Source organism: Cervus canadensis, chromosome 7, assembly GCF_019320065.1.
Source record: "Cervus canadensis isolate Bull #8, Minnesota chromosome 7, ASM1932006v1, whole genome shotgun sequence".
NCBI lineage: Eukaryota > Metazoa > Chordata > Mammalia > Artiodactyla > Cervidae > Cervus > Cervus canadensis.
This window is the reverse complement of record NC_057392.1, coordinates 44,845,856-44,917,944: the sequence shown is the minus strand read 5'-3', so window position 1 is coordinate 44,917,944 and position 72,089 is coordinate 44,845,856. Positions and strand designations below refer to the sequence as shown.

The window sequence follows — 72,089 nt, the reverse complement described above, 5'->3', positions numbered from 1 at the left end:
TGTATTTGTATATACTAGCAATGAGGGTTGTGAATAGAAGTTTAAAAGCATCATTATTTATATTAGCTTAGAAAAATATGAAATATGAAGGCTAAATCTGATAAAAAGACATGTAAGACCCATGCAGTGTAAACTACAATATATTCTGAAAGAAACCAAAGAAGACTTAAGTAATAGGAGAGATATACTCTGTCATGATCAGAAGACTCAAAACGCTTAAGACATCAATTTTCTCCAGATTGATCAGTAGACTCGATGCAACCCCAATCAAGTTTCCAGAAGGTTTTTTTGTAGATATTGACAAACCAATTCAATGTGAAGAAACTAAAAAATCCAAAACAACTAAGAAAAAGAGGGAAAAAGTTGGAGGACTTAACACTACCCAATTTCAAGACATTGTAAAGTTACAGTAATTAAGACAATGCAGCACTGGTGTAAAGACAGACAAACAGATCAATGGAATAGAGTACAGAAACAGACCCACACATGTACTGTCGATTGCTTTGCAACAAAGATCGAAGGGAATTCAGTGTAAAAAGGATAGTCTTTACAAATGGTGCTTGAAAAACTGAAAATGTTAGTTTCCTATGACTGCTATAACCAATTGCCACAAACTTAGTGGCTTAAAACAACACAAATTCTATTATCTTACAGTTTTGGAAGTCAAAATTCTAATCTGGGTCTCACTGTGCTAAAATCAAGGTGTTAGTGGGATTGTGTTCTTCCTGGAGGCTCTGGGAGAGAATCTGCCTCTTTGCTTTTTTCAGCTTCCAGAAGCCAGCTGTATTTTTGGCTTTTGTCCTCCTTCTTCATCTTCAAATCCACCTGTGAGCCTTTCACATTGCCATCTCTCTGGTTCTCTCTTCAGCCTTCCCCTCGCACTTTTAAGGGCCCTTGTGATTATACTGGGCCCACTCAGAATAATCTAAGATAGTCTCACTACTTTAAGGTCATCTGATTAGCAACCATAATTCCCTGTGAAAGCTTAATTCCCATGCAATTCAGGTTCTGAGCCTGGGAGGTAGACATCACTGGGGAAGGGCCTTATTCTATCACAATATCCATATACCAAAAAAAAACCACAAAAGATAATTTGGATCAATATTTCAAACTATATACAAAAATTAACTCAAGATGGATCATAGACATTAAAGTGTACCTAAAACTATAAAATTTCTAGTAGACATTGAAGAAAATCTTTGTGATTTTGGTAGTCAAAGATTTCTTAGCTATGATGCCAAAAGCATAATCATTAAGAGGAAAAATATGATAAACTTGACATCATCAAAATTAAGAGGTTCTACTCTTCAAAAGACATTGTTAAGAAAATGAAAAGACAAGCCATCAGGAGAAAATATTTGAGAGTCACATATCTGATGAAGGGCTGTACCCAGATTATGTAAAGAATTCTCAAACTCTCAAAACAAGAAAATAAGCAACCCAATTTTGAAAAAAATGGGCAGATTTGAATAAGCACTCACCTTAGCAGATATATGGATGGCAAATAAGCACTTGAGAAGATATTCAACATCGTTAGTTATTAGAGAAATTAAAATCACAATGAGACACTACAATCTATGAGAATATCTAAAATAAAAAGATGTTCATATCAGTGTTGCTAAAGATATGAACTAACTGGAACTCCCCTTCACTTCTGGTGGGACTGTTAAACGGTACAACTACTCTAGAAAACAGTTTGGCAGTTCCTTAAATAAACATGCCCCTGTGATATGGCCCAGTTATTTGTGGTATCTACACAAAAGAAATAAAAGCATACATCTATGCAAAGACTTGTACACAGATGTTCATAGTTCTTTATATCTATAATAACCAAAAGCAGAATGCAATCCTAAAATTCATTGTGATGAGATAAATGAATTGCAGTATGTTTATAATACACAATGCTACTCAGTGATAAAAAAAAAAAAGAATGGATTTATCCAATAATAAGTGGATAAAATAATTATGCTGAATAAAGAATGGATTTATCCAATAATGCATGGATGAAATAAAAAATAAATATAAAACATGGCTAAAATAATTATGCCAAATAGTGTCAAACTGAAAAGAGCCCATACTAAATAGTTTATCTACATAAAATTACAGGAAATGCAAAGAAATCTATACTTGTAGAAAAGTGGATCTGCGATTGTCTGGAATTTACCAGAGTGCAAGGATAAGAGAGCAGGAGCAAGAGAGTAGGATTATGAAGAGGAACAAGGAAGCTTTCGGAGTTGATAGATATGTTCTTGATTGTGCTGCTAGTTTCATGGGTCTATGCTTCTGTCAAAACTGGTCACAATTTGTGCTTTAAGTATATACAGTTATCAAATGTCAATTATACCTTAATAAAGCATTTTTTTAAAAAAGAAAAGGGTAATGCTATAATAACTATATACAAGGATATAGTAGCTGTCTTGAGGGGTTTATGTGGGATTTTTAGGTGATGGAATCCCAGTTGAGTTATTTCAAATCCTAAAAGATGATGCTGTGAAAGTGCTGCACTCAATATGCCAGCAAATTTGGAAAACTCAGCAGTGGCCACAGGACTGGAAAAGGTCAGTTTTCATTCCAATCCCAAAGAAAAGCAATTCCAAAGAATGTTCAAACTACTGCACAACTGCACTAACCTTACACACTAGCGAAGTAATGCTCAAAATTCTCCAAGTCAGGCTTCAACAGTACGTAAACCATGAACTTCCAGATGTTCAAGCTAGATTTAGAAAGGCAGAGGAACCAGAGATCAAATTGCCAATATTTGTTGGATCATTGAAAAAGCAAGAGAGTTCCAGAAAAACATCTACTTCTGTTTTATTGATTATGCCAAAACCTTTGACTGTGTGGATCACAACAAACTATGGAAAATTCTTAAAGAAATGGAATACCAGACCACCTGACCTGCCTCCTGAGAACTCAAGAAGCAACAGCTAGAACTGGACATGGAACAACAGACTGGTTCCAAATTGGGAAAGGAGTATGTCAAGGCTGTATATTGTCACCCTGCTTATTTAACTTATATGCAGAGTACATCATGCGAAATGCTGGGCTGGATGAAGCACAAGCTGGAATCAAGATTGCCGGGAGAAATATCAATAACCTCAGATATGCAGATGACACCACCCTTACAGTAGAAAGTGAAGAACTAAAGAGCCTCTTGATGTAGGTGAAAGAGGAGAGTGAAAAAGTGGCTTAAAACTCAACATTCAGAAAACTAAGATCATGGCATCCAATCCCTTCACTTCATGTCGCAAATAGATGGAGAAATAATGGAAACAGTGAAAGACTTTATTTTGGGGGCCTCCAAAATCACTGCAGATGGGGACAACAGCCATGAAATTAAAAGCCACTTACTCCTTGGAAGAAAAGCTATGACCAACCTAGACAGCATATTAAAAAGCAGAGACATTACTTTGCTGATAAAGGTCCATTTAGTCAAACCTATGGTTTTTCCAGTAGTCATGTATGGATGTGAGAGTTGCACCATAAAGAAAGCTGGGCACTGAAGAATTGATGCTTTTGAACTGTGGTGTTGGAGAAGACTCTTGAGAGACCTTGGACTGCAAGGAGATCTAACAAGTCCATCCTAAGGGAAATCAGTCCTGAATATTCATTAGAAAGACTGATGCTGAAGCTGAAACTCCAATACTCTGGCCACCTGATGAGAAGAACTGACTCATTTGAAAAGACGCTGATGCTGGGAAAGGTTGAAGGTGGGAGGGAAGGGGATGATAGAGGATAAGATGGTTGGATGGCATCACCGACTCAATGCACACAAGTTTGAGTAAGTTCTGGGAGCTGGTGCTGGACAGGGAAGCCTGGCATGCTGCAGTCCATGGGGTCACAAAGAGTTGGACACGACTGAGTGACTGAACTGAACTGATAAAATAAACATATTTAAAAATTTCATCATGTTGATTCTTTACAGTGAGGAAAGAGAGAGAATCATAACCTGGGGGAAATTTTTTCACACAGTGCCTAAGAATTCAGGGTGGAGGAAGGAGGAGAGATGTTCAGATCCAAGTATTTAGAAAAAACTCTCAAATAACTTAACAGACAGCTCCTTCTCTTCACCCCACTTTGAAGATTTAAGAAGGAAGGGGATAGAATGATACAGAAGAACAGATGGAAGAATGGTGAGGAAGTGTAATGTGCCCAGAAGACTCCAGAGTATTACTGACCTGGGTTCTTGGAGTCTTTAATCAATAGAAATTGATAACAGGCCAGTTGAGGAATTCAGGCAAGGCTTTTATTGGGACTCTCCTACAGCATGAGGGAGCAAAAACAAGCAACGGTGCCCTCACTTGTTCTCTGAGGGAAAGGCAAGCTGGTTATGGAGTGAAGGTAAGGGTAGTTCCAGTGGGTTTAACGGGAGGGGTGGCTTAGGTGGTCTGTCCACCCCTTGGTGATACTGTATGCAGGCGTCATGTGCAGTTCCCTGTTCTGGACACCTCAGAAGTGGAAGTTGGGTTTTGGCCTTTCTGTATATTATTGTTCATAATTTGCCCCAACTGCTCATGTATGTGGTTAATTTTAGTCCCTTATAGTGTCTGTGTATTTTATCGCTCAAGGAGACATTTGTTCAGGTGCAGGCACTGCAGTAAAGGATCCAAGGCCCCAGGAACCAGCCTGTCTCAAGAGAGGTACAGAGTTCATAGAAATAATTGGGGAGGGAGGCAGTAAGCACCTCCAGGAGGGTGTGGCTGTGGGAAGGAAACAGAAAGCTGTGAAAGCCAATGAGGAGGAAATGCAGCAGCATGCGTTGATGGTTTATATGTAAAGTGGAGCAGGTGTGGGCAGGAAAGAGAGACGGGTGGTGAACTGAAGTTCAAGACTAGCTGGTCACTAGATGACAGAGAATGGTGGCATCACTCACTGAAGAAAAAATCTAGAGGAGAAACCAATCCAGGGAAAGATGGAAAAGTGAATTAGTAAGATATTACTTCATCTAACCCTTCATTTTGTCATTGAGAAAATTAGAAAGTAAAATGACTTGTCCAAAGTCACACAGCAGACCCTATAAATCATGCCTTCTAGGCCAGTTTTCTATGCTGCTTCCCTGTAACACATTTCTTCCCACCTGGGGATCTGAAGTGATGATGGGCGTCTGGGTGGTCATGTCCAACCAGCAATTAGAACTGTTAGCACAGAGCCTGGGAGGGCTGGGAGCTGGAAATATTGATTTAGGAGCTAGGAGCAGGAGCAGATGAGATAAAAGGTTTTCTATCCATTTCCATTAACTTTCCTCTCTAGATATATCATCAACTTGTATGTCCTGCTTTCCACTCAAATCAAATTTGCCTTAGGACCTGCACCTCTTCCTGACTTTCCTGACATAGATATTCCATTCTCAGAGACTAGAAGCTGGGACACTTTCTTGTCTTCTCCACCTCTCCTACTGCCAGCATCCATGCTGTCATTTAGCCATTTCCTTTAAAATGTCATCAGTTGCCCCCTTTTCCCTCCAATGCCATCCTAGCCCAGTCTGCAGCTCTATAACCTTGATTTTCCACAACTGGAAAGTTGTGGAAAGGTGGGGGGAAGTAAAGCCAATGCCTGAAAGAAAAGATAAGCCAGAGAGGCAGAGAAGTCACAGGAACAGGCTGGCTGTGGAGCCAGGAGACGAGAGGGTGTCAGGGAGTAGACAGGAGGTCAAAAATGGCAGATGCCTCAGATGAGTGAGGGACCACCAAGAGTGGAACACAGAGACAGGATTTGGGCAAGTGGTAGATTTCAATTCACTTTTGAGAGAGAAAGAGGAGGCTAGAACTCGATTGCAGGAGAAAGTATGTGATGAGGTAGCAAATTGAAGGGTGGAACCCAACTGTAGATAAGAAGGGAGCCAGTGTGTGGAAAGAAAATGGGAGAATTAGAGCCAAATCATCTGTTCATGCAATTTGGACAGTGAAAAAAGAAAATAAGACCACAGTTAGACAGCTTGGTCAAGTGTCCAAACATTCACTTCATTTTGCTTTTCAAAACGGAGCTAGCTGTGCAGAGTTGAAGGACACAGCTGAGAAAAGAAAGTGAAAGTGTTGGTCACTCAGTCTTGTCCGACGCTTGCAACTCCATGGACTCCTCTGTCCATGGGATTCTCCAGGCAAGAATACTGGAGTGGGTTGCCATTTCCTTCTCCAAGGGATCTTCCCAACCCAGGGATCGAACCTGGGTCTCCTGCACTGTGACCAAATTCTTTACCATCTGAGCCACCTGGGAAGCCCACAGAGAAAGAAGAGGGGGATCAAAAATTCTGAGACTGGAAAACTATGAGCAGCATCACAGAAACTGGAAGGGCGGACACCCTTCTCTATTATAGGGATCAGCCACCATCCTGAGAGTTGGTCTGCATAGAGAAAGCTGATGAGAGATATTTGGGCCTCAAATCTTGATTGCCAGCCCTCTGTCCATACTGCACAGGAAATTTCTAACACAAAGCTGTTTCCTTTGTCGCACCATTTTCTGTTTAGAGTGAACATAGGAAGTAATCTGTCCTGTTCTTTTAACAATTCCAAGGGAACGCCAGGACATCCCCCAGTCCTCGACTTGCTTGATATACAGTTGTAACAGAACCAAAGTTCATCCTGACCTTTACTCTTCATCTTTCCTGCTGCAACTGAAACTCATTCCCTCTCATCCTGTCTTTGGGGAAAGCACATGGTGGCCAAAAAGCCTGCTTGCATGAGCAAAGCTGCAACAGGTCAGGTGATGCAGATTTCCTCCAGGCCCTAAGGAAGTTGACTTCGCAGACACCACACACATATTCCTGCCCACCTTGCCTTTCTTGCGTAAAGCGGAGAACTCAAAAATACAAAAGCACATTCAAATATCCCTCAGGTTCCACTGACACTTTAAGAGAAAGACCCCTTTAGACAGTTCAGAGATTCAAGTCCAAAGGAAGCCAGAAGAAATTCCAGAGCTAATAAAACAAAGTATATCTGAAGCCACCCAGGAAGAGTTACGTGGTGCTTAAGAAGTGACCAGACACATAACCCAGTCAGCCCAGGAGCCTCTCTGTGTCACTAAGTGGACTCAGGGGAGAGTAAAGTCTCCTCTCTGATGCCATCTCAGAGGCTAGGAGGACCTGCTAAGCCTCTCTGGGGATATGTCTCGCAGCAAGTGACAAAAAAGGAATCAAGATGAAAAAAAGTGAGAAACAGAAAGATCAGGATGGAAATGGGATAAAGACAAAGGTGGAAGAAAGATGATGGTAAGAAGACAATAAGATAGGAGAGAGAGTGCAAGAGAGGTGAGAAGAGATATAGAGAAAGGGAGAGAACGTTTTCCTGCTGTTCACTTAGAGCAAGGTTTTGTAAATAAAGTTTTATTGGAACACAGCCTTGCCATTCTTTTATTTAGTGTCTATGTCTACTTTTGTGGAATAAGAGCAGAACTAAGTCGTTGTGACAGAGACCTATGGCCCACAAAGTCAAAAATATTTACTATCTGACTTTTACAAGAAAAAGATTTGCTGACTCCTGACTTATAGTAATAATCTCATAACTTCCTCTAACACTAGTAAAGTTTTCCTGATTCTTCAATTATTCTTGATGCTTGAAGTTATCTTCAGAAACTATCATCCTGAAAGAAACCAAGGCTAGAGCCAAGAAATGAGAAAATTATTCAGAACTGTAACTTAGAGAGTGACTAAAGCAAGACTGTACCAAGATACAAAAGAAATCTCAAAGCTGAAGAACAAATCTTTCAAAAAGATGGTTATATATGGAAAAATATGTGTATGTATATATGTGTGTGTGTGAAATACAAATTTAGCATTTTTAAATGCTAATCAGAAATTATTGCAGGAATACATATTTCTGATAATCATTATGTTTCTGTATATGAATTTTTCCTGATTAATATTTTAGCAATGCTAAAATCACATTTTGTATATTACTAAAATCACAATTGTTTCATGGTGAAAAGGTTGATACAGTTTGGTGCTCAAGGGAATTAAAGGAATCGATCAATATAATACATGAATAGCAATATAAAATTGAAGTATGGATAACAGGGGAATTTAGGAAAAGAAAATGGTTTAAATATTTTCATTATCTTCTTCTGATATTAACATGAGGGTACAAGTTTGAACGTGGTATTTTTCAATATCTCTATCCAAGGCACTTGATGAGTCTGGAGAGGAAAAAGGCCGGGAGTAAAGGGTGAATTCTATTCCCATGAAACCTGAAACATTTACACTCTTCTGGAGAATCTGCAAACAAATGAAAGAGTCAGGCAAAAGTAACACGTCTCCTGCATTTTGGCTCATATTTTTCCAATCTTATCTTCTTCAGATTATTCCTCCCCAAACTCCATGAAACCAACCCACTCCATTTTGTTCCTTGCAGATGCAGGTGTACACACACACTTAAACACACACAGACACACACACACACACACGATTCCAGGCACAAGGTTCTATTCTTCATCCTCTCAATTATCCAGCAATCCCTGCCCTGTCCCCATTTCCAGGTTCCTGTTCAAAGGCACAAACACTGCTGATTACCTACCCAAAATCCATTCTCCCTACTAAGACAGTTGCAATATTATCCAGGAGGGCAGTGTGTCCAGCTAAAATATGCAGCGTCCCCAACTGCTTTGCAGCTAGGGGTGGCCATGAAACCCATTTCTTGTCTTGAGACGCAACTCAGAGAAAATCTGCCAGGGAGTTGAGGAAAGTGTTTGCCCTTGTCACACAGGCCCTCCTTTCTCTCCCATGTGCCTTTCTCCTTTGTCCATTTTCCTTTCCTTTCTCTTTTTCCTGCCTGGCCCATGAATAGAAGGCTTGAGATAGAACAGCCATCTTGGGAGCATGTGACAGCAAAGCCCTAGGCTAAGGATAGGAAGGTTAAAGATGGGAAGGTTATGGAGAAAAGGAGCTTGAGACCCTGATGACACCTTGAAGCTGCTGCATCTGCCTTGGACTTCTTGTTAATTGAGAATAACACTCTGTCATTTATTAATAGGTGAGGTCCTATAGGCAGGCTTCCCAGGTGGTGCTAGTGGTAGAAAATCCGCCTGCCAGTGCAGTAGACACAAGAGAGGCTGGTTTGATCCCTGAAGTAGGAAATGGCACCCCCACTCCAGTATTCTTCAACAGAGGAGCCTGGCGGGCTACAGGCATGAGGGTGCAAAGAGTCAGACACGGCTGAGCAACCAAGCAACAACAATGGGCATGTTTAGGTAATGAGTCTTCATGCGTGGTAAGTAGCTTCAGTTGTGTCTGACTCTTTGTGACCCTATGGACCATAGCCCACCAGGCTCCTCTGTCCATGGGATTCTCCAGGCAAGAAAACTGGAGTGGGTTGCCATGCCTTCTTCCAGGGGATCTTCCCATACCAGGGATCAAACCCTCATCTCTTATGCCTCCTGTGTTAGCAGGCATGTTCTTTACTACTAGCACTACCTGGGAAGCCCAGGTAATGAGTAGCCCAATGCAAGTAATACCCTCCTTTCTACCTGGAGAGTAGCCAATTTTTGAAGACCTATACTTCCTTCAAAACCCACCTTAAAATCCCACCTCCTTGAGAAGGCATTTCATAACATCTCAAGATTAATCTCCTTCTCTCCCTAATACGGTGACATGGGACACAATTAAAATAATTGAAGTTGCATGCATATATCAAGCGTGCTTCACATGATAAATAATTACAAGTGTTTATTCACACATACCATCCCACTCCCACATTGAGAGTTGCTAAGGGCAAGGATCTTTACTCATTTTGAATGCCCTGCGGCACCCATCACCTTGCCCAGAGCAGTCACTCAATGAAGGATTGTTGACTTACTCTGATTGGAGAACTGCTCCTCCCTTCCCACATGTATATTATGGATCATGTTAAAACATCTGGCCTCTGTGTATATAGGGTGGAAAAGTTACCAAATGGAAAATTGAATTTAGAAATCCTAGCCATGTTTTGACCATATTTGACAGTTTTGAAACTGCACGGCCTGTTGCTGACTAATGGCCCAGAAGTATAGACTAAAGTCAAAGAAGGAACAAAAATGAGATGGTATTTAAAACTGAAGACTGGGCCTATATGTCATCAAAATTCTGTGCTGATTTTAACAAACTCAAACTCAGAGAAGTGTCTGTTGAAGGTAGACCCCTATCTATAGCAGTTAATCCAGCTTTTACATTTCTACCACTTATTTCCTTTGTCAAAAAATTTTAAGTACCTGCTGTATGTATAGGCTTCCCTGGTAGTTCAACTGGTAAAGAATCCGCCTGCAATGAGGGAGACCTGGGTTCAGTCTCTGGATTGGGAATTTTCCCTGGAGGGGGGAATGGCCACCCACTCCAGTATTCTGGCCTGGAGAATTCCATGGACTGTATAGTTCACAGGGTCGCAAAGAGTTGGACACAACTGAGTGACTTTCACTCACTATATGCATAGCCTAGCATGACCAATCATTCCAGTTTGCCTGTGACTGAGGGGCTTTTGAGATGCAGAATGTTTAGTGCTAAAACCAGAGAGCCCCAGGCAAACCAAGATGATTGGTTATCTAAGAAACTCTGTGTTAAATACTGAATATAAAGCAGTAAAAAAGACAAATGTGGCTGCTACTCATATGGAGCCCTACAATATAGTAGGCTTTTAGGTGGGCTCCCAGTAATTACAAGTAGATTTGCATCCTTTAACTGTATTTTCAAGTCTTTCAAGTTAGATTTTATTACACAGGAATCAAGTCCTTCCAACACTTCCAGGTGCTAACACCACAAATCTCTCCTCACAGCTGGCTGTCCATGTGGAGGGAAGATGAAGGACTTTGGAATAGGAGAGTAAGCAGAAGTTCAGTTCATGAATGTGGTCATTGTTCTGCCGGCTGTGAGTTCCAACCGGCTTTAATCACAGCCTGAGCCAGTTGTCTGTTGTTCTTGGATCAGCAGGCAGACTCTATCTTCAGGTTCTCAGCCATCTTCCTGACACAAATTTTGACTATTGGGTGGAACAGTGCCATTTTTGGAAAGGGCCAGGAGACGTCAACCTTCCCTGGGAGAGTATGGAGGTAATCTGATTGTGGCATTGCTGATGTAGCCATCACAGCTAGTGGGGATGTGACTTTTTCTCAATCAATGTTCCATATGCATTCCTCCTATGGCTGGATACCAGATTAAAGAGAAAAACTCTCTCACTCTTGGGTCAAAGGCATATGATGGCTTATTTTCTGTCTCAGAATGTCAACTCTTCTCCCAGGCAGATACAGCTGGCCCTCTATATCCACAGGAAATTCAAGGACAACGTCTATTTTTTAATTTTTAAGGAAATTTTTTTAAAAAAGAGCTTACATGACACAAAAGGAGGCGTAGTGGAGTATCTCACGAACACCCCTATAACAAGGTGTGTCAATATTCTAAGAAATGGTTTTTTCAAAAGCTTCAGTCACATTGCAAGGAAATATTTCTTTATACAGCAGCTCCTCTTTATTGGCAGTTTCTGCATCCATGAATTCAACCAATGGTGGACCAAAATATGCAGAAAAGATTTTAGAAAAAATTCCAAAAAGCAACTTGAGTTTGCCACATGCTGGGAACTACTTACATCACATTTACATTGTATTTACAGATATTTACACTGTATTTACTGCTATTTACATTGTATTTACATTGTGTTAGGTATCAGAAATACTCTGCATGCATGTGCATTCAAAGTGATTTCTGTGGTGTCCAACTCTTTGTGACCCCATGGACTGTAGCCTGCCAGGCTCCTCTGTCCATAGGATTCTCCAGGCAAGAATACTGGAGTGGGTTGCCATGCCCTCCTTCAGGGGATCTTCCCAACCTAGGGATCCAACCCCCTTCTTCTATGGCTCCTGCAATGCAGGTGGCTTCTTTACCACTGAGCCATCAAGGAAGCCCCAGAAATACTCTAGAGATGGCTTAAAGTATACAGGAGGATGTGCATAGGTTACATGCAGATCCTATACCATTTTATATAAAGGACTTGAGCATTACCACATTTTGGGGTTTGTGAAGGTCCTGGAAACAATAGCCCATAAATACCAATGACAACTGTAATATGTTCTACTGAGCTTAGTGGTCTGAAGGTCCTTTGGTTGTTATCAATGCAACCAAGGCTGAAGGTCCTGGTTCCTCCATTTTGAGAATTGGTGGAATACTTCTTAGTCTATGGTGGACTTTTTCTATCTCCAGACTTCATTTCTGGAGATAGAAACTCCAGAAGTTTCTATCTGGAAATAGAAACCACTCAAGTGGTTAGAGTTGAGGAACCATCAACTGTTTTTTTACGATTGGCTAGACACTGTGCTAGGTATTTTTTATATCCATTATCTTATTTAAACTGCACAACTCAAAGTAGATATTGTTATTCCCACTTCCAGATGAGGAATCCAAGGCACAGAAAGATTAGGGAACTTTCCCTGTGTCATATACTGTCACAGAGCAGAATTTGAATCCCTGTCTCAGACCTTTCTGAGAGTTGGTTCGAGGCACTGAACGAGAACAGGTCTTGGGCACTGAATGGCAAGTGTGAGAAGGACTTCGACAAGAGAAGAAATTTTCTGTCCATTTCCTCCTAAATTTTGCTTGGGGAGAGGGTGGGTGGGACTGGGAACACTGCAAATCAGGGAGAAAGACTGGACAAAAGCCTTGGTCTATTTCCCTGCACTAGATCAAATGTTAACTTCATTTGTAACTATATGTGAGTTTGTGCTTTGAAGTAATAAGGAATTAATTTAAAAACTATCTTAGAGGGTTTTAAGAGCATTTTTTTTGACAAACAAAACTAAAACGCTTAATTTTATTTCCATGGAACTTTTCATGGCAAAGATGCTTTAAGTGGCGTAGAATTACCTTCTGCAAAGATACAGACCAGAGAAGCTAGGGACCCCTCCCTTTGTTGTTCCTTCTGGGCAGCTTTATCACTGAGGCACAGCATCATGGTTTTCAGAGTTTGACCACATCACTGCCTGTGCCATCTGTCAGTACAGTGGTAGGACACTGCAGGGACCTCAGAACAGCATTTACAAATGAGGCAAGCAAAGCCTAGAGCCATGTATCCCCAGGGTCTTGCCAACAGCCTGATTTGTAGTAGGTACTCAAAAATTTTATTGAATAAATAAGTGAGCAAATAAAGTGATTTTTTAAAGAAGGTCACACAGCAGGGACAAAAATCCAGTGTCCTAAATCTTAATCCCATTCTCGATCTAGTTACATCATCCTTTGGGTTAGCCTGGCCAACTTTAAAATGGATATTTGGATGTCAGAATGAATAGGGCACTGTGCCTGACCTAAGCAATATCAAAAATTTAATTAGAGATGTGGAAAAGATGGAGTTGGTGAAGACCTCCTGTTATCTAGATGCCAAGACCATTCGGTGTGGTTGGTTTGATTTCTAATGAGCATCTGCTTCAATTCACCAAACCCTTTACACTTTCATACAATGCACAGCTCATGTTACAAAGTCAAAAATTCTTTATCATCTGCGTGGTCATTCACTCTTTTGTTGTCCTCTCCCTGGTAATTGTTTAATCTGGCTTCCCCTACCACATTTCTTGGCTGCTTGCTCCCTGCTGCCTCTGTCAGTCAGGTTGTATTCAGGGAAGGTAAAGGCACAGAGAACATTCCAGAGTCAATTATAACTGATTAGGTGTTTATCTACTGCTCTGGATTAGCCCCACGCCCCGTATGAATACACAGCTTTGGCTGGTTGAACATCCTTCCATGGATGGGGGAGCATTCTAAGATTTATTCTCAGCTTTCCATTGTCTGTGCTAACAGAGGAAGCAAGGACTGTGAATGCACAGCAGATACATTTTTTAAAATCCAGGTATAATTTACACCCTAAAAAGCCCACATTTTAATGAATTTTTACAATGTTATATACCTGGGCAACCATCACCGTAATTGAAACAAAGCACATTTCCAACATCACAATACTTCTCTCGTGCCCCATCTCCATCAGTCTTCCCTTACTTTGGCCTCGGGCAACCATCAACCTTCTTCCTGTCACTATAGATTAGATTTGTCCTTTCTAGGGTTTCATGTAAGTGGAATCAGAGAGTAGGTACTCAACAAAAGTTATTTTTACTCGACTTTGGAATAGCTTCTCTGATTTCCTTCCCCACGATGTCTGGTTCAGGCTGTTAAAATGAGTTCATCTTTCCAGCACCCACGCTGATTTGACAGGGTGGGCATAGCTAGGACTTGGAGGAAACCTGAGAGGTAACAAGCAGAGGCTGATGAAAATAATTACTGGCAATGAGAAGAATGTTGGCTCTTCCCAGAACTGGTAGACTATGACCAAGAGTGCATGCCCACTTTGTGCCCTGAACCTATTTTCAGTGTCGCTCAATACGGCTTCTCCAAAACCTAACTGTCTGGGAATTTTGCCTGCTTTGCCTTGAATGGGCATTTTATTTGGAAACTTCAGGCTCCAGCCAGCCCCTCTCAGCCACGGAGTCATTGCACCCTCTGGTGTAAACACAGGGATCTGTCACCCCTGTGGCATGAGGCATTCCCACCCCCACAGCCATCTATTACCCACCACAGCCCTGCCCTGGAGGGTCAGCTCACTCCAGCTGCTGTTAGGTTCATGGGTCAGAGCTGAGCTTGTGAATACATGAACACAAAAGGATCCCAAGAGTTCAGGCGCTTAAGAGAAGACAGGACCAGAGAGAAGGGGAACCCCAGAGAAGACAGAGCAAGCTGGATGTGAAAGATGAAGAAGAGAAGGGCAGAGACACAGTCCCCCAAAACAAAGCTGGAAGCCATAGAGGGATGGACTTTTTTCCATCTGAGAGAAATCCTAAAAATTCACTCCTCTGTCCAAATAAATAGATTCAGACCCAGGCTATGACAGTCCTTGAAAAGTGTTTTTAACATAGAAATGCTGATAAATCTTTTCGACCACCTCTATATCTCCCGGTGCCGCTGGATCTGCTTAATCCCTTTAAACCTCCAATAACTTCAACTACAGTGTTTAAAGTCTCATAAATCGGTACTAGCTTAAAATAGGGAAATATAAATCATGTTCAGGAGCTTAAGGGTAGGGACAGAAGATGGGCATCCCCATGCCATTGAAAACCACAGCACAGGCTTTTCATCAAATTATTCCAAGAAAAGGTGAAATGGGAAGTGCTCAGATTTCTGAGCTGCGGTTCCATTCATTCTCAATTTGTTCTTTTTCAGGGGGTGAGACAGAGTGTTAGGGAGTATCAACGGGATATTCAGTTAGAGAGGAAAAAAATCACAAAGACCTATCACAGTTAGTCCTATTTTCACACAAAATAAAACCAAAATGAAACAATAATAATTTTTAAAAACCTACTGCCAGAAGTCATTAGAAACAGCTCTGTTTCCAGTAAGCTAACAACATAAATAATGTTTTCTTTTTGTTAAAACATTAATTCATGCAAAAATGTAAGTTATGGCTACTATGCTACTAATAATAGTTAACTTTTTTTTTTTATCATTTCTGCCACATGCTAGATACTTCCCCTGTGAAGAACTTTAGGTACATTAGCTAATTTCATCCTCACAGGAGCCCCATGAGAATTATTATTCTGTTTTACAGATAAGAAAATTAGGTTCAGATTGTTAAATAACTCACCCAAAGTCACACAGCTGGTAAGTGATAGAGCCAAAATCCAAACCCAGTGTTTGTTTTGAAAACCCTGATCTTATCCAGGATCCCATCTACTTCTGGGCTGTGATGGAACCAGCCCACAGACCACCTGGAGGAAACCCATATATCATGCTCTGAGAATTGATGTGTTTTCCTCCTTGTCTTTCTTGGCCTGATCCAATGAGCTCTTCCCTAACCCCAAAGTCTTAGAAACGGCTACTATATTAGTTGAATCTTTACTCAAACTTCAGACAATGTAGAGAAAGTAAGAGTCCTTCGCTTGTGCTGCTTGCTTCAAAGTGCAGTTTTCCTGCAAAGATGTACCACTAAGTGGTCCTGGGGAAACCGCTGAACTTTAGTTTCCTCACCTATTAAATAAGGATGCATATGACCCACCTTTGGGGTTGTTATGAGGATTAATGTGTGGGAAAGCAGTCTGGAGACTGCAAAGACCATTCTTGTAATGATTTATGGCACCTTAAATATAATACGGAGGAACATCCCCTCTTCAACCCCTAGCTTCACAGACAAGAGAAAACAGACATTTCAGTCACTCAGATGGGGGCCAGAATTCAATTCAAAGCACTCATGATTGAAAGGTGCGAGAAAGGGAAAATACATATCTCTCTATCATCACTTCCCCAACTATCTTCAATGGGGTATTGACATTGAAGACAGTTTGGGAAAATAGTTTGGTTCCTCAAAAAGTCTATGGCCAGAGAGATTTGGAAAACACCATATACATAATACTTCCCTCAGGAAATCACAATGTACTTTGTCTTAAAGGTCCTGAGAAGTCCTACCATAACATAGCCTCTGCTTGATCCAACAGTTCCCAAGTATTTGACCAGAGGAACTTTATTTTGGGGTTTCTGTTTATTAAACATCTCCCAGAACACCAGGGAACACAGTGTAGGGGGTACCACTCTTGAAAACCATAACTTCTCTCACTCACCATCAGCTCAGCATCTGACCATTCTCTCTCCACCGTGACCCATGTTCCTTCATCAAACACTCACACACAGTGAGGAGACCTCCAACATCTGTGAACATGTTGTTACAATACCAGGCTTCTTATAGGGGAGGCTCCATTCAGCACACCCCACAAATCTCTGGGTTCAAGCCCCAATGCCTCAGATAAAAACAGAGGAATAAAAGGAGGGGGTGTCTCTCTCATTTAGTGGCTTTTCAGTAATGTATGTTTAATGATGCTAACTTACACTGGAAAATCCTCTTTGTTTGGGGTCCCTCAGAAACCAATCATGAAATAAGTTTTTGAGAGCAAGTAGTTTATTTGGGAATTGATCCAAGGAAATACCAGCAAGAGAGTGAGGAAGTGAGTCAGGAAGGGGAAGACAGCCAATAAAAAGTGAATTATTAAGCCAACTACACAGTGGACAGCTATAGCTTAAACCTACAGGGAAACAGTGTAAAACACACACTTCAGAATTATCCCACCCAAGGCATGAGGCTACTGGGATATTTACACATAATCTCCCATCATTCATTGGTTGAAGGAAGCTCGGGCCTGGGGGACAGGGTGGTTAAATTTCTAGAACTGCTGAGCTGCCATGTTATCTTGGACCTAGTGAGCTTCCAGAGCTTCAGATAAAGTCTTCAAGCACCAGCTTGTAGATACTGGCAGTTGGAAGATTTGTGGAGCCCACTGAAAATGATAAAACCTGAGAGATATGAGTATGCCTCACTGTGTCTCATACTTGCTTTGTGTTTTCAGATGGGAAAACCAAGTTGGAAGAAAGTTAAATGTAGCCCTACTTCCTGAACAGCTGTTTCAGGTAATTTTGAGGTGCGAGGTGGGCTGAACATGACCTTAAGTATATAGCCAGAGGCCAAGAAGATAACTGAGACAAAGAAGCAGGTGACCAGCTCTCCTCTTCTCCCTGAGACAGTGGCTATTGGACTTCTTTCTGGCTCCACATCAGTAATAGTTCTTATCACGAGCAGTGATTCTCAACAGCTGAAGGTAAGGAAAAGCCATATTCCCCTAGATTCATGTGTGGGAATCCAGGGGGACAGAGTCTGTTAGAGTATCTGTTTGCAACTGCCTCACTCTCACACCCAGTGCTAGGTCTCTGTGATAGTGGTGATAGGAACATGGGATGAGCTAATGCCTGATCCATTGAAGCCAGCCAATGTGCCTCTGAAACCAGCAACTATTTCAGCTAAAGCTTTCATGTTTTTCTAACATTTAAGAGAAGTTTCAGTGAGGCAACAGAGGAAGAAGTTTGCACTGTGAGCCAAGGATGTTTGAGTGTTTCAGGAAGCGGGCAAAAGACCAGAGTTTAGGAGAACCTTCAAGCAAAGTTGTCTGTGACTCAGCTTATGATGGTTCAACTCGGGACCATCATTCAACATCCAGTTAAGTTGAAATCAGAGGTTCCCTGTTCTGTTTCAAGGGACTATTACTCTCTGTTCTCTTTTCCCCAAATCTTAACCTGCCAACCTTATTCCTTTCCCAAGTTCATCCCTATTAAAAACATTTACATATGTGGCTAAATTGGGAGCAATGTCAGTAATTTGTACCAAAGAGAACTCAGTTACTTTGTCTTCACAGTATTCCAAATTATAAAACCTGACTATACCTATGGTTTGGACCTCTATTTTGTCAGGTTATGGAACATAAGTTAAAGAGAACTAAAGGTAGCATTTTAGGAAGGGCAAGGTAGAGATTCCTCCACAAAAGTTGTACTTCCTTTATTAACACTACATCATATGATTCTTTGACCCTTAATAAAAGTAATCATTGGTGCCTATAATTCTCACTCAAGTTCTAAGCATTTTAACTCTATGTGCCTCCTCTCCTGGCTGAAGTCTTTGTTGCTGGATACAGCTTTCGGGGGAAGCAATGAAAATACCTCCTTGCCTTATTCTGACCTCTCCAAGCTGGAACGTCTTTTCACAACTTCTCTGAAAACAGTGGCCTATACACCATTCATGATGCTAGAGATACAGGATGGAAGAGTGGCTTTCAGACCAAGAACCTCCATCCATCTATCCTTTACCCCTGAGAAGAGAAGGATCTCAAGCTATTTTTACCTCTCCCATGCCCCTCACCTTGATACCTCAAGAAGAGATTGTGCCAATGTGGCGGAGAAATCTTAGCACACTGAGTGGGCGTGGCTTAGTAGAAGATGGCGGCCCGCTCTCTGCTACTCTCGCTAAAAAGTTCATCTGGCTTGCAGTTGTCTTCTCCCGCACCTGCTGCAGTATATTCATCTATTTGGGGTTTTTTCCCCACGAAGAGGGTCCCCAGACTAGGGTTTGTGCTTAGGAGAAGGAGCGGCATAGGTCAGCCTCTGGCCTGTGTCTTGTGCTCTGGGCTTCCCAACAGAGAGAGGAGAATGTAGCTTTCAAACACAAGCTCCTTTGTCATTGCTACCAGTGAACATATTGTCCTTAAGAACTTTATGGAGAAGAGAAAGAAGACTACATGCTTTGTTTGGGGAACAGGATTTGGTCATTTCCTGAGGTTTCCTGGCCACCTTCTCCCTCCCACCTCCATGTATACCTGGAATGTTTTCAAACGTACAGGAAAAATTATCAGAATAAAACAATGAGTACTGGGCCTAAATATACTCCTCCTAACTCACCAACTGTTAAAAGTTTTGCCACATTTGCTTTATCTATACGTATGGTATATGCATGTATATATATTTGGGTTTTTTTTTTTCTCTTGTTTTGAACCATTTGAAAATAAGTCATAGGTATCATGAAACTTTATCCTCCACATATGTCAGAATTCATCACCTAAGAATATGGACATTGTCCTATATAACCATCAGTACACCTAAGAAAATTAATAATAATTCCATAATATCAAATAGCCCCAACTGTTGCAAGAATGTCATCTGTTGTATTTTTATTGTGGTAAAACATCCATCACAGTTACCATTTTAACACTGTTAATTGTACCTTTCAGTGGCATTAAGTACATTCACATTTTTGTGCAACTATCACCACCATCCATCTTTCCAAAGCAGAACTGTTCCCTTTGGGCAACAACCCCTCATTCCTCCTCTCCCCAGCTCCTGGCAACCACCATTCTGCTCTGTCTCTACACACTTTGACTACTCTAGGTACCATATGTAGGTGGAATCATACAATATTTGTCCTTTTGTGTCTGGCTTATTTCACTTACCATAATGTCTTCAAGGTCCATCCACAATGTAGCACATGTAAGAATTTCCTTCCTTTTTAAAGCTGAATAATATTCCATTTAACATATGTATTACATTTTGTTTATTCATTCATCCATTGATGTCCACTTGGGTTTCTTTTACCTTTTGACAGCAGTATATTAACTACTGCTGCTATGAATATTGAATATACAAATACGTGTTCAAGTCTCTGCTTTCATTTCTTTTGGGGATATATCCAGATGTGAGATTGCTGGATCCTATGGTAATTCTGTTTATTTTTTGTGGATTTACCATATTGTTTTCTACAGAGGTTTCACTATTTACATTCTCATCAGCAATAGTTTCAATTTCTACACATCCTTACCAACACTTTTTATTCCCATTTTTTAAAATAATAGTCATTGTAATCAGTATGATCTCATTGAATTTTTTTTTAACACCAAAAACATTATGTACTGGGGTCATTGAAGTTTTGATATGCATTTCCCTAATGATTAGTGATGTATTCATCAGTGATTATCAATCAGTTGTGTATCTTCCTTGAAAAATATATTTAAAAAAAAAAAATTTTAAAAAACCCACAAAAATATATTTTCAAGTTCTTTGTCCACTTTTAATCTAGTTGTATTTTTTTGTTGTTATTGAGTTGTAGTTCTTTATGTATTCTGTATATCAATCCCTTATCAGATATATGATTTGCAAGTATTTTCTCCAATCCTGTGGTTGCCTTTTCATTCTGTTGGTTGTATCCTTTGATACATAGAAGTTTTTAATTAGGCTATAGTCCAATTTATATTTTTTTATTTTATTGCCTGTTGGTGGCTACTAGAAAAGTTAAAACTACATGTGACTTATATTATACTTCTGTTGAATAGTGCTGTCCTGAAAGTTTGATTAGATTCACTTTGGGCAAGAATACATTATATATTCTTGATTATATCATCAGCTATATGGGCTCATGGCCACACAAGCATACAGAAGAAAATTTAGAAATTTCACTGAGTGGTTCTCTCCTACTTAGCTACTGTAATGTATAATATGACTAGCTGTCCCATCTGGAGCCTAAATGAATTTCACATTCTTCTGAAGAAAAGTGGGCAGGAGTGCCAGGAGCTGATTTGGCTAAAGGAAGAGGGAAGGTGTTTTTTCTCAGGCACCTGGAGAAACAGGGAGATCAGAAGAAAGCAAGGTGTCTATCCTGGATATTTATGACGATCTTAGTTCTAGAGACTGAAGCAGAAACTGAAGGATATGAATTCACAATCAATGCTATGAGGCAGAGGAATGCAAACAGAGGTGCTACCTTGGCATCCAGGGAAAAGTGCCCTACCCACGTGGTCTTCTCCACCTCACATAGCAGTCCTCACCAGCAGGACTTTAACCTGGAAAGACTCGAAGCATGGGGCATCTTTGGCACCATGGAAATTTGTAGGTCTGGGAGCCCTGAGACATTGGCATAGACCAGTGTGGTCACAGAAAAAAAGAAGTGGGGACAGAGATGAAAAACAAGAGAGAGGTTCTCGAGTGCATGAGAGACTCCCCTGGGAAGTCTCCAAAACACTGGAGTAAAGGGTTACTGTCAGTAACAATACGGGAATGGAGAGCTGGGTAAGCTTCAGGGACAGTTACAGTGGAAACGACTGGCTCATTTGAGTGCTACAGGTTACTTAAACAACTGTGAGGAAGGAGGACAGGGAAGGTAAAGCATGGAGTGCTTTCTTCCTGTTGCAGACTTGAAGAGGTCAAGGGCTAAAATGGCCAAGAGTTAGCTGAACTCCCCTCCCTAGGAGAGTTATGGATTCAAGATTTGACTCTTTGATGATTATCCTTACTGTTTATCTGTAGATGTTGGTTTCTCTAAGAGAGCTAAGAAGGTTTAATGATAATTTTAAAGGTATTCTGGTGACTTCCTGGTGGCCCAGTGGTTAAGACTCCACACTCCCACTGCAGAGCCATGGGTTGGATCCCTGGATGGGGAGCTAAGATCCCACATGCTGCATGAAGCAACCAAAACAAAAAAAGGGAAAAGAAATGAAAAATTATACTGGTAAATAATATCATCTCACAAATTATTTACAGCTGCAAAGGAAAAACATATATCTTAAAGTTACCATTTTAACCACATGATCAAATTTAGCATCACCACTAGTCAAATAATCTGATATTATATATCTCCTGCTGAGATACATTATGAAGTACACATCATCACATATAATGGACTCCAGCTAGGTCCTTTTCATTATATGTTAGATTCACTTTGGGCAAGAATACATTATATATAAGGGATGCCAGCTAGGTCTTCAGGTTTATTCCCCTTATAGATACAGAGAGATGCTACTGACCCAGGAAAGACCCATGGACCCAAGGATCTGAGAGATCAGAGGAGGAATATTATGCACAAAGATACAAAATCCTAAACCGTACAGTTTCTAAAAGAAAACACAGGAGAAAAACTTTGCAATCTCAGGGTATGAAAATATTTCTTAGTATACACAAAAGATAAAACAAAAAGTTAATAGATTGGGGTTAATTAAAAATTTTATATGCTCCTCTTTAAGCTGTCTTTAAACTGATACTGTTTTTAAAAATGAAAAGTTATGCCACAGTACAGGAAAAATATTTGTAGCACACATATATAGCAAAGGACTTATACTCAGATAATATAAAGAACATGTACAAATCAATAATAAAAATATGAAGAATGCAATTTTAAAATGGTCAAAAACTGTAGCAGCATTTCATGAAAGAAGGTTATGAATGGCCAATAACCACATAAAAATGCTCCACAGCATTAATTGTTGGTAATTAAAATCATAATGGTATACCATTACACACCCATTAGAATAGGAAAAAATTTAAAAAGACTGACCGTATCGACCATTGACAAGGATGTGGATTAACTGGAACTCTTCTATAATACTACTGGGGATGTAAAATGGTACAGTCACTTTGAAAAAGAATGTAGCAATTTTTTAAAATGTTAAACATACACCTGTCATTTGGTCAAATCATTGAACTCCTGTTTATCCAAGAGAATTAAAGCAAACATGGAAGTTTGTACATGAATATTCACAGCAGCTTTAATCATAATAGCCCCAAAGAAAAAGCAACTTAAATGTCTCTCAACAAGGAAACAGATAAAATGTCAGGTACTCATACAATGGAATACTACTCAGCAATTTAAAAAGTAAAAACTTTGATATGCCAATAAGATGGATGAATCTCAAAATAGATTATCTTAATGAAAAAAGGCAGACACAAAAGAGAATATATCATAAAACTCTATTTATACAGAATTTTGGAAAACGTAAACTTCCCTACAGTGACAGAAAAGAGATCAGTGTTTCCGTGGGGCTAGGGACAGAGGGAAGGATGTTCTGCAAATATGTCTAAGGAAACTTTTAGGGGAGCCTGGACATGTCCTGGGCTTCCCAGGTGGTGCTAGTGGTAAAGAACCCGCCTGCCAGCGCAGGAGACATAAGAGACACAGGTTTGACCCCCGGATCAGGAAGATCTGCTGGAGGAAGGCGTGGCAACCCACTCCAATATTCTTGCTTGGGAAATCCCATGGAAAGAGGAGCCTGGTGGGCTACAGTACATGGGGTCCCAAAAAGAGTCAGACAGGACTGAAGCAACTTAGCATGCACGCATGCAAGCACGGACATGTCCTATAGTTTGATTGTGATCATGGTTTCCCAAGGGTATGCATCTGTCAAAATTCATTAAACTGTATAAATTTTCAACCTGGCAAAGAGAGAGTTAAGGAAGAGAGGGGAGTTGGAAGCTAAGAGTCCCTCATATCCCCAGGGAAATTCAAAGATCTTTTTCCTTGGGTGGGAGGGGGATGGACTGAGAGCCAGATAACTATAGTCAGAGGAAGAGAGACCATCTCTGCCCATAAGGGTCACTCAACAGTGATCGTCCAAACCCTTGTGAACCCTGCACACATCTTTCCTGCCTGGAAGGCTTTCCTCTTTCCAGCTACATTTATCTCTTCTTCTAAGACTCTCTTCCTCCAAGAATTATTTTCTATTTATTCCCAAACAATCTTCATTCATAGCATGATTTCCACTAAATCATCTCTATTTCCTTTCACAGTTAGCTGTTGCCCATAGCTGTATATACTTTCTGAGTCATATATTACTAAGCATTGGCAAGGAGGTGGGGAAATCAGACCCTCATCCATAGCTGGTATAGCCATTCTGAAGAAGAATTGAGTACCTTAAAATCTACCAAGCCCACTACTATGTATACCTGGAGGGAAATTCCTCCTAGGGAACACAAGGAGATGTGCCTAAGGAAGTTCATTGCCTCAGTGTTGGGGACCACCTAGATGTCCATCTCTAATGCACGGACAAGTAAAATGTTGGTGTATGCATACAGAAGCATAATGAACCAAATATACAGAAACCTGGATTGATCTCAAGAACAGAATTGAGAGAAAAAAATAAAAAGATTTATAGTCCAATTCATTTATGTATTACACACCCACATAAAACAGCCTTGTGTACTTTTGTTAGTTGCTCATATATATAAATAAACATGTGTCAGATGTATTGGAAGGACTATATTAAATATATTAGAGTAGATGCCTATGGGAGGAGGGCAGGGAGATTGGGAATGATGGGTGAAGGGAAAACACATTAAAATTAATTTTTTTCTTGAAAAGAAAGGCCATTCCACGGATAGATGATGATATTCCATGAACTGAGGATGAGATCAACTCAAGCATGTACACTTGAATCCCAAAGGATACAAGAAAGAAAAAAATAGAGATAGATAGATAAATAGGTAGATGGATGATAAATAGACAGGTAGGTAGGTAGATGGATAGACTTTGCCATTCACATTAAAAATGAATGAACTGACTGTTCCCTGGTGTGGTGTATTAGTTTCCTATTGCTGCTGTAAGTTCCACAATTTTAGTGGCTTAAAACAACATGAATTATTGTTGCACAGCTCTGTAGGTAAGAAGTCAACCACAGGTCTCACTGGGCAAAAATCAAAGTGTCAGCAGGGCTGCATTCCTTTCTGGAGGCTCTAAGGGAAACTCGTTCACTTGACTTTCCCAGTGTGTAGGAATCACCCCCATTACTTGACTCATGGCCCTCTTCCTCCACCTCCAGTAAGGGCAGGCCTAGTTTTTCTTACATGTCCTTCTCCTACCCTGATCTTCTCTTCTGCCAGCCTCTTTCACTTTCAGAATTGTTGAGATTACACAGAGTCCACCTGGATACTCCAGAAACATCTGCCTATCTTAAAGTTGTGTGACTAATCCCTCAATGCCACATAAGTTAACACATTCACAGGTTTTAGGGATTCACAGGCTCCATGTGGACATTTTGGGATCCATTATTCTGCCTACCACAACTGAGCATACAGCAAATCATGATACCCATAAAACTACATATCCTTTGTTATTGTAAGTCAGTTACTCAGCTAAACAACAAAACAAAAGCAAAACAAAAGTGTGCTGAGTCCTACTATATGCCAGATCCCTGTGGTAAGAGCTGAGGCTGGAATAGGGATTGGAAATTTGATGATTTCTTCCTCCCTTTCAAACAAAATCCCCATCTGGCTTATTTTAGCAAAGGGATAAATAAGAAGTAATCTGCTTAAACCATTCTCATTACATTGTAAATGACAGGCCTGCTAGAAGAGACATTTGTATTGTTTTTTAAAGGAGAACCCTAACCCAGGGCTTCTTAACCTTTAATGAGCATACAGATCACACAGGAATCTTGTCAAATGCAGTTATGATCCAGTAGGTCTGGCATGAGGCCTGAGACTCTGCTTTTTGACAAGCTCCCTCCCAGGCAATGCTGATGCTGCCTGTCCAGGTTGGCAGTTGAAGGAGCATAGCTCTAACTCAGATAAAGCTCAGTTGACTTTGCCACCAGTCTATCCTTATGCAGAGTTTGCCGGAAGGCAAAAGGTTATGGTAGCTGTTCAATTTGCTAAAACATCACACTTTGTCAATGACAAAACACCTATAGCAGAGGGGACAACTCTGCCTATTGGTAATAGCCTTGATTTCCTGCCAAGGTTTCTGACCAAGACACATTTATCCCCAAATATGGAACATACTGTTTACAACTCTTGATATAAGAGTGAGTTGCTTGTCTCCTGTTGACCAAGACTTCCAATATCCAAGGCTGACATGCCACCCTCCACTCCAGACAGTGACCTAGTGACTCAGTACCTGAATTCATACCTATTGTCAGAATTTTAAAAGATTTGAGCTATTTAAAGATTCCCTAGACAAGGGAATAAAGGCTGATTAAGATTCAAAATTATCCATTGAATAGGATTGAGCTTTTGCATATTAGCTCCTTTGGGGCCATGGGGAGAGATGAGCAGGAAGCAACAGAATCTCTACAGATAACTTGGATCATCTTGATAGGGACCTCTGACCAGTGACAATGAAGTTCAGGGACCAGTGAGAGGACATATGAGGGCATCAAGGGAATTGATACTGTAATTTGTTAGGTGAAAGAATACAGCATGCTCCTATATATACCACATGGCTACTCCTGATTTCTGAGCTCAGCAATAGGACTTCAGGGAATACTTCTCAACATTGATGCACTTGGATGTCCTCTGACCTAAAATTTTCCCAAATCTTTTTTTGTTTTTTTTGGACCTCAGAAAGAGATCACTTTGGGGAAACGAAGCAGATCCATACCTGCAGTTCCATTCCTTCCCTTTGAAGATAGCTAGGTCCATCTCATCCTCTTGGCAGAGTGCTGTTATATTGTTTCTCCAAGGCCTCCTTGAGGAGCCTCCATTGTGTCTTCTCTCTAGGCCCCCTTCCCACCTTATTCTGGGTGGGTAATTGCTAAAGGCTCTCTTGTGACCCACCCTCAGCATTCGTCCAAGTATTAAAATACAGAATTTTACCCCTGGCAGCAGCTTCTAAGACACAGTATAATATCCATCACTGTATGGATAAAGAAAAGGAAGTCTGCAGAAGGGAAATAAATAGATCAAGACTGGAGAGGCAGTTCATGACAGAGTCTATATCCAAACCTAGTCACAGAGATCTGGTGACCTGTTTGAGGTCATATGGCCAGTTGATGACAATGCTGGAATGAGAACCCAACCCCAACTCCAAGAATTTTTTCCACTACAGCATCCTTCAACAAAACTAGAACACCCTTGCCCATTCCTGATGGGAGGACACCCCATTATTGATTCACTAACGTTTTTGAAGATATTCACCTTGAGGGCTGAGTGTCAAGGTAGGCTTTGGGAGAAAGGGTAAATTGTGCTACCAGGGAATGCTAGTGACCAAGTCTGGTCTTTTATATCATACCAGCCTTCCCACCTAAATCCACTTTTTTTTTTTTTTCATTTATTTTTATTAGTTGGAGGCTAATTACTTTACAATATTGTAGTGGATTTTGCCATACATTGACATGAATCAGCCATGGATTTACATGTGTTCCCCATCCCGATCCCCCCTCCCACCTCCCTCTCCATCCCATCCCTCTGGGTTTTCCCAGTGCACCAGCCCTGAGCACTTGTCTCATGCATCCAACCTGGGCTGGTGATCTTTTTCACCCTTGATAGTATACTTGTTTCAATGCTATTCTCTCAGAACATCCCACCCTCGCCTTCTCCCACAGAGTCCCAAAGTCTGTTCTGTACATCTGTGTCTCTTTCTCTGTTTTGCATATAGGGTTATCATTACCATCTTTCTAAATTCCATATATATGTGTTAGTATACTGTATTGGTCTTTATCTTCCTGGCTTACTCCACTTTGTATAATGGGCTCCAGTTTCATCCATCTCATTAGAACTGATTCAAATGAATTCTTTTTAATGGCTGAGTAATATTCCATTGTGTATATGTACCATAGCTTCCTTATCCATTCATCTGCTGATGGGCATATAGGTTGCTTCCATGTCCTGGCTATTATAAACAGTGCTGCGATGAACATTGGGGTGCACGTGTCTCTTCAGATCTGGTTTCCTCGGTGTGTATGCCCGGGAGTGGGATTGCTGGGTCATATGGCAGTTCTGATTCCAGTTTTTTAAGAAATCTCCACACTGTTCTCCATAGTGGCTGTACTAGTTTGCATTCCCACCAACAGTGTAAGAGGGTTCCCTTTTCTCCACACCCTCTCCAGCATTTATTGCTTGTAGACTTTTGGATAGCAGCCATCCTGACTGGCGTGTAATGGTACCTCATTGTGGTTTTGATTTGCATTTCTCTGATAATGAGTGATGTTGAGCATCTTTTCATGTGTTTGTTAGCCATCTGTATGTCTTCTTTGGAGAAATGTTTGCTTAAATCTTTGGCCCATTTTTTGATTGGTCATTTATTTTTCTGGAATTGAGCTGCAGGAGTTGCTTGTATATTTTTGAGATTAATCCTTTGTCTGTTGCTTCATTTGCTATTATTTTCTCCCAATCTGAGGGCTGTCTTTTCACCTTGCTTATAGTTTCCTTTGTTGTGCAAAAGCTTTTAAGTTTAATTAGGTCCCATTTATTTTTGCTTTTATTTCCAATATTCTGGGAGGTGGGTCATAGAGGATCTTGCTGTGATTTATGTCGGAGAGGGTTTTGCGTATGTTCTCCTCTAGGAGTTTTATAGTTTCTGGTCTTACATTTAGATCTTTAATCCATTTTGAGTTTATTTTTGTGTATGGTGCTAGAAAGTGTTCTAGTTTCATTCTTTTACAAGTGGTTGACCAGTTTTCCCAGCACCACTTGCTAAAGAGGTTGTCTTTTTTCCATTGTATATTCTTACCTCCTTTGTTGAAGACAAGGTGTCCATAGGTACGTGGATTTATCTCTGGGCTTTCTATTTTGTTCCATTGATTTATATTTCTGTCTTTGTGCCAGTACCATACTGTCTTGATGATTGTGGCTTTGTAGCAGAGCCTGAAATCAGGCAGGTTGATTCCTCCAGTTCCATTCTTCTTTCTCAAGATTGCTTTGACTATTCGAGGTTTTTTGTATTTCCATACAAATTGTGAAATTATTTGTTCTAGTTCTCTGAAAAATACTGTTGGTAGCTTGATAAGGATTGCACTGAATCTATAGATTGCTTTGAGTAGTATAGCCATTTTCACAATATTGATTCTTCCAATCCATGAACACGGTATATTTCTCCATCTATTTGTGTCCTCTTTGATTTCTTTCATCAGTATTTTATAGTTTTCTATATATAGGTCTTTTGTTTCTTTAGGTAGATATACTACTAAGTATTTTATTCTTTTTATTGCAATGGTGAATGGTATTTTTTCCTTAATTTCTCTTTCTGTTTTCTCATTGTTAGTGTATAGGAATGCAAGGGATTTCTGTGTGTTAATTTTATATCCTGCAGTTTTACTATATTCATTGATTAGCTCTAGTAATTTTCTGGCAGAGTTTTTAGGGTTTTCTATGTAGAGGATCTTGTCATCTGCAAACAGTGAGAGTTTCACTTCTTCTTTTCCTATCTGGATTCTTTTTATTTCTTTTCCTGCTCTGATTGCCATGGCCAAAACTATGTTGAATAGTAGTGGTGAGAGTGGGCACCCTTGTCTTGTTCCTGACTTTAGGGGAAATGCTTTCAATTTTTTACCATTGAGGATAATGTTTGCTGTGAGTTTGTCATATATAGCTTTTAATATGTTGAGGTATGTTCCTTCTATTCCTGCTTTCTGGAGAGTTTTTATTATAAATGGGTGTTGAATTTTGTCAAAGGCTTTTTCTGCATCTATTGAGATAATCATATGGTTTTTACCTTTCAATTTGTTAATGTGGTGTATTACATTGATTGATTTGCAGATATTAAAGAATCCTTGCATTCCTGGGATAAAGCCCACTTGGTCATGATGTATGATCTTTCCTAAATCCACTTTTATGGCTTACACTTTTTTATTCTTTTCCTACCCAATCCCCCTCTCTGGCCATGTGTAATTACTATCTTGCTATTTCAAGTTTCTCTCCAGCTGGGTAAGTCTTCACATAGGTTTTTCTCTTTGATTTCATCTCATCTGCCTGGGGGAGGAGGGGTGGAGGGAGCAGCTTACCTTCCCACTGCTCTGTTCACCTCTCACTCATTTCTTCCCAGCTCTCCACTTCGCCACTTTCTACTTCCCATTCCCTCTCTCCCTTCCATTTCTCTTGAAATCATGGGCCCTGAATTTCATGCCCCCACCAAAATAGATGGCTTCCCTCCCTCTGCTCAAGGGGTGGGGGTGCACTGTGAAAACCCCAAATGCCATCTTTCATCTCTCTTATTTCCTATTTTCAGCACATATCCTATTTTTAGCTGCCTCCTTCTTAGCAGATTGACACAGCACTCTGTTTGGTTCCCAGAATAAATGCAATTCAAGAATGAGCGGCAAGTCCAGCCTCCCAGAATCCTCTGTAGGCAGGCATTTGCTAGGACTGTTGCTGCCAGCACTGGAGAAGCGTCTCTACTGGCATCTGTGCTTCTCAGAGCCCATCTTTTGCTGTCCTGGAAACTCCTTCCATACAGGATTTTCTTCCTAGCAGATTTCCCTTCCTGATCATGTAAGCACCAAGCTTTAATGTAAAGATGCTTTTATTTCCCTAGCATACACTGACTACACTATAAAAGATACTTAAGAAATACTTGTTGGGTGAATGAATGCTGGCACATTAATAACAGATCATCACTGAGCTTATAGGAAGTCAATTTGGAATTATAGCTGATCCACAAGGTGAACAATACATATTAGAATTCACATTTTAAAAATAAAAACCAATTTCATATTACATCCAATATTGCTGATATCTCCAAATCATTATAAACCTGAATGAAGGAACAACATTTACAAAGCAACTTCTACTATCAAGACCTGTACCTTGCTTAAATGATTTCATTTATTCTACAACCTCTGAAATAGATACTATTATCCCCATTTGGGGGTAATAAAACCAAGACTCAAGTAGGTGAGCAACTTGGTCTTGATAACAGAAAGAGTAAGTGGATTCAACCCAAGTCTAGCTGCCTTCAAAACTCGCTTTAAAAACTGAGAGAGGGTAAGAAAAAAAAAAAACAAAACTGAGAGAGGACTTGGGGGCCTTTGAACACAACATCTGAGGTAGCACGTGTTAATACCTTCTGGTTCAGCCTGTGTCCACTTGTCTGTTTCCCTCATGCTTGGCACATAGTAGGTGCTCAAGCAAATTATCTGTTGAATTACATTACTGAATGTACCATTTAGATTCAGTTTCTTAACCTGGTATCATTCTAATTTTCTGGGCTTGACATAGACACTTTTGAAGAAACTCACTATCAAGCTCTGGAGGGTTATCAGATGGGGACACACAAGCCAAAGTTTTCTGTCTTCATAAAGGAAAATGGGCATGGGATGAAAACCTAGCAGGCAGGATTCAGGTTAGAACTAAAGGAAACACTGAAAGACACTGGGCCAGACCATGAAGAAGACAAAATATTTTGTCTGCAGAACCCCATCTTTCTGGGATGAGTCAGATTCCTGCCTTCTGGGAAGGCTCTATTTCTGAGGGTCTACAGAGGCACCAGAAGTCGCTTTTGTGCAATTGTGGCAACAATAGGAAGAGTCTGCCACTGAAACTGCCCTCATTCAATGGCATCCTCTTCACAGTAATATGGCGTTGTCAGTTCCCTTGATTGCTCTCTGATGCATAGCTTTAATTGTATCCTTGCTTTTATGTAGAGAATAGAATCATGTTCCCAAGAGGATAGCTGGGCAAATCCACTGCCAGGCTCAAATGCAAATAGGAGCCTGCAGAAATTGCTGCTTCATGGGTGGGCATAGGAGAAAGGAGATGAGGGAGGACAGCTATCCTGGAAGATTTGGGGTTTATGCATGAAAGGATCACTGTCCCCCTTTACCTCTACTAAGAGTACAAACAGCAGAATGTTATTCATAGGAAACTGCCTGGAAATCACATAGGAAACATCCTATGCATAGGAAATTGCCTGTGGAGGAGGGTTTGTGTGTGCTGAAAAGCTATCATCCTCCCAAAAAGCTGTCCCTCATCCACACTGGAGCTTCTGTGGCCTAATATCACTGTTGACATAATTATCTATTGCCTTCCTCAATTTTACACGTATTGCTATGCAATTGAGATCATACTGTACATACAGTTTGCAATCTGCTTTTTTCATTTAATATTATAGTTAATAAGCCTTGGAGGGTGGGAAAGTTTGGTAAAATCCAGCCATTTTATAGTTGGCAGTGATAACAGGCAGAAATAGCAACAACAACCAGCACTGTGGTTCAGATCCTGGGAGCTGGACTAGTCCTGTCCCACCAGTGGAAGGGTTTAGCTGTTTATACAACCTCATGAGGCAGTGGGCAGTGGTTGGCTCTAGGAGTTTTAATTAAAGGAGTTTTGTTTTGTTTTAATCTGCTCTTATTTTCCCCCCAAATTTCATAATAAACCAGTATCATTTTTATAGTCAGAAAAAATTATTTTAAGTGTTTCTTCTTTGTGCTGCCAGGAAAGCAGCAAGGCATTAGATTCTGAATCAGCTACAGAAGAGCAAGCCACCCAAGCTCATCTCATCATGCCTTAGGCTCTTTATCTACAAAGTGGGACAATCACCCTAGACCCTCTCACAGTGGAGACTGTAACACCATTACTCTCATACAGAAAAGGTATGCAGGACGAGGTAAAGAGGTTAGCAGCCTGGATCTGGGAGGTGGCTGAGCCTTGTGGTCCACAGCTGCCCAAGCCTCCACACCCTTCTCCAACAAGCCTCTTAGAAGAACATTCATTCACCTTACTTAGGCTCATAACCTCCCAGTGTAGGCATCACTGAGAACAGACTGGAACTCAGTATCTTTAGACCCTGAAATAAGGAATCAAGCTCCTTTCTTGCCCCACTGCTCACTCACAGAGCTGACTAGTTCTTTAGGACCAGGAGACAAGAACCTAGGAACCAAAAAATGTTTAGGGGTCCACAAAAATATTTTCATATATTACTGTATCTGTCATATGCCGACAGAGTTGTAAAACATACTTTTTTTTTTTTTTAATGGTGGAAGGATGCCCACAAAAGCAAATGTACCTGAGCTTCACGAAAGTCATAATGTGATCCTGCTCAGCCTGTATCAGCTTCATATTTTCTGGACCCTACTATGAAATTATCAAGGTGGATTGTGGATCAGATTGCTGACCATTCCTCTCTATTCATCTTCTTTATCTTTCTGGTACAAAGGAAACAGAACTTGCGTGTGCATATTTCACATAACAAGTAACTAGAACGATGAGGTTAGACCGAGACCCCCACAGCAGAATTCGGCAGATGGAGACATATTTAGCAGAGAGCAGAAGAAATAGGGCTTTTAATTGCCCACACAAACAACCATTACAACACAGGAAAGACAAGAAGCCATAACTCTAGGAAATGACTTGGCATTTTCCCTTTTTTAAAAGAATGATTATCCCCTATTCCTTAGGATAAGGTTTCTGCAAAATGTGAACATACCCTTTAATAACTCTGATTCTTCTTTTCAAATTAGAGTTATAAATAAATAAGCACAATTTGCGAACCATTTGATTACGTCCCTGTACTTTCCCAAGATTCCCTAAGGAGGCACTTACACCAATTTCTGCATCATTAATATTTAAATAAAAATTCGAATTGAATTGTGGGGCAAAAAGGCATTTATGAAGCACATGTTTGGGCACAATGCAGCACGAGTTTCAGACTTAGGGAGCCAGTGGAACATCTGGTCCCTGCAGAGCTGCAACAGAATAATGCAGCAAAGAATTTTGAAAGGAGAGAATGCTGGTTTCAAGGGAGAAAGCCAGGGCAGAAACTCCCAGTTTTACTTAGAGTCTCTTATTCAGTAGCCACAAATACAGGGGCCACCATCAGGAACCAGGAAGTAAGCAAAACACACAGTTGAGCAGGCAACATCAAGTCACAAAGCCCAAGTCATTTTTAAAACATCAAGGAAAAGTTACTGTGCTTGAGACTTCCCTGGTAGTCCCTTGGTTAAGACTCCATGCTCTCAATGTATGAGGTCCTGGTTTGATTCTTGATCAGGGAGCTAGATCCCACATGCTGCAAGTAAGACCCTATGCAGCCAAATAAAATAAAATTTTTTAAAAAGTTACTGAACTCAAATCACCCCAAATACCTGTGATACAAAAAAAAAAAGAAAAAGAAAAAATTTAATTCCAAACACCTTGTTTAAAAAATGAGGTGACTTTTCAATACATCTTATTGAAAATGTCATTTTGTAATTTTGTTGTAATTTTCATTGGTAAACATTTATAGAGCTCGGCACTATGCCAAGAGGGTGTATACGACTGTTCAATAAGTCAGCCCTCAGGGGATTGTAATGTGTTTGGGAAACATAAGAAATACTAGATGTAAATGGATCACAGCAGTATGGGGCATACCTGCTGAATGACACCAGAACGGCCCTGCCTCTAACTTCTGTGCAGGAGCCAAGAGAAAGGCGAATCCTTAAGTGACTGACATGTCATTGAGGATCCAGTGGAAAGCAGATGGCATGCTCAAAGGATTTCACTGAAAGTTTAAGAAAATAATGATTGGAGTGTGGGCAGAGTTAAGCCAATTAATCACAGTGGCAAACAGGGCCAGCAGCAGGGAATGCTGGTATCACTCTTGGCCTGTAGGAGAAAGGCAAGGACCGGGGTCATGGGGCCCCATTGAGCAAGTGCTGGTGCCTGGAAAATGGGAGGCTCCACAGGAGCTGAGGACAGAAGCTCAGGATGGGGGTTGGGGAGTAAATCCCCAGCCTCTGGTCACCTGCTGGTGCCATCCACAGGCTCAACCAGAAACTGGAGGACAAGGGAGCATGGAGATGCAGTCATGGGGCACAGATTGGGAGACAAGAGTGGAGAATGGACATGGTGACAAGTGGAGACCAACCCAAGGCACAGGCTGGACACTTTACTATGGGCTTTGAGAGAGAGAGAAGAGTTCTTGGCATAGTAGTGGAAGGGGAAAGTCATCTTGGGCAGAGGAAGACATGCCCATATAGGAAATGGGAAACAATTTATCTTTCAGCCAAGAAATGTGTGCAAAATGCATTTTCTTGAGAATAGGCAGGCTGCAACATTCAGGAAGCTTGGAGGAACAGATATACAGAACTCGATCTTGGCACTATGACATCTGAGGTGGATAATTCTTTGTGCCTTGTAGGATGTTTAGCAGCATCCTTGGCCTCAGTAGCATTTCACTCTGAGTTGAGATAACCAGAAGTCTTCAGACATTGCCAAATGTCCTCTGCGTCCATGCTAAGTCCCTTCAGTTGTGTCAGACTCTTTGTGACCCTATGGACTGTAGCCCACCAGGCTCCTCTGTCCATGGGATTCTCTAGGCAAGAATACTGGAGTGGGTAGCCATGCCCTCCTCCAGGGAATCTTCCTGACCCAGGGATCAAACCCGCATTTCCTATGGCTCCTGCATTGGCAGCAGATTCCTTATCGCTGAGCCACTGGGGAAACCCAAATGTCCTCTAAGCAAATTTTCTCCCAATTGAGAACCACTGGGAAAAGAAAGGAAAGAGACTATAACCAGAAATCTGTTGAAACATGGGGCAGACAGGAGATTCTAAAGGCTTAGATCAACACAGAAATTAAGACAGACAAGAGAGGGACAAATGACACATACCCTGAAAAAGAGGAGCAGGTGGGCTATGTTAGGACAGGGGTGGGTGGTTGTGGGTAACTTCCAGGCATGCAGATTGGACAGCAGGTAGGATGACGTCTCCACTGACAGAACTGGGAAGGCCTGAGGATCATCTTAGGGAACGTGATATGTCTTCTGTGAACTCACTTGAAAGGAACCAGGTCGTTTAGATAAGGCACTGAGTTGAGAACGGAGACTAGGACAAAAGGCATAAATTTGAGTCATCCACACAGAGACAGACTTCTACTCTCCTATGGACAGAAGGAAAAGTAGAGAAAACTAAGGACTAAGGTTTTCTCTTTTCTTTTTTTCGGGGAGGGGGGATGTGGTGGGAAGGCATGGTGTGCCTATTTAGAAGAAAAATGTGGGATAGAAACAGAAGGCTCCACAGACAAGAAAACCAGGCAGTTTTCTGAGGTGGAAAATGGGCTGAAGTCCAGCTCCTGCCCCACTCGTCAGTTCCTTTGTCCTGAGGACTCTGCCTGATGTGAGCAACCACATTTTTCTAATGTACAGAGATGCCATGTAGGCTGGGGGTGGTACTGAGGAGACTCAAAGCTCCCACAGAAGTCAAGAGTGTCAAGAAGGGAAGAGCCTTGTTGGCCTCACCTCCCCAGTGGTTAATGGTCCTCTTTTATGTTTTCTTTTAATCATTCAAATATGTAAAGAAGTAGAATTTCCTAGGTGATAAGAATGACAAAGGTGACTTTTGCTTTGTTAATGAAGTGACTTTTGAAAGTCACCTAAGGATGTAAGCTGTTTACCAGAACTAGACATGTCATTAGAGAATTGGAAATTTCAGTCCCACTCCCCAGACCCCTGAGGAGGGGAAAGGGGCTAGAGGTTGAATCACTCACCTGTGGTGGGTAATAATTTTATCAAACACACCTATGTAATGAACGCTTCATAAAATCCCCAAAGGAGAGAGTTCAGAGAGCTTCCAGGCTGATGAACAAAAATGCATCCACATGCCATGGAGCTGGGCACCAGACTGCACAGGGACAAAAGCCTCTTTCTTCTGGGCCTCACTCTATGAATCTCTCATCTGACTGTTGATCTATATCCTTTAATATCCTTTGTAATGATCCTGATCAAGTGAGTAAACCGGTTTCTTGAGTTCTGTGAGCTGCTCTAGCAAACTAATTGAACCCAAGGGGAGGGTTGTTGGACCTGTGATTTATAGACAGTTGGTCAGAAGCACAGGTGACAACCTGAATTTGAAACTAACACCTGAATTGGAGGGTAGTCTTATGGGACTGAGCCCTTACTTGTGCAACCTCATGCTCTCTCTGGGTAGACAGCGTCAGAACTGAGTGAAACTGTAGGACACCCTACAGATGTAGATGGTGTCAGAGAACTGCTTGGTGGTGTGGAGGGGAAAACTGCATACATTGGAACTGGATGCAGAATGGTAGGCTACTGTAACAATATACCATAGACTGGGTGGCCTAAAAAAACAGAAATTTATTTATCCTGTCAGGAGAGTGTGTAATTTCCTCAGTTCAGTCTCACTGCAACAAAGATTTGAAACAATGGGCAAGTGTTACAGTTTGGTTATAGCTTAGAGTTTTATTCAGTAAACAGAGGATGGTGGAATAGCATCACCACCTCAATAGAAATGAATGAGCAAGTTGACTGAACAACAACAACAAAGGATAGTACACCCTCAAGGCTTGAGGATAGGCTCACTGTTAGGAAGGGGGAGTGTTTGTTTCACCTGAGGTTCTCACTCTGGTCTGCGGACTTTTCCTTTGTTTCTTTTTCATGGGCTTTCCCCCTTTGTCTGTTTTTTAGCTACTGCCAGTTTGAACTCCTTTTTCCTATTCTAGTTACCTAACACTCCCAGTTCTGGAGGCTGGGAAGTCAAAGATCAAAGCTCTGGCAGATTTGCTCCCTGTGAGAGCCCAAATCAAGGCTTACACACTGCAACCTTCTTGTTTGCCCTCACATGGCAAACAGTCTGAGCTCCGGTCCCTCCCTCTTCTAAAAAGGGCACTAATCCAGTCATGGGGCTCCACCTTCATGAGTTCACCTAATCACCTCCCAAAGGCCTACCTCCAAATATCATCACATCAGGGTTTAGGGCTTTATCTTATAGACTTAGGAAGACACAATATTCATTCTACAGCAACCAGCAAAAAGACTGAGAAGAAAGAGCTAATGAGGAAGGAGAAAAACCAAGAGAGTCTGATGTCCTGAAACCAAGCAATGGGTTTCAAGGATAAAAGAGTGATCAATAGGGTCAAATGCTGCCGATAGGTTGAACTGAGGCTAAGAGACAACTTTTAACATCATGTTATTTGAGAGCTGGACAAGTGTAGCTTCGGTGGAGAGATAGAATGAAAGCCTGAAATCAAGGAGATTCAAGAGAGGCTGAGAGGATAGAAACTAGAGGAAGTGAGTATAGACAACTCTTTTAAAGAACTCTGCAATAAGGGGAGCAGAGAAATGGGGCAAAGCTGGGGGAGAATACAATGGGAGAAATTATAGAATGTTGATGGGAATGAGGGGAAAATGAAATGATGAAAATATATATGGTCTACTCTCAACATTCAGAAAACTAAGATCATGGCATCTGATCCCATCACTTCATGGCAAATAGATGGGGAAACAGTGGAAACATGTCAGACTTTATTTTTTTGGACTCCAAAATCCCTGCAGATGGTGATTGCAGCCATGAAATTAAAAGATGCTTACTTCTTGGAAGGAAAGTTATGACCAACCTAGATAGCATATTAAAAAGCAGAGACATTACTTTGCCAACAAAGGTCCATCTAGTCAAGGTTTTGATTTTTTCAGTGGTCGTGTATGGATGTGAGAGTTGGACTGTGAAGAAAGCTGAGCACCGAAAAATTGATGTTTTTGAACTGTGGTGTTAGAGAAGACTCTTGAGAGACCCTTGGACTGCAAGGAGATCCAAACAGTCCATTCTAAAGAAGATCAGTCCTGGGTGTTCATTGGAAGGACTGATGCTGAAATATTTTGGCCACCTGATGCGAAGAACTGACTCATTGGAAAGGACCCTGATGCTCGGAGGGGTTGGGGGCAGGAGGAGAAGGGGACGACAGAGGATGAGATGGCTGGATGGCATCACCGACTCGACAGACATGAGTTTGAGTAAACTCCAGGAGTTGGTGATGGACAGGGAGGCCTGGCGTGCTGCGATTTATGGGGTCGCAAGGAGTCAGACACGACTGAGCGACTGAACTGAACTGAACTCTCAACTACACAGGAAAACAGAAACAGTGTGACTTATTTGATGAGTTTACTTTGAAAGATCTTATGGACTAATATCTGAAACATATTTTGTAAAGTATATGTAAGTTGTGAAACATAATAAACACCCCCAAAACCACCACCCACACCAAGAGCTAGACCACCATCAATCACATATGTCCATGTGCTCTTCTCTCTTGCATCCTCCTGCTTCTCTCTTAGAAGAAAGCAACTTTCCTCAATTTTATGATCATCATTTCCTTGTAAAGTCATATTCTATTGTACTTATTGTACAATTCTTATACTTACTCTGTGGTACACATTCTGTTGTACTTATTGACTGACTGATCTTCAACCTGGCCTCCTGCAGGCTGTCAGACCACTTTGGTCAGACAACAACATGAAATTACATTCTTACATTTAACCTCTCACACTGACATTTCATTTTTCATCTTCCAGCTCTAGCTTTGCTTGATCTACCCATTCTTCTGCACGAAGATCATTATTATTCAATCTTTTCTGTATAATTTACCCTGCATCAAAGCAGGAAAGACACATCACACTTTCTTCTCTTGTGCACCACAGAATGGACCCCAGGGACCACAGCATTTTTTTCTCCTGAAAGATGCACCTACAGCCCTCAAATCCCCAGCCTCCCTGTCCAATCCCAAGGCACACACTGCTCAGCAGATGCCTTCACCAGAATCTGGTGGTCCCTCCACAGAGGGAGCAGGAAAGAGGGTGATGGCCAGTGATTCTGTATCCTTTATCCCCTAATCTTGCCTGTGGACAAGTGGCCATCCTCAAGTCATCTAGAATTCTCCTGGTGTGCAAGGACCTGTAAGACCCTGACAAATGCCAACAGACTGGACCTGTCACAAACAGATGACAGCAGGCTCTGAACGTCCTCTGCTTTCAGAGGCTCCAGCTCCCCCACTTGCTCACCGATGCTTGAAATTGCTTTAAGGAGAGACAACAGTTTTCACTCATAATTGCAGAAACCTTTGAAGGCCCTGAATGAACTAACTCAATGATTTAGACCAGCGCACTGGTCTGAAAGATTAGATGACACAATGGGCACCTGAAAAATGGGTATGAAATGACAGATAAGGGTTATAGTAGAGAGCAAAAGGGCTTTTCTTGCTTCCTTGGGCGCTTAAAAAAGAAAAATCTTAAAATCACAAGACCTGGAGTCAAATTTGGTCTCACTGCCAGTGGTCTGTCAGACCACTGTAGGCATTTTACTCAATGTTTTAAGTCTGTCGCTTATTCCTAAAATGAAGGTGAATACCTACATCCTGAGTCACCGTGAGACTTTGAGGCCATTCTAAGCCTGAATATTTTCCTTCTTTCCCTGTTACCTTCAGCACCTCGAGCTCTGTTCTTGTCCACACCAGCTCCATCCCCCTCTCTGATCATTACAGAGGTTAAAAGGGAGAAGTCTGGAACACTGGATGTAAGTACAAACCCTAACCCTATCACTTGCTGTGATCTTGGGCAAGTTACTTGACTGCTCTGTGCTGTTTTCTCTGTAAAATGAAGATAATAAGGGTGTTTGCCTCATGGACTGACTGTAAGGATTGAGCGAGTTAAGACGTTTGAAAAAGGCGGGGGTGAGGGTGGGGGTGGGGGTGGTCACTGCAAGAAGCGTTTCTGACAACCGTTCCCCAGGGCTTCTCCTCACCTGCTCACTTTCCACAAGCCAAAGCAGCACTGAAAGCTCCTCCACTTCCGCTAACATTAAAAAAAAAAAAAAAAAAAGCCTGTAAATTGCTACACATTCCCCACGGTTTCTCAAAGACCCCAGCCTCATCCCTAAACCGCTAGGCCGTCTGTTCCTTCCGTCTGCTTCTCGGAAGCAGATCTAGGTCCCCCAGCCTGGCCCCGGCGAAACTTGGGGAGCCCAGACTCCTCTGGGGGCGATGGCGGAGGGGGCGGGGCGAGGGCCGCGGGGGCGCGGGAGGGGCAGGCGAGGCTCTGTGAGGTGGGGCCGGCCCCCGGCCCCGCGGTTGCCAGGCAGCGCAGTGGGCGTCGGCGTAGCCAGGCGAAGGCGAAGCGCTAACAAAGCCAGGTCCCACCGCACCTCTCCTGTGCTCCTGGCTGAGGCAGGTGCCGCCCTACGCCGCTCACATTCGGCTGCTTTCCGCCCTCCGGCCCGCCGAAGGTGCGAGGCGGTGGGTCTCTCTCCACACCTACCGCCTGAAGCCAGGCGCGAGGTGTCGCCTGGTGCCGGATAGCCCGCTTGGAGCGAGCCTCAGGTAGACACCCCGAGGGGAAGAGGGGGGAGGGGAGCACTCTGAACACCCCGACGGTGGCTCGGGTCTGAGGGAAGAGTCCGGCCCGATGGGCCCATCTGGATTCTGAAACCCTCCTGTTCACAGAGCCAAAAGAGGGGACTGCGATCTTTAGGAGAAGGTAACCATGGGTGTTTATTGCTCTTTACCCAAACTATATGTATACTTTGTACCCAGAACTACCATTTTATGATTTCTTACACGGGGGCAGTGATTTGGAAACACAACAAAATCTGGGATCAAATCCTCCCATTGACTGGCCAAACCCCGGCTTTTTCTTCTCTAACATGGATATAACAATACCTATGGAGGGAGTAAAACTGTGTCCAAAACAGGCCTGTATAGTCAAAGCTATGGTTGTTCCAGTAGTTATGTACAGATGTGAGAGTTGGACCATAAAGAAGGCTGAAGGCCAAAGAATTGATGCCTTTGAATAGTGGTGCTGGAGAAGACTGTTGAGAGTCCCTTGGACTGCAAGGAGATCAAACCAGTTAATCCTAAAGGAAATCAGTCCTGAATATTCATTGGGAGGACTGTTGCTGAAGCTGAAGCTCCAAGTCTTTGGCCACCTGATGCAAAGAGTTTACTGGAAAAGACCCTGATGCTAGAAAGATTGAGGGCAGAAGGAGAAGAGGGCAACAGAGGATGAGGTGGTTGGATGACATCACCAACTCAATGGACACGGATTTGAGCAAACTTTGGGAGATAATGGAGGAGAGGCAAGCCTGGAGTGCTGTGGTCCATGGGGTCGCAAAGAATCGGATATGACTTAGCCAACTGAACAAGAAAAATGAGGGGGTTGCCATGAGGACCAAAGGACATGACTAGTACTTTATATAAACTTCATTCATTTTCCTCATATATATTGAGTAATGACTGTATTCCAGGCACCAGATTAGGCATCGGGGATTCTATTGTTAGCAGAAAGTGACTATCCCTGCCCTCAAGCTTACAGTGTATTAGGAATAGCAGTTGTTCATCAAAAAAATCACACAAATAATCTAAAATTAGAGTCAAGTGTTGCCAAGGAGAGGTGAGTAAGGGATGCTCTGAGAGGGTATGAGGTAACAGAGAGAGGTCAGGGAAAACTGAGTTGAGACCTGAAGAACCTATGAAACAATGAGGAGTGTGTCCAGGCAAGGGTAACCATGTGTCCAAAAACCCGTCATCTATTGCAAACCCAAACAAATACATACAGTTCCTGGTCCTTGGTTCTAAGAGTTGTTCATAGACACTCCTGAGATTCTGGTGTCTGAAGCCTTTCATTCAGGTAACTGCAGACTTTTGTTTAAATTGTTGAAGCCCTGTTTAGCCCACACCAATAAAACCAAATGGGAAATTGCAAAAACAAATGTATATTTCATATTCAGTAAGACCTATGTTCTTTAGCATGTATGTGTTGGCCTGCCATTTCACATTGGGAGGTATAAGAGGAAATCTGTTGAATTTTAAGATTTGAGGAGGCAGGGCTGGGATGAATGGATAATTTAAGAAGGGCTTGCATACTGAGAGCTTTAAGAATGGAAAAGAACTTCACAAAGCACCGGAATAATGGAATGTTAAGATAGAATGGATCTTTTCCCATTATTTTTTATCAGATGTGAATAAATGATCCACAGTGCCCAAAAGAAAACACTGGTCTTCAGACTCCTTTCTACCCTAAGGAGCTATGATCCTAAGTCTCTGTGACTCAAAAGTGCATGGAAGTCCTGAGAGTCCAATGGGGACATGGGAGAGGACTTTGACCTGTCCCTCCTTCAGTGTTCACCATTTCTATGTGGTGTCACCATCTACCCAGTCATCAAAGCTTGAAGGAAATCACCCTAAACTTTTTTCTCTTCTCATTCATCTCTCCCAGTGGTTACCAAGTCCTGTATCTCCTGTCTCTCCCGTCCCTCCCAGTTGCAATTGTTTTTCAAGGCAAGGATGCTCTCCAGAGTTTTCCCCAAAGTGCTGCCATAGTCTCCTAAATGGGCTCCTTGCATAAGGCTTCACTCCACTCTCCTCAGTGCCTCTCTGCAGCTTTCAGTCAATGTGTGTTTCAGAGTCCAGCAAAGGGAAAGAAATCATACAACAATTTAACAAAGAAAGTTCAATGTAACAAATTTTTAACTATAATGGATTGGGATAATGGGAGATTGGTTAGCAAGACATAAAGATCCAAAGAGTACAGGAATCACAGATTCAGGAAGCCGTCACTACCCTTGAGATGGATCACCCAAGAAAGAGATGACCTCCTAAGGGTGTGTCACAGAGGGTGTGGCCACAGCTCATTAGGTGGCAGAGAAGTTGAGGTGCCAGGCAGCCAGAAATCCTCTGTCTGAGATGCCAAAGAAGCCGTGAAAAAGTGAAAGTACACTGGCTGTACTCTGCTGCAAACCTCCCAGGAGAGGTGCCAGAGGAAGCAGCCAGCCACTGGGCGCTGCTGACTGCTGTGTGCTGCAGCCATTGGGCATTTAAGAGATTGTATACTGCAGATGCTGGAGAAGCTGTGCTCTGTGGGATCCCCGCACTGGGGAAACTGCTCATTCCTGGAGCCTAGTGGGAAGAACTTGAGGAACCCAAGAGAGAAGTCCCTTCCTCCTCAAGTATCCCTCCAGCGCCCTCTACTGATAAAGCTTAACATTATGCCAGGCAGCGAAGGAGACCACACAAGTTTTTGATGAGGAGGCAGTGCGGGTGAATTTGGAGCAGAGGCAATCAGTTGAAAACTGGAGCGTAATGCGAACACCAAAATCTGTTTGAGTGACTCCAGTGCTTAAATCTTCTAGTAGCTCCCTTCTCCCCTTAAGATAAAGTTCGAAAGCCTTGCCATGGCAAACCAGGCCTCTTATATTCTGGTGTTGGGCTGTATTTTCATCCTTAGGCTCAACCATTCCCCCTTTTGCCACTCGGCTAGCCTCCATAATTACATTTCCCTGAACTCTCTCTGATTTTTGACACTTCTATACTTTTGTCTAGTCCTAGCCGCAGAGAAATCTCTCCTTGCTCTTATCAGGAACCTATTCTGTACCTGGCACTGTTCTGGGACTGGGAATGACAGCAGTAAACAAACCAGGCTTATCCAAGTCTCTGTTCAAATATCACTATTTTCTGACCACCTTATCTAGCCTTCAGATTAGTAAGATGCCTCATCAAGGAGTTTCTGTTCTTCTATATCTATATCTTGACACTTATTGTACCCTATTTTAATCACTGATTTTCCTGTTAGTCTCTCCTTTTGGCCTATGAGTGCTCTGAGGGCAGTGTGTGTGACTCATTTATTTCTGTATGCCAGTATTTATTTAGTGCTACTCCTGACACATAAGCTGTTATTGGATTAATTGTTTGCCCAGGATCACATAATTAGTCAAAGATAGGCCCAGGACCAGAGTCCTGGTCTCCTTTTTCATGGTCAGGGGGGTTCTTCCTTAGAGTTTGATCTGCCCTGTGGGGTCTCTGAAGGAGAGCAGCCCTGTATTTTGTGTTGGAAAAGCCAAATACAATGTTAATTATCATCAGGAATGGTAATGGAAAGAGGAGAGAAATGTAGCCTGATCTTTTGTTGAAAGCTATGATGCATTCACCCCTCATAGCCCTTGCTTACTTTGAGTCCCTGGATCATAGGGATGCTAAGATGAAAATCAGAAGTAGGGAGAACAAGTAAAAGGATGGAAATGATGTGGATGTGGGGAAAAGTCTTCTCTCGAAGGAAATGGAGACTTTCGTACACTTATGAAAGAGAAGGTTAAGGTGGCCCCAGGTTTGTCTGACAGGTCCCCAGATCAGGGTGAAGGGGTGTGTGTTCCTAGAGGAGGAAGGGACTTATCTTGTGAGTTTCATAAGTTCCATAACTGCGATTAGGGATCACAGTTAACACAGAAGTCTGTAAATGTTATTCCTGGGCTTATGGACCATGATATGAAAATGGAAAGATTATTTGAAATATGAACATGGCTAAGTTAAGACACGTTGAAAGAGGTAACTACTCACTTGTTAAATAATTGTGGCTCAGCTGGTAAAAGAATCCGCCTGCAATGCAGGTAAAAGAGTGCCCCAATCCCTGGGTTGGGAAAATCCCCTGGAGAAGGGAAAGTCTACCCACTTCAGTATTCTGGCATGGAGAATTCCACGCACTGTATAGTCCACGGGGTCAAAAAGAGTTGGACACAACTGAGCGACTTTCACTTCACTTCATGTGGAGCTTTTAACTTTCAAAATGTGATACTAGCATGATATATAAGCAATTTGGAGAAGTCTGCTAGTAACAGAGCCAAGAACCACTATTCAAAAAAAAGGGACAAAGTCAAATAGGACTGCTGTTAGCAATATTGCTGCTGGCATCCAAATGCTGGGTTGACTTGATCCAAGGGTTGGCCCAAGGTAGAAAAAGATCCAGACTTCTGTGAAATAAAGTTGGAGAGGCAAGCTAATAAGAATAAGACAAATCATGGAGAGCTTGAAAGTCAGACAGGGCATCATGGAAATGAAGATCCAATAAAGGTTTTAGAGAGTGATGTGATAACATGAGCGGTTAAGGCATTCTATCTGGAAAAACTAAACCTTAATTTCCTGGCATTGAAAAATGATTATATTAGAACCTACCTACTCATAGATTGCTGTAAGGACAAGGAAACTTCACTGGCTTTAAAGAAAGTGAAAATGTTGATCACTCAGTTGTGTCCGACTCTTTTCGACCCCATGGACTATAGCCCACCAGCTTCCTCTGTCTATGGAGTTCTCCAGGCAAGACTATTGGATTGGGTAGCCATTCCCTTCTCCAGGGGATCTTCCCTACCCAGGGGTCAAACTCAGGTATCCTGGATTGCAGGTGGATTCTTTACCATCTGAGCCATCATCTGAAAGTCAAAGGGCTTGCAAAGGGAAGCCTGTTAAAAACATTGACTTTCAAGCTCCTCTTAATGCTGGGCACCCTTCCATTATTTGCAACTGTGTGGAATATGGCTAATGAGACAATAATCATTTTCAGGACAAAAAATTAGGACATAATCTGACAAATATAAGTTTTGTTACGCTGAAAATGTACTTTTCATGATGCAAATGGGAATATCCATGATATTTCAGTGATTTAGGGAAAGAGTCAAACATAATTTTTGAAACTAAGATTGTCCTAGAGAAAATCCATGATTTGTAAATGGCCTTATTCTGAGAGAGGCAGTGTGATGTAGTGTGGGAAAGGCAATTAAGGAGACCTGAATTTTTGATTCTGCTCCAACAGAAACTGTGAGCTTGTGGCGAATCACTTCACCTCTTTGTGCATCAATTAGTGCTAAGTCATGTCCAACTCTTTTCGACCCCATGAACAGTAGCCTGGTAGGCTCCTCTGTCCATGGGATTCTCTAGGCAAGAATAATGGAATGGGTTGCCATTTCCTCCTCCAGGGGATCTTCCTGACCAGAGATCAAACCCACATCTCTTATGTCTCCTGCATTGGCAGGCAGGTGGATTTTTCACCTGTGCACCGCCACCTGGGAAGCCCCATATTGGACTATATTATAAGTCAAATTAAGTCCCTTTCTTTTTCTGGAAAAGATGTTCCTTTTTATTTTCTAGACAGATTTTTTTTTAAGCGCATCAGGACTAAAGTGGGGAATGAAACAGAAGGATAAATAAAAACTGGCCATGATGTATCCGACTAATACAATTGAGGGAGTTAAAGAAGTTCATTTTGGATGCTTTTATGGGAAAGGGAACTCTACACTAGGAAGCTGGTGGATATGACTGTAGCATGGTTTAGAGTTTACAACTGGGGATTTGGCAGTCATCAGCACCGAAAAGGTATCTACTCCCAGTTAGAATATAGTAGATTGCAGCAGCTCAAGCCACCCACTGCAACAAATTTTAAAATCTAGAAAAATTATTTTTAAAAATATTATAAATACATCAGAGAGCTTTAGAAGCAATGAGTACTAGATTACTTCAAATTCCAGGAGGGTGCCAAACCCTTCCAAGGTGAACTCATGGTAAGTAATTTTCTTCCCAGTGGACCTTTGCCAACTTTGGATGTGGACTCAGGACTGCTGGCAAGCCTTGGTGGTCAAACAGCTCTGGCATGACAGATTAGAAATTTGAGTCACCCCAAACACTTTCATTTTTACATACGGTCTGACATAAAATTTAAAAAATAAAAAGAAGCATGAAAATGTGTCTAGTAATCAAGAAGAAAAATAGACATCAAAGAGGATAACCACAGGGAGATTCAGCCACTGGAGTTATCAGAACTTGTTGACTCTAAAATAACTCTAAATAATATGTTCAGGAAAATGAAGGAAAAGATGTATAAATGGATGAAAATGGAGAATTTCAACAGAGAAATTGTATGTATAAAAATAACAGATATTCTTGAACTCAAAATGCAATATTTGAAATAAAGAATTTATTAAGTGGATTTATCAGCATCCTGGATAGCAGAAGACATGCTTACTGATGGAAGAAAAGGTGCCAGGTAAGTGGAAAGATGAAACTTTTCTAGAGAATGGAGAGGGTCAAATGCTGGTTACTCAGGTCTTGGACAGGCAAGAACTAAGAGCTCAAGCAGCAGAGGAAAGACTATGAGGTCAAAGAGATAGGCTGAGTTGGCAGAGAACGGCAGTGTGACTTCTTTCTGACATCCTTGATCCCACTCAGGTAGGAAATTGCTTCATCTACTGGGAGTGAGGAAAACAGTTGAGTGGGATTCAGGCTTGAGGGGAAAGTCATTACCTGGAGATTAAATAAGAAATAGAAGTGTGTTCTTGGGGGCATGGCAAAGATCAACACAGAAGCAGGCGTGAAGGACCTAGAGAGTAGAAATGGTGCAAGAATGGAGTGTGCTGCACTGAATAATCTTGCAACTGAAAGATTACTTTTGTGATGCTGTTGTTTTATAAAAATAAAAACAGAGTGAGGCTTAAAGACCAGCCTAGGTTCAAATGTGATTGCCTGTGAGATTAAGCCTAACTTGATATGAGCCTACTTTTCTGGTTCTTTCAAACTCACTCAGTTTACCTAAATCTTAGAATCACATGACTATCTTTAAACATATGTTCATGTTTTGGTGTTTTATGAAAGGGTTAGTCATTCAGTCATGTGCAACTATTTGTGACCCCATGGACCATAACCTGCCAGGCTCCTCTGTCCATGGAATTTTCCAGGCAAGAATACTGCAGTGGGTTGTCATTGCCTCTTCCAGGGGATCTTCCCAACCCAGGGATTGAAGCCAGGTCTCCTGCATCACAGGCAGATTTTTTACAGAAATCTTAAAGATTTCCTCCCTCTTCTAGCTTCAGAAAACAACTTCAATTCTCCTGAGGGTATCCCAGCTCCCGTTCATAAATTAATGCAGAGTTACACTGCCTTATCCTGCCTCCTCAGGAAAGGAGTCGCTGCCAGTGTTAGATGCTGCTCTTTCTTTTCCTTGGCTCTTACTTTCTTTCAGTTCAGTTCAGTCGCTGAGTCGTGTCTGACTCTTTGTGACCCCATGAACCGCAGCACGCCAGGCCTCCCTGTCCATCACCAACTCCCGGAGTCCACCCAAACATTGAGTCATGTCCATTGAGTCCATTGAGTCAGTGATGCCATCCAACCATCTCTTCCTCTGTCGTCCCCTTCTCCTCCTGCCCTCAATCTTTCCCAGCATCAGGGCCTTTTCAAATGAGTCAGCTCTTCACATAAGGTAGCCAAAGTGTTGGAGTTTCAGCTTCAACATCAGTCCTACCAATGAACACCCTTAGGATGTTCATTAGGATGGACTGGTTGGATCTCTTTGCAGTCCGAGGGACTCTCAAGAGTCTTCTCCAACACCACAGTTCAAAAGCATCAATTCTTCGGTGCTCAGCCTTCTTCACAGTCCAACTCTCACATCCATACACGACCACTGGATAAACCACAGCCTTGACCAGATGGATCTTTGTTGGCAAAGTAATGTCTCTGCTTTTTAATATGCTGTCTAGGTTGGTCATAACTTTCCTTCCAAGGAGTAAGTGTCTTTTAATTTCATGGCTGCAATCACCATCTGCCATGATTTTGGAGCCCAGAAAAATAAAGTCAGCCACTGTTTCCACTGTTTCCCCATCTATTTGCCATGAAGTGATGGGACCAGATGCTGTGATCTTAGTTTTCTGAATGTTGAGCTTTAAGTCAACTTTTTCACTCTCCTCTTTCACTTTCATCAAGAGGCTCTTTAGTTCTTCTTCCCTTTCTGCCTTAAGGGTGGTGTCATCTGCATATCTGAGGTTATTGATATTTCTCCCAGCGATCTTGATTCCAGGTTGTGCTTCCTCCAGCCCAGTGTTTCTCGTGATGAACTCTGCATATAAGTTAAATTAGCAGGGTAGCAACATACAGCCTTGACATACTCCTTTTCCTATTTGGAACCAACCTGTTGTTCCATGTCCAGTTCTAACTGTTGCTTCCTGACCTGCATATCGGTTTTTCAAGAGGCAGGTCAGGTGGTCTGGTATTCCCTTCTCTTTCAGAATTTTCCATAGTTTATTGTGATCCACATAGTCAAAGGCTTTGTCACAGTCAATAAAGCAGAAATGGATATTTTTCTGGAACTCTCTTACTTTTTCGATGATCCAGCGGATGTTGGCAATTTGATCTCTGGTTCCTCTGCCTTTTCTAAAACCAGCTTGAGCATCTGGAAGTTCATGGTTCACATATTGCTGAAGCCTGCCTTGGAGAATTTTGAGCATTAGTACTAGATGTTTTCGTCCTTTGTGACACTCTGAGGACACTATTTCTCTGCGATCAAAAGAAGTTTATCTATTTTGCTAATTTATCTCAGACTTTCTTGATGGCTTCTAATCAATACTTCAGCTGAGTAATTTAACTTAGAAGCTAATTGTTCCCTTTGCAACCAGTATTTTTATAGTTCCCTTTCTAGTTACATTCTTTTAAAATTGTATAAGTTATGTATATAAATTATGTATATGTATACATTGGCTTACCTGGTGGCTCAGACGGTAAACTGAGCAAGTAACACTTTTACTTTCTCTCTCTCTATATATATGGGGCTTCCCTAGTGGCACAATTGGTAAAGAATCTGCCTGCAATCCAGGAGACCCGGGTTTGATCCCTGGGTCACGAAGATCCTCTGGAGGAGGAAATGGCAATCCATTCCAGTGTTTTTGCATAGAGAATGCCATGGACAGAGGAGGCTGGTGGGCTGCAGTATCTGGGGTTGCAGAGTTAGACGTGACTGAATGACATACACACACACATACATATAAGTAATATCAATCTCAGCTTTTACCAGAAATTGATTTTAATAATCATCAGCATCTCTTCCATAACACATAATCTTAAAACATTGAAACAAAAGCTTTTTTAACAAAAGTTTTTTAACCAAAGTACTTGGAACCAGATATTACATCAGGGCTTCCCAACCTTTTTCAACATCGTGGCATACAGAAATCTTTGTAAAGTGCACTGGAGTACACTGTAAAGTTTTGGCAGGTCTGTATGGAGCTTATGAAAAATCCAATATAGTTTTATCATATAATTGCAATAACAAGTTACACAGTGAGAGTGAAGATATTGAAAGTTTACTCTGAATAAAACTTTCAAATAAAAAAGATTATTTAAATTTTTAAAGAGAAATAAAGCTCATTTTCTAATCATGATTTTGCTTTATACCAAATTTTGTGTTGAAATAACTACATGCAGAAAATTTTTAATTTTCTCTTCAAATTCTTTTTTCTTTTTTTAAAACTTATTTAATTGGAGGCTAATTACTTTACAATATTGTGGTGGTTTTTGCCATGAATCAGCCACAGGTGTACATGTGTCCCCCATTCCAAACCCCCTCCCACTCCCCTCCCCATTCCATCCCTCTGGGTTGTCCCAGTGCACTGGCTTTGAGTGCCCTGTTTCATGCATCAAACTTGGACTTGTCATCTATTTCACATATGGTAATATACATGTTTCAATGCTATTCTCTCAAATCATCCCACCCTCACCTTCTCCCAGAGTCCAAAATTCTGTTCTTTATATCTGTGTCTCTTTTGCTGTCTTGCATATAGGGTTGTCATTACCATCTTTCTAAATTCCATATATATGCATTAATATACTGTATTGTTGTTTTTCTTTCTGACTTACTTCCACTCTGTATAGTAGGGTGAAGTAAGTTTCATTCACCTCATTAGAACTGACTCAAATGCATTCTTTTTAATAACTGAGTAATATTCCATTGTGTATTTCTCTTCAAATTCTTATAGTCTCCATCAGTGAGGAAGTTTGCCCCACAGATGGTTGTTACTTAGCAAATGTTAAAAAGGTAATTATTGATTTTTCTCCAATTGACAGAAACTCCTTTCTATCTATTAACCAAAAAAATTTTTTTTATTAACCAAAATTTGAATACTTTGATTTCTTCTGTCTTTGGTTGAAATTCTTAGGATAATGTGAATTGATTTCTAATTCACTTAATTTTTTTACATCAAGTATCTACAAGTAACATGACACCTAACAGATGTTTTGCTACTAGTCTTCTTTAGGGTTAAAGTTAGAAATATTAGTTAAACTTCCCACTAAACTACTTCTAACATCATGTTTCCCTTGAATTTGTGAGCACTGTTGGTATACTTTATTGTATTTTCACACATTCATTGTGACTTTTATTAAATTCATTCTGGTACTTGAAAATGTCAAATAAGCCAATTTTCTGAAAAAAATCTCTCCCCAACAATTCTGCAATAAGAATCATTGACATTTTTCAATTCCTCTTTTAGTTCCTAGCCTCCAGGGAAAAAAAGAAAGAAAAAAATTTCCTTTGATAGGTAACTTAGTAGCAAACAGCAGACTGTTTCTTCACATAGAGCTGAAAGCAGACAAAACCATAGCAGCCTGGATTTATTAGAAACATCCTTTAATATGGAATTCACGTCCACAGGCAAATATACAGACTAGAGCTCTCTGTAACAAAGCTTGTCTTTCTTGCATCTCAAATGATCAGAACGTGGAGAACAGATATGATGTAAAGCCCTCCCACCTTCCTATTATCACAGCTTTCCCACTAGTACAGAAACTGTTGTTCTTGCATAATCTAGAAAGTCTTATTTGTTTTAAAATATTTAGTTACTATTCATCCTGAGTACTTTGTTTTGGTTCTTTCTGGCAAATCAATATTCTTCCAAGCCTCCCCCTTGAGGGATGCTAACTAGTGCTGTTAACTGAACATTCTTACTAACACCTGTAGATTCATCACCCTGCAAGGAAACACTTTGATTTGGTCTTATGAAGACTATCATCTATGCATCTTCTAACAGTAATGTTCCATTTTTATATTTCCTTTGCCTCATTTGGTTCCAAATGTGATCATATCTCAGGCAGGTGGGCAAAATGATTCTGTAATTGTGGGAGATATTTTGGCCTTACTTCTTAATTATGTGACCTTTTAATTAGCTTCCTGAACCCAACCTGATATAAACTACTATGTAGTTGTAAACACCTTTGTGAAGCATTTCATAAAGCAGTGGTTTTCAAAGTGTGGTGTCAGGGACTTCTGAGGATCCTTGAGACTTTAGGGGGTAGGAATCCATGAAGGTAAAACTATTTTTGTAATAATATCAAGACATTATAGGTCTTTCTCATGCTGCTTCTTAAGAGTGTACACAGGAGTTTCTCAGAAGCTACATGATGTGTGATTGAATTCAGTCAAATGGATTGAATGCAAAAAGCAGATATTATAATCTAGCTGGTTCTATTAAGGCAGACATTAGAAGACTTGCAGAAAATATAATGTCGCACTTCTCACTAAGAATTTTTGTTGGTTTGTTTTCTGGAAACTGTAGTTAATTTTTATAAGATATGATGGAACTACTTTTATTTTAAAATAAATATTTTAAAATTCCTAAAATGACAAATATTGCATGATATAACCCATATTAACAAAAGACATTTTGGATCCTCAATAACTTTTCAGAATGTAAGGGATGCTGAGATCCAAGACTTTGAGAATTAATCTCTTAAAAGACTATCTGTATAATACAGATATTTTCTGTTAAGGCTCTGGCATAATTTACCCAGCACCATTTTTTTCATTTGATAACTTTTCCATGAAAATGAGATATTTAGGCAGATATCTGGGTAAAGAAAAAAATTATCAGAGCAAACAAATCCAAATTTGAAATAGTTCTCACTATGTTGCCTAATAAGTGATTTAAATTTATATTTTGGACTATATGTATAATGTCTGTGAATCTCATAAGTATTAAATTATAATTAGATATTAATTCAAAATTATACTTTGTAGTAGGAAAATAAACCATATATTTAAAATACTTAAGGAGAATATAGGCCTTTTTTACTATAACAAATCAGTTTTCAGATAGAAGAAGATTGTTCATTTTCTTTAGAGTAGTTACATAACACTTTTGAAAAGGGGAATTTTAAGAAATGCTACCATTTAATTTAGCAGTTAAAATGCTAAACTGTCCACAAAATGTAAATATTACTCATACTCAAGTATAGTTAAAGTATTTTGAGAGATATTTCTATAAGGTAATAAAGGCCCACAGTCTCTTACTGAATCAATTAAATTATTTTACACTATTATTTACTTTTAGAAGCGAACTTAATTTTTTAATTTCTACAAACAAATAATGTCATTATAGAATTTCATACTGAATCAGATTTTGGATATTTTACATCACAAAGCAAGGATAAAGAAATATATAAATCAAGACACAATTTTTAAAAATTAACAAAATCAATTATGTTTTATTAGAGAGAGATGATGATGATGATTAAAACATATACCCTCTTTTGGGGGAGTAAAGTTTAAAAATAAGAGAAAATTAAATCAAAGGAAGGACCTAAGTATTGGAAACATATATGCACAAAACTTTGGTACTGACAATAAATACATTGCAGTTAAAACAATAATCAAACTTACAAAGGTGGTTTTAACATGGTGGTTAAAGGGGGAAATTCTATATAAGCATCTCTGCTGGCAGGTGCTCTGCCTAAAACCTTAAGCACCAAACAATAATTACAGAAATCTGGAAGTTTACTGACTGAGTGAAACAATATCCAAACATAATTTCAGCTGTTATAAATTTGTATATAGTTGTAAAATGGTTGTAAATTTTGTATCACTATGAAAAGTATACAGTCATCAATGGGTTACATGGCAGAATGTAACCCATTCTGCCATGACCACTTGTGGGAAGCTCCGCTTTAGAGATCTATAAAGGCAGAATAGGATGAAATAGTAAAATGTGTACTACAAAGATTATGTGATGATACTCAAGTTTTGTGGGAAGGCTCATGGCATAGCACAGACTCAAGATGAACCTTGGCGAGGGTGTGCAGGGTTTTAACAGATGGAAAGAAAGTGGGAGGACACCTCAGCAAAGCCAGCCTGAATTAGCAACATCCTGAGGGAAAGAGAAAAGCTGGATGGAGTGTGACTAACAGTGGGAAAGTGTTAAGCTTTGAATTTATAACTTTTAGGGAAGTGGCCAGAGTAAACTATGTGTTAGAAATTTATGTTGGTAAATACTAATAAAAATTTATACTGTAAAATTCTATATACAAATAATGGAGAACCTTGAAAGTTAGGATTGGATTATCATTTTGTCAGCTGGACTTTCTGACCTATTAACAGCAGCATAGAAGGTAGATCAGGACACACCAGTCAGGAGAGACCAGAGAATAACCCGAGATAGGGTAGCTTGTTAGGAGGTGAGGGACTGAACCAGAGTAAATAAGGTGAAAATAAAGAGGAAGGGATGAGTAGGAGACACAAGTCAAATGAAACATCAGTGAGATTTAGTGACAGATTCAGCAGACTAAAGAGAAGAGAGGCTCCAGGGCTTGGAGGCCAAATGACTGAGGAATGGTGGCATTGTGTTCAGAAACAAATCTAGAGAGGGGACTTGGGAGATGGAGAATGAGTGAGTGAACAACAACAAAAATATTTTTATATATATGTATATATAAATATATTTTACCTATATATATATTTGGTGGTAAAATATATATAAAACTGACCACGTTAACCATTCTTAAGTGTACAGTTTAGTGGCATTTTATACTTTCACATTTTTGTGACACCATCACCCCCATCGATTTTCACAACTTTCTCATCTTTATAAACTGAAACTGTACCTGTTAACTAACAGTCATGTCCCCCTCTTAGTGACCCCAGGGAGTGCAGCAGGCCAGGCTTCCCTGTCCTTCACTATCTCATGGAGTTTGCTCAAACTCATGTCCTTTGAGTTGGTGATGCCATCCAACCATCTTTTCCTCTGTCACCCATTCTTCTCCTGCCCTCAGTCTTTCCCAGTATCAGGGTCTTTTCCAATGAGTTGGCTCTTCGCAGAGGTGGCCAAAGTATTGGAACTTCAGCTTGAATCCTTCCAATGAGTATTCATGGTTGATTTCCTTTAGGATTGACTTGTTTGGTAAATACAGTTGACTACTTTAACCAGATATATATATATGGTTATGAGCAGACAATATGAGCAAACTGCCCTTTGCTAGATAAAGTGAATTGAAAAGTTATCAGAAACAGTCAACTTGTAACAATAACTTTTTAAATTATGAACTATTTCATACATACAAATAAAATACATAACTAAATTTAGGCATAAAAGTGATGAAACACACATGTAAGCTTAAAACATAGAACATTCCTAATAGTGTTGGGGCTCCTGTTGCATCTCCCTCCTTCCCTCACCAAGGATGATACCATTCTGAATTTGTGTTTATCATCCTTTGCTCTTTCTTATAATATTATAAGCACAATAATTTATAATTTAATTTCTTATAATGCTATTCTTATTATATATGTGACCCTAACTAATACATGGCTTTTTCTACCCAGCATCATGAGATTCACCCTGGTGATACTTGCTGAGGACTGTGCTATCTTCCCAATGAATTGAAGCTTTTATATTATGTAGTGACCCTCTTTATTCTTACATGCTTTGTGCCTTAAAGTCTCTTTTGTCTGGTTTTGACTCATCTACATCAACTTTCCTTTGGTTATTATTTGCCTATTTATCCATACATCCTTTTACTAGCCTTTCTGTGTACTTGAACTATTTTGCATTGTATTTATAAATAACTATATGTGTTTTCAGGTGTGCCTGAAGCTAGATATTTTAAAAATCCAGTCTGATAACTTCTGTGTTTTAATTGACACATTTAATACCTTTCCTTTTTACCGATTACTGATATATGGACTTCTATCATGTCATTTATCCACTTTTCCTATGCTTCCCCCAGCCCCTCTTTTTTTGCCTTCTTTTGGATCAATCAAGTTGTGTTATTACTCTTAATTCCTTTTCTTATTTCTAATGATTGGTGGTTATATTACTTTTATGATAATTACCCTTGAATTTTTGTATGCATATCTGACTTTTTACAAAGTCTAAAACTGATGTCTTTAGACCCTTCTTCCTCTGAACAATAGTACACAAAATGGAAGATAATGGAGTAGCACCAACCTGATACCATTTTAATTTCTTGTCTTGAGATTTCCCAACCAGGCTGGTAGTATAAATTTAAAACTTAGACCTAGCTTGTGGCTACATATTTGTGGGAGACTATTTCTCCCCCAATAAGAAGCAGCAACCCTCGAGTAGGAAATGGCAACCCACTCCAGTGTTCTTGCATGGGAAATCCTATGGACTGTGTAGGGCTACAGTCCATGGGGTTGCAAAGAGTTGGCCACAACTTAGCTACTAACCAACAACAAAAGAAGCAGAAGGAAGAAAGATTTCTGTGCCACTTGCCAGTAGGCAGGTATTTTCAGTCCCACCCTCTCACACTAAGTGTGTGAACCCTGAAGGGTTTCAGGTTTAGGGGAGTAAGAGAGTCGTCTTTTCAGCTGTTTACTTTTTCACTCCTTGCCTGGCCTTTTATCTCAAAGCCTCAGTTCCTGGTTCTACATTTGCCCCAAGCCAGCCCTAACCTCTTCATTTGCTTTCCACTCTCATTTCTGCCTTACTTATGTGGCACGTGAGGATTCCCCTCACTTTCTTGCAAGCTCAGCAAAGCAATTTGAAAAGTGTGTTTGCTGGGATTTGTCTCATATCCAAGTGTTTTGAAGAGACAGGGCTTTTCAGAACCTTTATACTCTATTTTAAAGCAGACAAAGTCTTTTCATCTGTTGTTCATTTGTGCATGGTGTTGTGTACTATCTATGGATTTTCATGTTTTGTTTCAATTTGCCCTGGAACTTTTTGAATGAAACATACAAGTGTCTCTTTACAATTAAAGTAGATGAGTATACCTGCAAAGGTATAGAGAGCTGTTCATCAAATGGCTCTTTAGTGATTATTTTTATTTGGAAAGATGTAATACAATGTCAAGTAATGGAAGATTCACAGAGTAAATTTTGCTACAACTCTTATGGGGCCAATAAGAGTTGTGTGATGTGGAAGATGGTAGTAATCTGATGTTGAGCAAATTATTTTGCATGAACCCATTTTTATTTATACAAATATATATTTACATTGAAAAAAATTCTGAATGGAGAGATTCAATATTTTGGGGTGCTATCATTAGAGGTCTTTTTGTTTACTTCTTATTGATCACTACCTTTTTTTTTTTTAATTAGCAATAATCCTAATTTGGATAAACCTCATTGGCCAGGAAACTGCCACTGCGCAAAGCTAACCTCTACTTTTTCAATGAACAAATATATATGGTGTGTTTTTTAAGTAAATGAAAGAATTATAACAACAGAAAGAGGGGATTAGTGGACTTCCCTGGTGGTTCAGACGGTAAAGCGTCTGCCTACAATGCGGGAGACCCGGGTTCAATCCCTGGGTCAGTAAGATCTGGAGAAGGAAATGGCAACCCACTCCAGTATTCTTGCCTGGAGAACCCCATGGACGGAGGAACCTGGTAGACTACAGCCCATGGGGTCGCAAAGAATCGGACACGACTAAGTGACTTCACCTCTAACTTAGGAGTCCTGTAACAATAGGTCTGTCTTGTGGGGTAGTGAACCCCCAATATTGAGAGTGCCTCACAGAGGCTGGGTAACCTCCTGTCGAAGATTCCTGTCATCTTATGATTCAAAGATTCTCATTTTATTTTTTCTCTGATAATAGGTCAATCAGTCAATGCCTCAGACAGATAAGCAAATATGCATCCCCCCGGAGCTGCCGGACTTGCTGAAGCAATTTACCAAAGCCGCCATTCGGTCCCAGCCGCAGGATCTCATCCAGTGGGCTGCAGAGTACGTACTCCTCTCTCACCTCTAGCCCCTGGCTCCCTTTGGAGGCGAAGGTGGCGGGTGGAGGAGGGAAGGTTTGCAAAACCGAGAGGAGGTTGTCATGGCTGCAACCTGGGAGTCGGGACTGATTAGCATAATTTCCGTGATGTTCAGCTGTCACGTTGCTTTGGTACTTTAAATCCACATAGAAATCCCGCAAACTGCGAGGGTGGAGGCCCTTCGCCAAGTGAACCAGACTGAGCGATAGGACGCCAGGGCTATAGTCAAAGTGTCCTAGGGCGATCAGCAAGAGTTAGATTACCACATCACATCACACAAGCACACTCCACTGGGTCCCTGCTCTCACCCCCGCCCCTCCCCACTCCCTGTCCCAGTGGAAAGAAAGGCCCAGAGTTCCTCGGAGCTTTAGCCTGCCTTTCCGTGATGTAAACCAGGGCCTCATTCTCAGGTTTCACCACCAGATGGCAGCACTGCACCTGTGGGGGAGCCATGCGATGAGCCAGCGGGACGGACTGTGTGGGATCAGTCCAAGGGGGTTCTCTCCTGAGTTAACGCCTGTAATGAGATCCCGTCCTCTACTACTTTTAGCCACAGACACTTTGTATCTCGTCTTTGGGGAAATTGCTATTTTCTTGACTTCTTTGAACTAATGTGTTCCTTCAGCATAAGGATTCCACCACCACACTGGTGATGGGGGCAGGCAGAGCAGCCGCCTGGCTTCCGTGTGCGTCAAACACAGGTGTCCTCTTTCAGGAGACACCTCCAGAGGCTGCTCAGTGGAAGGAGCTCACACAGTAACTGCTAGCCAGGATTGAAACAACTTCACACAGAAAGGCTCCCAGCTACGAAATTGCTCCTTAGACAAAAGTACCTGCTTGAAACGGGGCATCTGAGGCTTGGGGTAGAGTTAGGAGTGGACCAATCCTCCCAGGGACCCCTTTCAGGCTCTTTTTACTGTTTGGTGATGGCCTCCTTAGTAGGTCTTCACTGGGAGAGGGGGTGAGGAGTCAGAGGCTACAGATCAGGGCTGGGAGGTTGTGGGAGGGGAGAGCCACCTTCCTCATGAGGTTGAGCGGGTCCATTGAGCAGTGGTGAGAAGAAGGCACTGATACTTTTGAGAAGGCTCAAGATGTATTCTAAGAGGACACTCACAGAGTGTCCCTGGCCAGTGTGCTCCTGCTCCTGGGCTGGGCTAGTATGAAGTTTCTACAAATGGAAGGAAAATAAGCCAGTAGCGCTCATAAAAACAAGACACAAATGGGGTTGCTTTGCCTGGTAATGAACCCTGTTTAGTTTTCCATTCTCAATTTTATATATAACCTCTAAGATTGAACTTTAAGCATCAGAAGACTAATTTCTTTTGGCACACCCAGACAGACTTTTATACTATATGATAGTTTAAAACTTTATTTTATTGTTCTTGCACTGCTGCTTTATAGCAAGAAAAATGACATTTCTTGGTATTGTCCCTGACATTTATGGGAGAAAACATTCCACTGTTATAGTCTGCTTGTTTCCATATCGTATCGTGTGCTATAAATGTTTTAGATATCCCTGAAGAATCAGTTTGTAGTTTAACTACAGTGAAAAAGGAGAACATGACCTAAGAGCACTTTCCATCTAGTCAGACACAGAAAGCGCTTGTCAAATGGTTTTATGTGGCTTCGAAACCTGCAGCATTTTAGAGATAAAACTCCACAAAATATTTTCAAGACAAAATGTCTGTTCACCTGGAGCCAAAGTTCCCCTGCATATGTGCTATCCATGAAGAAACCACCTCCCGGACGTCAGCAGGACACAAACTCATTTGTCTTGTGTTGGGTATGTGTGACCACACAAATGTGAAGAACCATGGAAATGCTCACTACAAATGAAGCCAGATAACCAACAGAGGATTACACCCATGACTATAGGCTCATTTCCACACTCTCTAACCAACTCTGCTACAAGGTCCAAAGATGCTTCTGCATCACACCCACCCCCACACTGACCTGGTCTGCAGAGACCACTCATGTACATTAGTAGGGTGACCTGAAAGTATTTCTTCTGTCCTCCCTGTGGATGACCTCCAAGGGGTGCCTGGAAGATGTTTTGGTCTTGGAAGCTGTTGCTCTGCATTGTGTGATGGCTTAGAGACAGACCATGGTTTACCCCATCATTGTATGTTGTTCAATCTCTCAGTTGTGTCCAACTCTTTATGACACCATGGACTGCAGCACGCCAGGCCTCCCTGTCCCTCAGTATCTCCTGGAGTTTACCCAAGTTCGTGTGCATTGAATCAGTGATGCTATCCAACCATCTCATCATTGTATGACTTCACCCTAAAATGGGCTTTTATAAAATTTCATCTGAATTCTTTGTACATTACCTGGAGCTGGAGAAATTAATAAAAAGTAAGAGAGGGGCAGAGGCTGTGATCCATGGGTAGTCAATAACAAGGCTTCTAATGGAGACAGGCCTTTCCACATAGCATCAGTGCCCTGTGGATCAACTGCTCATGTCTGTTCTCTGCTGCAGGCAGCCAGTTTCTTTCATAGGTCAGTCCCAAAACAGAACGCAGTGTTATTCCCACTGCACCAAAACAAAGTGCCTTCCACAAAGCACTGATGTTCAGGCAGATGTTACTAAAAATTTTGAGGGAAGATAAAGGGAGATTTTAGGGCTTCCCAGGTGGCTCAGGGGTAAAGAAACTGCCTGCCAATGCAGGGGACTCCCACTAGTTAATGGGACTTCCCAGGTGGAGCTAGTGGTAAAGAACCGCCTGCCAACATGGGAGACATAAGAGATGCAGGTTCATTTCCTGGGTTGGGAAGATCCTCTGGAGAAAGGCATGGTAACCCACTCCAGTATTCTTGCCTGCAGAATCCTGTGGACAGAGGAGCCTGGCAGGCTATGGTTCATAGGATCACAAGGAGTTGAACATGACAAAGTGACTTAGCACATAGCACGTAGCACCACTGCCTAATACCAACTTTAAGTATGTGGATAGCCATCATACCAAGCATAAAGATTTTTATGTTTGAAAAAAAGGTCCTTCAGGTTCTAGGATTCTTCCTTCATAAAAAAGAGTAGGGGATTTAAAACAACAATAATTTTCTCTCCTTTTATATGCATACATATATGTAGCATGTGTATGTACATAAACTATATATATATTATTATATCTCAACACACATATGCCTGTATATGTGTGTATGTCTCTTTTTGTGCATGTACACACATAAATGTAAAACATTTAGGAGGGAATGACCAAAAAAATACCCAGACCCAATATGCTTCAGGGAATTTCATACCAAACTTTTGTTGGTTATTCCACATCCTTAAAGAAAAACAAATCTACTTATTCCCTAAGCCATCTTTATACCTTAAGTGTGAAGGAACACATTCAGGCTTTTCCTGTACATAAATGAACTAAAAACAACATCTGGCATATTTGTCGTTGTTGTTTAGTTGCAACCCATGGACTGTAGTCCAACAGGCTCATCTGTCCATGGGATTTTCCAGGCAAGAATACTGGAGTGGGTTGCCAGTTCCTTCTCCGCGGGATCTTCCTAATCCAGGGATCAAACCTGCATCTCCTGCTTGGCAGGCAGATTTTTAACCACTGAGCCACCTGGGAAGTCCATCTAGCCTACAGAAGCCACTTAATAAATATTCTTTCCTCCACCCCTACCCTCAAAAAAAGGGGAGAAGGGATTCCCAAAGCAGCCAGAGGCCACTGAAGTACAGGCTGCTCCCCCACCCCTTTTTTTCTTGTAGTTATTTTGGGGCTATGTCCCGTGGAGAGATTCCTCCAGTGAGAGAGCGGTCTGAGCGAGTGGCTTTGTCTAACTGGGCTGAGCTGACACCGGAGCTGTTAAAGATCTTGCATTCCCGGGTAAGCACCAATGGGCAGTGCAGATAAGGAATGTGGGGGTGACACTGAGTTTGGGTGGGTACAGACAAAAGTCCCCTTGCTCATCAGCTGGCCACTTAGCACTGTCTTAAAATTCACTAAAGCATGCACTGAGAGTAAATCTTCCCTTGTGGAAATAGGAATGATGCTGAAATAGGCTGTAAGCTGACTTGTCACTTGGGTCATTCCGCATTGTCCTGAAGCTGCCAGAACAGTCAGGGGCTCAATGCAATTTGAATTCCTTCTTTCTAGAAAATGTAGGTCCACATTCCCTGACAGTGTCTTCCTTACTGATCAAGTCCAGATATGATGCCAATCAGAGTTTGGGAAGGGGCATATCATAGTTCCCCAGCTATTTCAGGTGCCAACATAGCCTTGCTTTTAGGCTCTCTGCACAGCCATATCATCCTGGGAGCTGTCCTGTGAATGGTTGAGAAGGGTCTGTCCTAGGAAAACTTGCAGCTTGGCCAACTCCCAAGAAATATGATTTAGCACTACCATACCTCATTTTAGGATACAGGTTTGAGGTGATTCAGGATTGACTTAGCCAAATGCCTTGGTTCCTCCCAGAGGCTTAGCATTTCACTGGAATCAGAGGACCAGGGAAGGCATAGTAGCACTTCACTGGGGCATCTGCACCCTTATTGTATTGTTGACCAACAACTAGCCACTGTTATCTTCTCCTTTTGACTGCCAAGCACTTTGTGCAGTGGACATGGCAGAGAGCCGAGGTACCTGGGAACAAGCAACATCAGGCATCCAGACCATAGACCCCGTATTAAAGCAATGCATTCAGAATCTAGTGCAAAGAACTCAGTGGAGTCTAGAAGCAAGAGATTTAACATCTAGTTCTAGTTAGCTCTAGTTTCACCACTAATTAGTGTTCTCAGACAAGTTCCCTACTCCTTGGTTTCATTTTCAGGCTGCCCTCTCTGCCTTATAGGGACAACCTAGGGATGAAACAGCAGATAATAATAAAAGGCCTATAAAAAAAATTGAAGTGTAATATACATGTATGTTTTCCCCATAACTCTGATACCTGAAGTTCAAGTGATTAAATTATATCTCAGAAAGTTCTTCAGTAGGCTGAACATTTCTCTACCCTTGCAAAGAGAACTGCCAGAGTCCCCACTGACCCCTGACACCTTCCCCCACCTTTTGCTGTGTGCTGGGAGAACAGGGCCCTTGCCCTGGCAGGTGTCCTCGGGGCCTTCTCTCCTCCTACCCCTCTTCCCTTGTCTCATGTCGGCCCCCCGCCCCGCAGGTTGGTGGCAGACTGATTGTCCATGCAGATGAGCTGGCCCAGATGTGGAAGGTGCTGAATCTCCCAACTGACCTGTTTAACAGTGTGATGAATGTGGGCCGCTTCACGGAGGAAATTGAGTGGCTGAAGTTTCTAGCCCTTGCTTGTAGCTCTCTCGGAGTTGTAAGTTAGCTTTAATGTTTTTTGTTCCTTAAGGGAAAATCTCTTGGGGGCCTGGACAGGGGCGGGGGGGTGGGCGGCCAGGGGGATGGGGGGTGGGTGTAGTACACACAGTCAACTCTCCAGGGTTGACGAGGAGCCCACCCCTTCTTGTCTCCTCCCTCTCCTCTTTGAATTAAGGTTATTTCTCTGTTTGTTAGCCAGGAGCAGGGATGGGGAGGAGAGCAGGGAAAGCTGTCATCAGGTTCTGGGCAGAAGTTGACTAAAATGCAGTTTTTGGATTATTTATTAATTTCACTTAGGTTTATTACCACTCCACTCCCTCCATTCATGTTCCTAAAGATAAGCAAGAGCCAGCTGTAGATGAAGATTGGCTTATAGTTGGGTTTCAGACACCTAGAAGATATACCAATAGAGATTTTAAAAAAGAGATGCAGCCTTATAGAAAACTACTGTATGATAAGCATAATTGGATACAAAAATCAGAGATAAGAGAGCAGGAAAGAAGATATGAGGCTGTTTCCAGATTCATAGTCATGACATCACCATGGATGCAGGATGTTCATACAAATTCATGCCTTGTCCAAATTTGACTTGATATACAATTGGAAAAGCCATTTTCCCATTTCAAAGAAACTAGTTCATATACATACTTAAAAGCTTTAGGTATCATATTATATGTGGACTCACTCTTATTAAACACTATTATAATAGCAAATGAAAATGAGTCAGAAAAACGATTTTTAAAAAATCCCTAAAGTACGTACAAATTTAAAAATTAATGAGAAAATTATTGCTTCTGCCAAAACTAAATGGTACAAAAAAGGTAGTTTGAATCATTCAGTATATCTAAATACAACCTTGTTCTTCCTTCTCAAATATCCTGAGTATGTGTACTTGACACTTTTGCTTGCAAGAAAAGTTATCAGAAATACTGTAGTCCAACTTCTCCTGTGATTCTGCTCAATTTTCAGCATAATTATTTCTTTAGAGAGGAAGAGAGAAGAGGTCATTCTTGGGTTTTTTCCTTTTTCACAGCCTCTCCTAGCACTCTTATGCAATGAATAAACTATTCCCATCAACAGAGGCAAATGAGTTGCCAATGAGCACTTCTGTGGAAATAGCCCCATGGATTGGGGGCAAATCACAGAGGAAAAATGAAAAATTGACACATTTTATTAAATTCTTGTAAGGTCACAAGCTTACTCACGCCACATTCAGAGATGCTCACGGAGTGGGGAAATGTACTTTCTCTGTAGTTAATCCTGCTCTTCTCCATCTACCCTACCCATGAAGAGTTGAATAAGAAAAGAATAGATTCAACCCAACCCAGGAATTTTTCATCTGCTGCAGTAACTAAAAACAACTTTCAGATGAATTACTCAGTTTCTCAGATTTCTCCTCACAGCTCCTCTCTGCAAGGTGGCAGTTGAGTGTTCAAGGAAAGGGGTGATGCTGGGATCTCAGAGCACCCAGTAGGAGGGTTCCCACCTCCCTTGGTCCTCTCCAGCATCTCTGATCTCCATGGAAACACTCACCTGTGTGGTGGCTAGCTATGCAGCTGAAGTCTTTGGTCTTTTCTCTCTCACAGCACAATAGTCCCCCAACCAGCACACCTCCATTCTCCCCGGTGTTCAGGGCCTCCTTAAGTCTCTTCCAGATTGCCCTCATCTGCTCCACGTCACAGCCCCCCACCACCTTGGAGGTGTCTGAGTCCTCTCATCCACATGCCTCACAGTAACCCAGAGTGAGTTTAGAAAACCAAATTCCAACCCTCCCTCTGCAGCTGCTAGGTTTACTTTGACATGGCTGCCACCCACACCAGGGGAAAAAAAACCATGAGGTGAATTGTTTCTACTTCCCTGTTAAAACGAGGAGGTTTGATTAAATGTTCCATGAGGTTCTTTGACCTCTATCATCCTGTGATTCTGTTCCACCTTCTCGGCTTCCACTGAGACACCCTCAAGCCTGGCTTAGGATAGCAGTGGACCCACCAATTCTGAGAGGTGATGAGGTGTCTGACTTTGTGTCCTATATCCTTATGTCAAGAGCGCCTAGTGCTGAAGTCACCCTGCAGGTCTAGTCCATAAATAAAGGGTGCCCTGTGAATCCAGGAGCCGATCCCGTTTTACCCATTTGTTTCATGTTGGACTGTTGCTGGGAACTTAAACGTGGGAGAGGTCAGGGTGTCACCATCTGGAGGAGGGTTGCATTCTTGCTAATCTATACATCCTTCGAGGCAAGCCCAGAAATTCCTGCCTTGCTTTGCCAACTCAGTCAGCCATGATATCCATCCCATTTAGGAAATCAAGTCCCCTCCTTACAGAGAATCTAATGGCAGAAATTTTAGGAAGCAGGTACATTTACTCCAGTCTTGAGCTCCCTGAATCTACACGTGATTCAAAGTGCCGCAGATACACTTCCCTTTGGGCATGTGTTCCTCTTCCCTTTGAGTATTCCTTCCTCTAGAATACCTCTCCACCTCCTGTTCCACTGAGACCAATTATATACAAGAAGAGGTTGTGTGATGTGTTCACTAGAAGGAAAGGCATGTTTTGTCAGCAAATAATTCACTTTCTGAGGCTTTCACCTCTGAGTTTTAAAAAGAGGCTTGCGAGATGCTTAAAGGTAATCTTTATGGAGTGGACCCCCATCTGACCAAAATATCTTGTGCAACAGAATGCAGACCTCTGTTTTTATTGTTGTTTAGTAGCTAAGTCATGTCCGACTCTTTGTTACCCCAGGGACTGTAGCCTGCCAGGCTCCTCTGTCTATGCAATTTCCCAGGCGAGAATACTGGAGTGGGTTATCATTTCCTTCTCCAGGGGTCAAACCTCTGACTCCTGCATTGGCAGGGAGGTGTTTTTTTGTTTGTTTGTTTGTTTGTTTTTTTACCACTGAGCCATCTGGGAAGCCCAGATCTCTGTTTACTTTAGGTTTATTTAAGTTTACCAAAAAGCTCCAGTCCAGAGAGTTCTTATCCACTCATCTATTAAATATTTGAAAATCTTATGAGGGCAATAGAATTTGAAGGTTTGTTGTTTGAATAATCAGTAAAAGATGTTTGGGGCAGAAAGCAAGGGCTGCCATAACAGTGTACCACAGAATAGGTGGCTTAAACACCAGCAATTTTTTTTGGAAGCTGGAAGTCTGAGGTCAAGGTAGTTGTAAATGGAACCACCTTGGCTTGTGAATGGAAGTTGTCTCCCTTTTCTTCATGTGGTTGTCCCTCTCTACATTCATAAGTCTGGTGTCTCTCTCTCTCCCCCTCTCTCTCTCTGTATCATACTCTCTTCTTGTAAGGACACCAGACCTATTGGATTAGAGTCCACTCTAATGACTTCCTTTTAACTTAATTAGCTCTTAAAGGCCCTATCTCCAAATACAATCACATTCTGAGGTCTTAAGAGTTAGGGTTTCAACATATGAATTTTGGGCAGATATAACTCAGCCCATAACAGCACCCCAATTTGGATGAGGCTGTAGGAAGAGGACTACAGAACAAAGGCAATAGGACAGTAGGGTTTAAAAAAAAAAAAAAACCACAGAGAGGATGAGCTATAGATGGAAATTATGAAGTTCGTGGACACATGCTCGTAAATCTACCCAAAACCACTGTCACGCTGACCTCAAGCCATGCACATGCCCTCCCATCCTCTTTGACAACCTCTTACCAGCCTCCTGTGTGCCCATCCCCCCACCCTCATCTGTGGAAGCGCCTGGCACACTGCCGCACACAGCGCTTCACAATAGCCTCTAGGAGAGAACTCCCAAGGGCAGGAGAGAGACAGTAGATGGAAGTGGCCTGCTCCCCTCCTGTGGCATGGCTCCAAGTGTGTCTCTGCAGTAGATAAGCTGTCCTAATCACTGCAGCCCTTCAGAACTAAGACCAGAGAGAAGTATTATTATTAATTATAATTAAGAAATTATTCTAATTTTGTAGGATGCAAAATCAAATTCCCCTCTTTAAGTGAGGTTATTCTCATTAAGGTAATAAATGTCTTAAAGCACTCAACAGTTTATAAACTTAATTCCTTGAAAGTATCCCTCCCACCAAGAAAGGAAAGGAAATATTACAGAAGAAAAGTAGAGAGAGAGGCGAATATATTTTCAAAATGAGAAGCAAGTGATTTAAGAAAATCATACAGGGAGAAGAAAGGTAATAAAGAAAATAAAATAGTAACACAGTCCAAAGATTCTCCAGTTACTTCTAACATTTAGTCTTGGAGGACTTTAGTGATTCAGACCATTTGTTTGGACATTCAGGTAACTAATCTTTATTATTAATATAAGTGTATTCATTTGACCTAGGTTTGATTTTACCTTTCTGATAAGAGGGTTTGCTGTTTATATATTCTAATCATTATCTTCCATATAGATGGTAGTTGTGGTTTCTTTAAAGTACTTATTTTGTGAATAGATAGGGTTGCCACAACAACAGAAAAAGAAAGACACCCAGTAAGATACTCAATATTTTGAGATTAAATTCACTGACATTCGGCAAAAAACAATTCAAGCTTTCCAGAATATTACATCATCCCCACTTAATTTTATGAGAGCAAGGTTTTTGTTTTCTTTGTTATATCTAAACTGACCTTAGGAATTTAGTGTGGAGTAGTGACCTTCTCCTCACTTAACCTTCTGGTTTTATAGACCATTGCCAAAACTCTCAAGATAGTGTGTGAAGTGTTATCATCGGACCATGACAGCGGCCCTCCCCGGATCCCTTTCAGCACCTTCCAGTTTCTGTACACATATATCGCTGAAGTGGATGGGGAGATCTCAGCATCACACGTCAGTCGAATGCTGAACTACATTGAACAGGAAGTGTAAGCAAACATTTAGCAATTGGAGGGGAAAGAGTATATGGAAAACAAATCCAGCAGACCAAGGCAGAGTGAGGTTACTGTATTATGCAGCTCTGGGAACAGAGGAATGTTGTGAAGAACAGTAAATAAGGATCAGAAAGAGAAGGGGAAATGGAAGAGAGAGAATGGTATAGGACAGTGACTCTTAGAGTGCTACCCAGACCAGCAGCAGCAGCACCTGGGAACGTGTTAGAAATGCAATTTTTCAGGCTGTACCCTAAGCCCATCAAATCAGAAACTCTGGGGGTGAGACCAGGCACCTGTGCTTCAGCAAGCCCTCCAAGTGACTCTGGCTCACATTCAGGTTTGACCACTGGTGGAGGCAGGGTGGAGGAGGAACAGACAGACAAGAGGTCAGAGAAAGAGCGGGTGATGAGGGCAGGAGCCACAGCAGAATTCAGTTGGAGGGAGAGAGTTGTTCATATATTGTCTTTCTTAAGATTACGTGTTAAATAAACTAACACCCAAACATTTTTTTTCCCCAAACAGTATTGGTCCTGACGGTTTAATCAAGGTGAATGACTTTACCCAAAACCCCAGGGTTCGGCTGGAATAAAAGCACACTTTTGTCAATTTTACAGGAAGATACAGAGATGACTGTGCTTCAGAATGACTGAACCCCATATACCACCCAAAGTCAATTTTCTTGTGTAACTGGTACACACTAATAAACAATTAGGCAAACATATGAAATCAGAAATGTGTGGAATTAAGATGTAAAGTTGTTGAGCCATAAGACCTCCATTAACAGATTAGTATTCTTCCCACATGGACACTGTGTAAAGTGACTGATGAAGCATGGATAGAAAATACATCTTGAGTGAAAGCCAGGCTGTCGGATTTTCAGAGGTGGAATGTTATCCAGACACAGTTTTGATGTTTTGTGACTGTTAGGCATAATTTACATGAGCATCTTTTACATGATCAATCCACATTTTTACCAGTTTATTTCTCCATTTGTTGTTTTGATGCTAGTTCATTCATTCATTCACTTACCAATGTTTATTGAGGCTAGCTGTATGCCAGGGATAAGACTGCCAGGTAAAATATAGAACACTCAATTGGACAAACAATTTTTTTTTTTTTTAGTAATTTCTGTTTTATTCTTTTGCTACACCTGGCAACCCTAGCCAGGAACTATGCTGACTTCTGGGCATATGCAAATAACTCATATGTGAATTCTGCCTTCAAGGAGCTCACAGTCTAACGTGAAGATAAAACATGAACTTAAAACCACTTTAATGTACGTGCTCTAAGAGGCATTAAAAAGCATTTCAGAGATGATTATTGAAGTTTCCACATTAAAGTGCTGACACCATATCCAAACATAATGAGACCCTCTTAGGAAAATCTCTCTGCATGAGCTTAAGACCTTCTGACAAGGTTACCAGAATTTTCTTTCTCCCAGGAAGCCACAAGATTAACAGCCTATGTGGTTATTGTTCTTAAGGCCAGGTGTGCCCAGGTTGCCTTTCTATCTGTAATGCTATCCCCTCTTGAAAGTTGTTTTTGTATAAAAACCATGTTGCCTTTTTCATAATACATACAGCTCTCTACTGAATTGGGGAAATTTTTGTCCATTAGTATCTAAATAAGTAAAAGAAGCTTGTGATGGGATGTCACCACAGGCCCTAGAGTGAAACAATAAAAAGGGCTGAAACGAATTCTTCCCCTGCGGTCATCTGGCCACACCTGCACAGGGTAGGGAACAACTAATTCTTCCTGCTGTTTGCCATCAGCCAGAGTGACCCATCAGTTATATCCACTCTGGAACCTTCAGTTGTTTGAAAGGCTGAAGCACTGCAGGTGAAACCCTGCACTGTAATTAAGCAGGGTTAGAGAGTGACTGTGTAGAAGGCAATGGCACCCCACTCCAGTACTCTTGCCTGGAGAATCCCATGGGCGGAGGAGCCTGGTAGGCTACAGTCCCTGGGGTCGCTAAGAGTCGGACATGACTGAGCGACTTCACTTTCACTTTTCACTTTCATGCATTGGAGAAGGAAATGGCAACCCACTCCAGTGTTCTTGCCTGGAGAATCCCAGGGACAGAGGAGCCTGTTGGGCTGCTGTCTATGGGGTTGCACAGAGTCGGACACGACTGACGTGACTTAGCAGCATCAGCAGCAGCAGAGAGTGACTGACATCTTTTAACCTGCCTCAGTCTCTCTATTTCTCTTTCACTGTGACCAAAGAATTTTAAATATGATCTTGCTTGGTAGGGAGGAGTGAAGGGGAGCTGAGGGAACAGCCCCAGTTTGAAAGACCCTAAGACAACAAGTTCATAGAATAATAAACGTTAAAAGATCTTTTGTACATTTGAGAAAACAGATTGAAATTAGAAACTAAACCTCTGTGGTCCTGAGCATAATCCCTGAAGAGTGAGGCTACTGAAACGTCAGCCATCAAAGTGAGTCCTGAAGACAGACATGAAATCACTGGCAGTACTGCAGCCGTCAGCTGAGACTCAGCACAGCTGGCGATACCAGTGGGGCACAGTCCATTGCTCGTCTTCCAGGCCACCACTTGGTGTCTGCCATTTTCCTCCTCTCCTGCTCCCAGCGGTGATGCTTCCTCTAAGACATTGATATTACCAAACCACAGATGTTCATCAGGGACACAGCACATCTGCACAGCACATCTCATCTACAGCACATCTCCCAAATTAACCTGCTGCAGCAGTCACCCCGATGGTGAAAAACAGCCTTTCCGTCTACCTGTGCTATACTGTGTTAACAATATTATGAATAATATAGTAATGATAATAGCCAACATTTATTAAGCACTTCCTATGTGCAAGTCACTGTGCACAACACTTTACAGACATTCTCAATTTTTTCTTTATGATCTGACCTTACAAAGTCAGTACTATTATCCCCATTTTATAGATGAAAAACCAGTCTTAGGGAAATTAAGTTATTCATTGTCACTGGTAAGAAGGAATTTGAATTCAGGTCTGTTTGGTTCCATACTTGTGCTGCCCTGCCTGCACGGTGCCTATCTTAGTATGGAGTTTTCCCTCAGAAACAGCCTCTGAGACAAGAATTTAAATGTATGTAGTTTGTTTGGGAGGCAATCCCAGGAATAGTGGAAGGGGAGTAGAGACAGTAAGATGGTGAAAGGAAGAAAGCCAGTAGAGATATGTTATCAAGTCAGTTATCCCTGGAGGACTCTGGAGGCAGTATAGATCACGCCTCGTGGTTACCCAACCGGAGGGCTGAGGAAACTCTCCGTCATCAGCTAAGAGGCATTCACTTTCTGGCATTAACAGCTTGACCAGCTCATGGCCTGAGCTTGCTCCTTTTACTCCAGAAAAACAAAATGCTCTTATGTAGGAAGTTACAGACGTACACAATAAGCAACCTTTGAAAGCATACGGATGAGGTGCCACCAGCCTCTGCACAATGCCTTACAGAGACTTTAATGGTTCTTAGCATTTTGATCACTATTGTTTCTCTCCTAGGGTGAGGGCCAATGATAGGGGCTCCAGGGCAATGAGTGACTGACACTGTGCTGTTGTAAAATCACAACCTTGATCTTCAAACTGATATACTGTCCCGGACCAACTGCTTTGTGTAAGTTCCCTAGTTGAGATCATTCCAGAGGGGTCCACTTGGTCTTTGCTGCCAGTAGACCCTTTTCAGACCCATCCCCTGCCCTTCCTATCATGACCAGAAATATCTGAATCCTAGCATGACCTCAGTTAAGCTGTCTAATTGAGACCCTTGTAACATACGGTTTGTATGTCTCCTTTAAAAAGAACAACATTCAGGAAGCAATAAAACCAGGATTTTTTTGAACAAAAAAAGTGGTCTCTTTCTTTTCTAAATTAAGCTATTTTGATTAAAGTGAAG

General features: G+C 41.4%; 1 protein-coding gene across 2 annotated transcripts; it reads left to right on the top strand.

Moving 5' to 3' along the window:
- Positions 1-40,596: 40,596 nt before the first annotated feature.
- On the top strand, positions 40,597-68,938 carry ROPN1 (rhophilin associated tail protein 1). Of its 2 annotated transcripts, XM_043474122.1 has the most exons (6): positions 40,597-40,840; positions 57,928-58,055; positions 61,812-61,929; positions 63,212-63,373; positions 68,024-68,199; positions 68,728-68,938. In XM_043474122.1, exons 2-6 carry the CDS (start codon positions 57,940-57,942, stop codon positions 68,792-68,794), a joined length of 639 nt encoding a protein of 212 aa, XP_043330057.1. In that variant the 5' UTR covers positions 40,597-40,840; positions 57,928-57,939; the 3' UTR covers positions 68,795-68,938. The 2 variants fall into 2 exon arrangements, with proteins under 2 accessions (XP_043330057.1, XP_043330058.1); XM_043474123.1 differs by lacking the exon at positions 61,812-61,929 and having other exon boundaries at positions 40,638-40,840.
- Positions 68,939-72,089: the final 3,151 nt, after the last annotated feature.

What these genes read in the sequence shown, in the direction of transcription:
- ROPN1 (XM_043474122.1), top strand. Translation starts at nt 57,940, where the DNA reads ATGCCTCAGACAGATAAGCAAATATGCATCCCCCCGGAGCTGCCGGAC. An exon ending in CTCATCCAGTGGGCTGCAGA is followed by an intron (nt 58,056 to 61,811) that starts GTACGTACTCCT and finishes TTTTTCTTGTAG; the next exon opens with TTATTTTGGGGCTATGTCCC. An exon ending in CTTGTAGCTCTCTCGGAGTT is followed by an intron (nt 63,374 to 68,023) that starts GTAAGTTAGCTT and finishes CTGGTTTTATAG; the next exon opens with ACCATTGCCAAAACTCTCAA.